We start from the raw sequence: 72,089 nt of genomic DNA, 5'->3' as shown, positions 1-72,089 counted from the left end.
TGAGGGACAGCTTGAAACACTGTCACTGACCCCTTCACTGTTTTTACAAAAACAAACACCATCAGTTTTACAGGATTTTTATTGTAATTGTCACTATTGTTATCATTTGGAAGAGGAGAAGTTCCTGATTAAACCTGAGCTAGATATCAGTTCGTTACTTACTCTGAAACAGCAGCGCAACCTCATGGAGGACAGAGTCCAGGAACTCTTGTGCAGCATCAGCCTCTGCTCCAGAGGGCGCTGCGTTTAGGGTCTCCTCCTCTGTATTAACATAAGTAAATATCAACAGCTGTCCAATCAGGGTGTTTGTTCTAATGTGTTCAGTTCCTCTACTCACCAAGAGTCGGCTGACCATCTGGTTCAGGGTCACCGGCCAGAGTCTGTAAGCATTCTGTGTCCTCAGGGTCAGTGGAACTCTCCTGCAGCTCGTCACCTGCTTCGTCATGAAGTGAGACACTACGTTACTGTCTTTCTCCTGATTCTCTTGTTCTTATTGTAGAGAACAACACACTCACAGTGTCCATGATCTCACTCTATGCTTTCACACCAGTCCTTTTTTTACAGGAATATTGTTTTCATTTACTAACCTACAGGTGTGTCCACTGAGTCATTTGTCTGGTCCAGGTCTGCATCCAAGATCTGATGAGCCAGGTCTGCAAGCCGAGAGCTTTCCGTCTTGCATTCAGCAACCACGACCTCCATCTCTGCTTTAACACCAGTAAACACTGACAGTATTATAGGGTAATTATTTTTGTCACCAAATTTCTTGTCCTGTCCTCACCTAGTCGTGGGAAGCTGAGACGGGCATCTCCCAGCTCCTCGGCAGCCATCAGTCTCCGCATCAGTGTCCTGACCAGACGGTGTTTATTTCTGGCCCTGCACCCTACACTCCTCATTGTTCCTGTAGGTGAAACAATGTTGGAGTTAAATCGGACACTATGTTTAATCACTAACTCCGCCCACAGCTGTCAAGCTACATCCACGACATTTTGCAGAGCCCCCACCCAAATAGTGTGGTTGTAATTTTCTAAGTGATTTGATCAACTGTCCCAGCAGAGACCATTCAAAATTATTTTCTTTTCCATAGGAGCAGACTCTCTAATAAACATGCATTCACAATACATAAACAAGCCCTGTCAGAATTCATACGCTTACAGTTTATGTTCCCATACGTCAAACATTTTTTACCATCCTTCAGTTTGGCATAGGAAGCATCTAGTAACAACACAGAGGCCATTTAACCTGCCTGTGGGCCCAGGGGCTACATCTGGTTATGCCAAACCCCGCCAAAAAAAAAGTCCCGTCCCCCATTCCTCCCACCCCACATATCATCTAAAATCTCAAATTATCACTCTCAATAGACATCAAAGCCAAGTGGCTCACTCTTTCTCGGTGCATATAGATCGGTTTATATTTAACTATTGAGAGACAACTCTCCACTTACATTAGTGACTAGCAGAATCAAGTACGGCGCAGCTTTTTTGGCTTCTTTGTGTGAGCTGCCATTTGACTTAGTGCTGCATCTTGGCTAGTGGGGCTCACGCGCTTGTTGACTGTCCTTGAATGCTCAGAATGTGACCATGAATTAATTTTTTTTTACTTTTTTTGGGGGCTTTCCTTTTTTGTGACCCACTCTCATAATTTCTAGCCTCAGACATTTTGATACTGCTCTAACAGTCACGTTGCATAGCATAAAGTCATCAATCATATTACAGCAACTCCTTAGAATTAATCTGGCCAATAAACAGTCAGAAACATGAATGACGTAAAAATGATTTACAAAATCATTGGTTGGTAAGCCTGAACTTTGCCGTAAAAATATTAATAAATATATAAATAAATAAATAATAGCAACCTTGAAACCACACAGAGATCCATGTTAGCGATTGTGAATATAGTGTATTAATGCTTAATTTTAAAATAAACTGACAATTGTCATTTTTATGAATACATACCAATTACCATAAAATCACAAAAGTTTGCAATTAAACATTACAATTAAACATTACCAAAAATGACTTAAAATGTATTGTACACCTTATATTACACAGACAATAAACGGTTGTCTTTTGTAACTGTTGTAAATACACAACAATCAAAAGCTGTTTACAGTGATTTTAAATGTTCAAGAATTATTAGATGTCCAGTTCTTACCTGGAGCCTTGTAGTTGGTGTCCTCCAGCTCCAGGTCAATGTCCATGAGTGCTCTGATAACTGTATCCTCATGGTCAGGTAGAAGAAAGGTCACCTCCAGTGTCTTATGTTCTGTTTAAGACATGAACCAATACACAACATGGACAAATGTTTGTGGACAGAAGAACCAACGTTTCCTCTGAAGAGAAGCACATTAATCAGGAGTGTGTTCCTCTCTTCACTGCACTACCAGGTCCTGCTTTTCTGACAGGACTTTACATCTGATATTGAAACTTGAGGCTTTTTAAAAATGAGGATTTTAATGGCAGATCCACAGCAATCAACAGTCAAACAGCCATGAAATGCACTGATTCACCCACTCAGGTCCGCTGGGTCGGGCCTTTCTGTCTCCTTCAGGGGAGACACATCCTCAGAGACAACATTTTGTTCTATGTTTTCTGGTGTCTCTGAGTGGAGAGACGCTGACCCTGTCCCCAGTTCCTCATTCATGGTCTTTGGAGACACACTGGAAACCTTTCCTCCGTCATTTTCTTCTCCACCACTTCTATTCTCCTTCTTCCACCACGCTCTCCTCCTGTTCTTTTTCTTCAATGTTATGTTTTTCTTGTTCTGTTCATGGTCCTTTTCAGGACTTTCCGTATCTGAGCAGTCCACTCCTCTGCAGCAGCGAAAGAGGAAAGCCATTGTGCTGTTGCTCTTCTCCACTCTGGACACGGAATTATTCAAACAGCAGAGCACCCCGTACTTCACCTGCACATTCACCATTATGACATCACACTGTGGAGTCTTTGATGTTGTGAGGTCATCAGAGATCCACCCATTGAAGACGGTAGCACCCAGAATTCTGCTGTGGTTACTGAGGCAATGCATGGGACAGTGGTGGTGGTAGTAGTCATATTCATGTATAAAAGTTTGTAGATGCCCCCTCCCTTATAATGAGTACACTGTGCTTTTATAAGAGTCATTCCTTTCTGACAAAAAAACACACATGCTCAGGGGCACACACTGTTTGTTTAATGTTCATAGAAAACCATGAAATGAAGCAGGAAGCTTTAGAGTGGCTGCACATGAGTCTGAGGTCACCATGCCCAAGGCTAGTTGTTGGCTAGAGTGCTGTCACTGTCACCGAGTGCTGTCACTGTCACTGTTCACATTTTGCACACAGCAAAATGAATACACTACAGTTTGTACCAGTATGTTGCATGATTAGAAGAAATAAAAATCAATTTTTCCTTAGCAAATCTTGCTCTAAAACATTCATTTTTCATTCATTCATTATCTGTAACCACTTATCCAGTTCAGGGTCGCGGTGGGTCCAGAGCCTACCTGGAATCATTGGGCGCAAGGCAGGAATACACTCTGGAGGGGGCACCAGTACTTCACAGGGCAACACAGACATTCACTCACACCTACGGACACTTTTGAGTTGCCAATTCACCTACCAACGTGTGTTTTTGGACTGTGGGAGGAAACCGGACCACCCGGAGGAAACCCACGCGGACATGGGGAGAACACAGCAACTCCTCACAGACAGTCACCCGGAGCGGGAAACGAACCCACAACCTCCAGGCCCCTGGAGCTGTGTGACTGCGACACTACCTGCTGCGCCACCGTGCTGCCCACAGAGGGAATATTTATGCATAATTTACAGTAGATTAAGTGAAAGTATTCAGAGAGGTTTTTAGCAGTTTTGCTGATGAAAAGAGAGATAGAATAGTGATTATGTTATGCTAAACATTTCCAGAGGGCAGGGACAGCAACACTAAAATACCTGTCTCCCACAGTGCAGAGCCTAAACCTAGGAACAGCTAAAATAATTATTTCATAGGACTTTAGCTTGCTAGATGTGTCATAAGAATGTAGGAATGGGAGGTAAGCCGGTACGAGGCCATGCAAAGATTTAAGAGTTAAGAATTGTTTTGTACCAGGCACGTTCTGAGACTGGAAGCCAGTGTAGCTGATGTGATTATGGATGTGACATGGGCAGACTTCTCTTTGTGTAATAAGATTCAGGTGCAGAATTTTGGAAGCCATGAAATGAGTTTTAGCTTGAACAGACAATCAGAGTAGACTCATTTAGATGTGAAAACAGCATGAACCAGAATCTCAGCATCTTTAGAGGTAACCATGTGGCACAGTCTAGCAATGTTGCAAAGATGAAAGAATGTGGTTTTAGTCAAAGATTTAATGAGCGAAACAAATATATATATATATATATATATATATAAAGATCAAAATCAATAATGTAGTCAATTGACATCACAGAATTATACAAGCTTGTATGGTTCTGTGCAAAACTGAGAAATTGTTAGACCTACACATATTGTCGCTGTCCAGTTGAATACTATTATCTCCCAAAATGATAACTTTACAGGAGAAGGAAAATAAAACATTCTTAACTTTCAACTGAAGTGAATGTAAAAAGATTTTCTTACAGTTGGAGCATTTCTATTGATTCATTCATCATGAAATTTTCTCAAGATATTGAGGACAAACAATATTGTGTTCAAACGATGTAATAAAGTAAATGGACACAAATGGAGATGCATGTTTTTAACTGGTCAGCCACAGTATGACACAGACATGTTTAAAATCATATTTATTAATAATCAGTTTAATAAGTGGCTTCATGGACTCCAGATATGGTCAGTTATGAAGAAAGGATAAAGAGAGACACAGAAGGGTAAATTATGAGTAAAACTGTAGAAGTAAAGGAAGTAAAGAGAGAAACAAAAAACAGGCAAAAGAGGAAAGTGAGGAAAAGTGTATGCGGGAGAAAAAAGTGTAGTGAAAGTAACAGAAGAGGGAAAAAAAAGATACAAGAACATTTTTTTTTGCTGAATGACAAATCACTTTCTCTTAATGTAAAAAAAATACTTCATAAACATTCATGAAGAGAAATGTTAGATATAGACAAAAGATATGAGTTTTTGCAGTTTATGCTCTACTGCTCTACAGTCAGCAAGAGTCATTCTCCAGGTATTGTTAATCAAGTATCATGTGTGGTTACTGTTGTGTTGACATTGTCCTTAATGGTATTTAGAGGACAGTAAATAAATGCTGTTTGGTCTCTGACTTTTGCGCAGTGATCTATGTGTAAAATAATCTACACATGCTCTAAAATAAGACGTCGGGTGGCGCTAGTGTGAGAACAGCGTGAAGAGGAGGGGTGAGGAAATGGGGGTGGGGGTCTGTTGAAAGCCTGTGGTCACTGGGTCAGCCCGGAGCTGTGTGACTATGACACTACCTGCTACTCCATCCTGCCCTGGCCAAATTAATAATAATAATAATAATACATTTTATTTTTGGCGCCTTTCAAGACTCTCAAGGTCACCGTACATAAGAAAATCAAAGCAAAACAACAGGTATAAACAAAGCTAATTAAAGCAGGCTAATTAAAGAGATACAAAAAATCAAAAATCAAAGGACTAGGCTAAAGACTGTCCTTGTCCTTGTATGCTGTCCTGAACAGGTGGGTCTTGAGGCGTGATTTAAAAATGTCCAGGGAGTCAATATTACGAATGTCCGGTGGGAGGGAATTCCAAAGATGGGGGGCGGTGCGGCTAAAAGCTCTCGACCCCATGGTGGTCAGACGGGCTGGAGGGACAGTGAGACTGATGGATGAGGAGGATCTAAGAATCCGGCAGGGTCTGTTTATGTGGAGGAGCTCTGTGAGGTATGGTGGGGCAAGGTGATGTATGGCCTTAAAAGTAAGCAATATGAGTTTAAAGTCAATGCGATATTTAACAGGGAGCCAGTGGAGCTGTTGAATAACAGGGGTGATGTGATCAATGGATGGAGTTCTAGAGATAATACGGGCTGCAGCATTCTGAACCAGTTGCAACTTATGAAGGGACTTGAAGGGGAGACCAGATAAAAGAGAATTGCAATAGTCCAGACGGGATGTGACCAGGGAGTGGACCAGGATGGCAGTATTGTCAGGAGTGAGGGAAGGACGGAGGCGGTTGATATGACAAAGATGGAAGTATGCAGAGCGAGTGATGTTATTTGGTTTGGAAAGACAGAGTGCTATTAAGGGCAACACCCAGACTCCTTACCTGAGGGGAGGGGGAAACAAAAGTATTGTCAATGGGGATGGAGAAACTGTTTACTTTTGCAAGAGTGGATTTTGAACCAATGAGGAGAACCTCTGTTTTATCACTGTTGAGTTTGAGAAAATTGGAGGAGAACCAAGACTTGACTTCCTCTAAGCAATTGCATAGGGAGGTGAGAGGGAGAGAGGAAGTGGGTTTGCTAGAAAGGTAGAGCTGGGTGTCGTCAGCATAGCAATGAAACTGGATGTTGTGTTTATGGAAGATATGACCAAGGGGGAGAAGATAGATTATGAAGAGAATGGGACCAAGGACAGAGCCTTGAGGAACACTGGAAGTGAGAGGAGATGGCTGGGATGTGAATGTCTTTAACTGAATAAACTGAGTGCGGTCAGAAAGATATGAGGTGAACCAGTCCAGTGGTGTGTTGGAAAAACCGATGGCTGATAGTCTATGGAGGAGGATAGAATGAGAGATGGTGTCAAATGCTGCACTCAGGTCAAGAAGAATGAGTATAGATAAAACACCAGAGTCTGCTGCAGTCAGAAGGTCATTTGTTATGTTGAGGAGAGCTGTTTCTGTACTGTGATGAGGACGAAACCCAGATTGAAACTGCTCATAGAGGTGGTTATTAGAGAGATGGGAATGAATCTGAGAGGCAACTGTCTTCTCTAGGATTTTTGAAAGAAAAGGTAGGTTAGAGATGGGACGAAGGTTATTGAACTTGTTAGGATCTAGACCGGGTTTCTTAAGAATAGGTGTGACTGCAGCAGACGAAGGGACAGATCCAGAAGTGAGGGAGGAGTGAATAATGGCAATAGTGAAGATAAACATGCTTCAACCAGGGGTGTTGGGAGAGGATCAAGTTGAGAAGTGGAAGGTTTAGATTTATGGATGAGATCAGAGATATTGGAGATAGTTGGAAGTTGAAATGTAGTAAATGGGTGAATATAAGGGGCTGGAACTGGAGATGTACAGAGAGTGTCAGGAAGCAATTGTTGGTGTATCAGATCTATTTTGGTATTGAAGAATGACATTAGTAAGTTGCAATGGTCGGCAGAGTAGAAATGAGAAGGTAAAGAGTCTGGTGGGCGGAGAGTGGAGGTGACCAAAGAAAACAGGGCATGTGTGTTTCCATTACCAGCTCTAATTAGTTGGGAGAAGTATTGAGATTTTGCTGTGCGAAGGTTGTCTTTATATAGAAGGAGATGGTTATGATAAAGATCCTTGTGGATTGTGAGTCCAGTTTTCCTGAAGAGGCGCTGCAGCTGGCGTCCAGTAGCTTTGAGCTGACGTAGGTAAGATGTGAACCAAGGAGCTGAATGGGTGAAAAAGACAGTCCGGGTTTTTAAAGGAGCGAGTGAGTCCAGTAGAGAGTGAAGTCCAGTGTTATAGAGATGAACCAAATCATCAGTAGTGGCTGAATTACTCGGATTAGGAAGACTGTCAATACCTGATAAAAGTGAGGTTAGATTAACATTTTTGATATTACGATATGTAATGGTACGTGGTGGTCTATTTTTAGATAAAGCCCTACTGATTTTGAATAAAATAACAGAATGATCAGAGACAGGGAGTTCGTTGGCAGTACAGTTGTGTGGAGTACAACAGAACAGCAGACCAGGTCCAAGGTATGTCCTTTAGAGTGAGTTGGGAAGTTGACATGCTGTTGTAATCCAAAACTGTCCAGGCAAGATGTAAAATCCTTAGTAGTGGTGTGGTTTACATTGTCCATATGTATGTTGAAATCACCAAGCAGAATAATATTGGAAAAATGTGAACAGAGGAAAGTGAGAAATGCTGAAAAGTCATTTATGAAATCCTTATTAGGCTTGGGAGGACGATAGATAGTAGCCAGAACAGTTGGTTTTGGACCATGCAGCTGTATGGCTACTACTTCAAATGTGATGTAAACAGGTAAAATGAGTGTGGTGGCTTTCAACAGCTCACGGGAAAATATCGCAATACCTCCTCCTCGACCAGTAACACGCGGCTGAGAGATGTAAACAAACCCAGCCTGCGTTAGCTCATTCAGCTGGGAAAGGTCCCCTGGTTGTTGCCACGTCTCAGTAAGACAGAGAATGTCAAACTTACGGTCGAGGAGGATGTCCCGGAGGAGAAGGCTTTTACCCGTGAGGGACCGAGTGTTAAGAAGCCCGACATTAACATCACAATGGTCAGTGGACTCAATGATGTTAGCTGACCTAGCTATCCTGACTAAGACAGCACGGTCCACTTTCCTGTCAGGGTTTATCCAAGGGCGACGAGATTTAGACCAGATGGTATTTATGGCCAAGGAGTCGTCAATGTGGAAGTTCCATCGGGATCCACGGTGGATGTAACTATGTCGAGGAGGCCAGGCGATGTCCGGGTAGATGGGAAGTACTGGCGGCACAAGGGGCAGGTGGAACCGCAGCTTGAGAAGTTCAGCAGCTGAATACTGGTGTAAGGTTGCAGATGGATGAATTACTGTGGACAATACAGCCCAAGCAAAGACAAACCTTACAGCCAAGTCATTAATCCACATGGTGAAAAAGTAGAGATAGGAGACAGCAGGCAAATAAATAAATAAATAAATAACCGGAGAGCAGCGGCAGCTACACGTGCCAGCGTTCACTCTCTCGGCCAAAATTCATAGAAGCACAAAAGCTGCCATTTCCACTCTGCTCTCTCTGCCATGCTGTACATACAATGTGGTGGATAGTGCTTCAAAGCTAGAGATGCACTGAGCTGCTTCTACTTCTCTGGCAAAGAGGAAGACAAACCGCTTCAGTGGCTCCAGTCTTAAATGCATGTGCAAATGCATTGAACGAGTGAGGTTTTCGTAATTTGTCCCATTAAGAAGACTGTTACTTTACCTCGCCCACTATCATTTACATTTTTTTAAATTTCAGCAGATACTCTTTTGCAGAGAGACTTACAAAAGCAACTTGTCATTTGTTAGAGCATGTAGCCTCACCGGCAGAAATACAATTGGTGCCCAACTCATTAACGAAGGCAGCGCTCAATACTGGGACAGAAACTTTCCAGTGAGGAGACTGCTCTTTTGAGTTTTCTTATTTAACACGGGCATTACTTATCCCTCAGCTGCTTATAACCAGGTTAATGTTTTAGAAGTCCTATGCAAGACATTCATTTGGGAAATGCCTTGGTTACACAGCATCTGGTGGATGAGTCTTTTGTATCCATGAGCATAAAAGCATGAAACCTATGACCTTACAGTGCTTATTACATGCTTTGCTCAGGACATGACCATGGGGTGCCCGTTGTTGATGAAAAGTGCTTAGCAGTGCACTTCTGTGGTTAGATTGGAGAAACAATGTCTCTAGATTTAGAGAAGTCCATATATTGATGAACATGCTGAGTGGAAAAGGGTGACTGGACCTAACTGCCTGCAAAATATTGTACCGACAAGAAGAAGAAAGAGGGCAGTTAATAACAGAAAGATGTATGGCTAAATAGGCCAGTATTGGGGGTGTCTGGGCTTTGGGCGATGAGACATGGTGTAATACTAACGGAATGGTAAACGTGACAGTTGGTGTATACGCAACAAGGATCCTATATAAACTGCTGGTGTTGTTGTGGAAACTGCGTGCTTCTGTAGCAGAGAAACACTGAACACGTATAGACTGCTGACAGTCTGGAGTTGATCCGTTGAATTTAATTGTTGCTGTCTACAGACGCTCGCACGGTCACTGCATATTCTTTTCTCTCTCCACAGATTCAACAACAACAGCAGAAACAGGAGAGCACTGGCTAGCACTGGATATTCATCACTTCAGCTGTCCTGACGGAGCGGACGCTATCGCCAACAAAGTGCTGAAAAACTAACGTGTGGCTGTGGAACTACACACTCTGACAGAGTTTATAGCTCTTTTACTGCGATAGGTGCCGAATGTTGTCTAAAGGAACTCATTATAAAGGACTTTGTCACTTAAGTCAATGTTTTACACCGAATACTGCATATAACGTGAGTGTTCAGTGATAGTTCTCATAGTCAACAGTGAGGAAGCTCCTCCGCCTTCTTTGCTATGCTGTCAGTCATTAGACCATTATCCTTTCCGCTGATGTCCTGCCTCCCACGCGAGAGAGGGGCCAGAAGTATGGAAGCAAATCTGTCTCATCAGACTTCGAAATCTTACCACCTTTGCTATATATGCTAATATTCAGACCAAATCCCAGCAATATACTGTGAGAGCTGTAAGAATGTCATTCATCTATTTTTTTTTAAATCAGCTCTAAACACACTTTCCAAAAGACTGTTTTCAAAGGTACAGATACAAAGATAAAAACACATTATAAACATTTCAGAAGCTTGCTTTTGAGCTTTGAACTTTGTAAACATGTGTTGCCTACACATTGATGTGTACAGCTTTCAGTAGTTGTATGTGGTTTTTATGGAAGCAAATCTGTCTCATCAGACTTTGAAATATCACCACCTTTGAATTTGTAGCACTGAATTTATTTGCACTGAAATTATGCATCTGATTTTTTTTTGCTTTTGAATTTAAGTCTTCAGATTTCCACCTCTGAATATTTTGCTTCGCAATTATGCATCTGAATATAATTGCTTTTTAATTGAACCCGTGGATTTTTTAAGAACGTTTTCACTGTTATTATTCAAGGTTAATAAATTCAGATAAAAAAAAAATTCAAGCTCAAAAAAATTCAAACAATATATTTAGAAGTATTCAAATTCGATAGACCAAATTCAGATGCCAAAATACGAGTAAAAAAAATTCAGATACACATCCGGGACACTAAGGATGAGCATTCGATTCATTAGGATTTTCTCTTTCACCTTAAATGCTGCACTAGTTGCATTCTGTCGCCGCTAGATGGCGAAATACGAACGTAACTTCCATACTGTGGAAAAACTACACGTTTAGCTTCCTCTGATATTATCTTTATTTTCAAAGTGTCTCAAAAATCTGAAAGGCTCACTGAAGACACAATATAGCAAACTACTGATATCCTGAACATGAAGAAATTTAACTGTGGAAATTTTTTCGTAATGGCCCTATGAACACTTAAAGAAAAACCCTACCGCATTAAAAAGACTCCCATTTATATTTAGACTACCTCGTTAAATAAACTGCTGCTGGAATTTCAAGATCCACATTAAAAATCCAGCTACATTTCTCCAGGGATTGTCACAACGTTGTCTACTTTCTACTTGGGTTGAAATACAATTTAGAATTGCTGGGTGCCCTTTTGCGCATGCGTTTGATTAAACCCGTGCCTGTCAGGGAGCTGGTAGCGCGAGCCGCTGATTGTTGTGGTTTGAAGCGGTTTTCTAACAGGTTCTTCAGCGGAACCGTAGATCGATACACGGACCCTCACAAACTCTGTAAGTACAAAAATAATTTCTTTCAAAAGCATCTGACATTGAATACAATTAATTTAATGTATTTGATTAATACTTTGGTTATTAAATGTGAGTTATAATCATGGTTAAGCCTTAGTTGCTCTTTCAGTATCATGCTAGATAGATTAGTGTTAGCTAGTCAGTAAAGTTACCTCAGAATTTAAAAGTCGTCCATATCCCATGAAAAGTGATGCTTGTTGTACTATGATCATTTGTTTATTAGATAGCTACCAGTATTGACAAAAATGAAAACCAAGGGAGATGAAGACTAATATGACAAAAAATAATTTAGTAATGTTATTTATTGGATATTACATAAACAAACAATATTTTGTGACCTTTCTACCACAAGCAACCACTCTTTTCTCAGTCACAAAACTTAAAAAAATTATACTATGTGTTCTTGATTTCAGATTGCTAGCGATCTATATTTTTTACCTGTTTGCATGATAACAGAGTAAGTAAGGTTTTGATGAAACTGTATTACATGAGTGGCACGGTGGTGCAGCAGGTAGTGTCGCAGTCACACAGCTCCAGGGGCCTGGACATTGTGGGTTTGTTTCTTGCTATGGGTGACTGTCTGTGAGGAGTTGGTGTGTTCTCCCCGTGTCTGCGTGGGTTTCTTCTGGGTGCTCCGGTTTCCTCCCACAGTCCAAAAACACACGTTGGTAGGTGAATTGGCAACTCAAAAGTGTCCGTAGGTGTGAGTGAATGTCTGTGTTGCCCTGTGAAGGACTGGTGCCCCCTCCAGAGTGTATTCCTGCCTTGCGCCCAATGATTCCAGGTAGGCTCTGGACCCACCGCGACCCTGAACTGGATAAGTGGTTACAGATAATGAATGAATGAAAAATGAATGTTTTAGAGCAAGATTTGCTAAGGAAAAATTGATGTTTTTTTTCTTCTAATCATGCAACATACTGGTACAAACTGTAGTGTATTAATTTTGCTGTGTGAAAAATGTGAACAGTGACAGCAGTGTAGAAAGGTATAGTCACACTGCTCTATATTTCAGTGCTGTGGAGCTTTAGAGCACTCTAGCCAACAACTAGCCTTGGACATAGACTCATGTGCAGCCACTCTAAAGATTCCTGCTTCATTTCATGGTTTTCTATGAACATTAAACAAACAGTGTGTGCCCCTGAGCATGTGTGTGTTTTTGTCAGAAAGGAATGACTCTTATAAAAGCACAGTGTACTCATTATAAGGGAGGGGGCATCTACAAACTTTTTGTACATGAATATGACTACTACTACCACCACTGTCCCATGCATTGCCTCAGTAACCACAGCAGAATTCTGGGTGCTACCGTCTTCAATGGGTGGATCTCTGATGACCTCACAACATCAAAGACTCCACAGTGTGATGTAATAATGGTGAATGTGCAGGTGAAGTACGGGGTGCTCTGCTGTTTGAATAATTCCGTGTCCAGAGTGGAGAAGAGCAACAGCACAATGGCTTCAATCTTTCGCTGCTGCAGAGGAGTGGACTGCTCAGATACGGAAAGTCCTGACAAGGACCATGAACAGAGCAAGAAAAACATAAAATTGAAGAAAAAGAACAGGAGGAGAGGGTGGTGGAAGAAGGAGAATAGAAGTGGTGGAGAAGAAAAAGACGGAGGAAATGTTTCCAGTGTGTCTCCAAAGACCATGAATGAGGAACTGGGGACAGGGTCAGCGTCTCTCCACTCAGAGACACCAGAAAACATAGATCAAAATGTTGTCTCTGAGGATGTGTCTCCCCGGAAGGAGACAGAAAGGCCCAAACCAGCGGACCCGAGTGAGTGAATCAGTGCATTTCATGGCTGTTTGACTGTTGATTGCTGTGGATCTGCCATTAAAATCCTCAATTTTAAAAAGCCTCAAGTTTCAATATCAGATGTAAAGTCCTGTCAGAAAAGCAGGACCTGGTAGTGCAGAGAAGAGAGGAACACACTCCTGATTAATGTGCTTCTCTTCAGAGGAAACGTTGGTTCTTCTGTCCACAAACATTTGTCCATGTTGTGTATTTGTTCATGTCTTAAACAGAACATAAGACACTGGAGGTGACATTTCTTCTACCTGACCATGAGGATACAGTTATCAGAGCACTCATGGACATTGACCTGGAGCTGGAGGACACCAACAACAAAGCTCCAGGTAAGAACTGGACATCTAATAATTCTTGAACATTTAAAATCACTGTAAACAGCTTTTGATTGTTGTGTATTTACAACAGTTACAAAAGACAACAGTTTATTGTCTGTGTAATATGAGGTGTACAATATATTTTAAGTCATTTTTGGTAATGTTTAATTGTAATGTTTAATTGCAAACTTTTGTGATTTTATGGTAATTGGTATGTATTCATAAAAATGACAATTGTCAGTTTATTTTAAAATTAAGCATTAATACACTATATTCACAATCGCTAACATGGATCTCTGTGTGGTTTCAAGGTTGTTGCTATTATTTATTTATTTATATATTTATTAATATTTTTACGGCAAAGTTCAGGCTTACCAACCAATGATTTTGTAAATCATTTTTACGTCATTCATGTTTCTGACTGTTTATTGGCCAGCTCTAAGGAGCTGCTGTAATATGATTGATGACTTTATGCTACGCAACGTGACTGTTAAAGTTAGGGCACTATCAAAATATCTGAGGCTAGAAATTATGAGAGTGGGTCACAAAAAAAGGAAAGCCCCAAAAAAAAGTTAAAAAAAATTAATTCATGGTCACATTCTGAGCATTCAAGGACAGTTAACAAGCGCGTGAGCCCCACTAGCCAAGATGCAGCACTAAGTCAAATGGCAGCTAACACAAAGAAGCCAAAAAAGCTGTGCCATACTCGATTCTGCTAGTCACTAATGTAAGTGGAGAGTTGTCTCTCAATAGTTAAAAATAAACCGATCTATATGCACTGAGAAAGAGTGAGCAACTTGGCTTTGATGTCTATTGAGAGTGATATTTTGAGAAGTCTGGATTTTAAGGACGTTATTAGAGACTCCTCATTCCAGAAAAGTAGAAGAAAAGACTTTTCTTTATGTTGCACGTTAGAACTGCAGTGTTCAGACCGCTACCGTGTGCTTTGTGAGAAGATGACACAGACTTTAGACCTATGTGCTCGTCCTGATGTATTAATTTACTGGGTCTGTATTTAATGATTGATAACCTTACTGTATTATTTCAGAAGGAACTCAGTTTTCTTGTGTTGCACTGTGTTGGGTACAGATTTTATGAAGATGATATGTGGGGTGGGAGGAATGGGGGACGGGACTTTTTTTTTTTTGGCGGGGTTTGGCATAACCAGACGTAGCCCCTGGGCCCACAGGCAGGTTAAATGGCCTCTGTGTTGTTACTAGATGTTTCCTATGGCAAACTGAAGTATGGTAAAAAATGTTTGACGTATAGGAACATAAACTGTAAGCGTATGAATTCTGACAGGGCTTGTTTATGTATTGTGAATGCATGTTTATTAGAGAGTCTGCTCCTATGGAAAAGAAAATAATTTTGAATGGTCTCTGCTGGGACAGTTGATCAAATCACTTAGAAAATTACAACCACACTATTTGGGTGGGGGCTCTGCAAAATGTCGTGGATGTAGCTTGACAGCTGTGGGCGGAGTTAGTGATTAAACATAGTGTCCGATTTAACTCCAACATTGTTTCACCTACAGGAACAATGAGGAGTGTAGGGTGCAGGGCCAGATATAAACATCATCTGGTCAGGACACTGATGCGGAGACTGATGGCTGCCGAGGAGCTGGGAGATGCCCGTCTCAGCTTCCCACGACTAGGTGAGGACAGGACAAGAAATTTGGTGACAAAAATAATTACCCTATAAAACTGACAGTGTTTACTGGTGTTAAAGCAGAGATGGATGTCGTGGTTGCTGAATGCAAGATGGAAAGCTCTCGGCTTGCAGACCTGGCTCATCAGATCTTGGATGCAGACCTGGACCAGACAAATGACTCAGTGGACACACCTGTAGGTTAGTAAATGAAAACAATATTCCTGTAAAAAAAGGACTGGTGTGAAAGAATAGAGTGAGATCATGGACACTGTGAGTGTGTTGTTCTCTACAATAAGAACAAGAGAATCAGGAGAAAGACAGTAACGTAGTGTCTCACTTCATGACGAAGCAGGTGACGAGCTGCAGGAGAGTTCCACTGACCCTGAGGACACAGAACGCTTACAGACTCTGGCCGGTGACCCTGAACCAGATGGTCAGCCGACTCTTGGTGAGTAGAGGAACTGAACACATTAGAACAAACACCCTGATTGGACAGCTGTTGATATTTACTAATGTTAATACAGAGGAGGAGACCCTAAACGCAGCACCCTCTGGAGCAGAGGCTGATGCTGCACAAGAGTTCCTGGACTCTGTCCTCCATGAGGTTGCGCTGCTGTTTCAGAGTAAGTAACAAACTGATATCTAGCTCAGGTTTAATCAGGAACTTCTCCTCCTCCAAATGATAACAATAGTGACGATTACAATAATAATCCTGTAAAACTGATGGTGTTTGTTTTTGTAAAAACAGTGAAGGGGTCAGTGTTTCAAGCTGTCCCTCAACACACCAACGCTGACCTGGACCCGACGATTGAAGAGCTGGGTGATCCCACTGGTGAGTGAATGAATACTTTTGAGTCGCCAATCCACCTATCAACTGTGTTTGGACTGTGGGAGGAAACCGGAGCACCCGGAAGAAACCCACGCGGACAAGGGGAGAACACACCAACTCCTCACAGACAGTCACCCGGAGCGGGAATCGAACCCACAACCTCCAGGTTGTGCACAAATTCTGAATCACCTGTTCTTATTTCACAGGAAATAATAATATATACTAAATTCAAAAACCTGCAAAATAGCAGGGTCAAACACAAAACAGATTCACACAGAAACAAACAGCTCCTGCTTTTGACCCCCTATGTATCTGCACAGCAACCTCAGCAAATGGGATCAAGGCCATTGGCATCAGCATCACAGCCTCAAACACTTTTAGATAAATGCTACGTTCCATATTGGAGAATGAAGGAAAATAAAACACGTTACTGGGGCCCTACAACATAAAACAATCATAACCGTACTATAAACATATCATGGAAGCTATCATATGCTGTCTTCAGCTGCCATGACAGATTTGGTTCAATGACACTAACATGCTACCATCATCGCTAACCGCTGGGTAGAATCAGTAGTCTTGTCACTACCAAATGCTCTCATAAAGAGGAACATTTATCATGTTACCATGGAAGGCAGACAAAACGACAAGAACATTTCCCAAGGACTCTTTTTTGGCATAATGTATTGCTCCTGTCCTAGTTAAGAGGAAAACCCTGGCCTGCTTTCTGGAGGACAGTCAGTGTACAAATCGGATTCCAAAAAAGTTGGGACACTAAACAAATTGTGAATAAAAACTGAATGCAATAATGTGGAGATGGCAAATGTCAATATTTTATTCGTAATAGAACATAGATGACAGATCAAAAGTTTAATCTGAGTAAATGTAACATTTTAAAGGAAACATATGTGGATTCAAAATTTCATGGCATCAACAAATCCCCAAAAAGTTGGGACAAGTAGCAATAAGTGGCTGGAAAAAGGAATTTGAGCATATAACGAACAGATGGAAGACCAATTAACACTAATTAGGTCAATTGACAACATGATTGGGTATAAAAAGAGCTTCTCAGAGTGTCAGTGTCTCTCTGAAGCCAAGATGGTAAGAGGATCACCAATTCCACCATTGTTGCGCAGAAAGATAGTGCAGCAATACCAGAATGGTGTTACCCAGCGTAAATTAGCAAAGACTTTTAAGTTATCAACATCAACCGTGTATAACATCATCAAAAGATTCAGAGAACAATTGCTGTGCGTAAGGGTCAAGGCCGTAAAACTCTACTGGATGCTGGTGATCTCCGGGCCCTTAAACGTCACTGCACCTCAAACAGGAATGCCACTGTCAAGGAAATAACAGAATGGGCTCAGGAATACTTCCAGAAAGCATTGTCAGTGAACACAATCCACCGTGCCATCCGCCGTTGCCACCTGAAACTCTACAGTGCAAAGAGGAAGCCATTTCTAAGCAAGCTCCACAGGCTCAGACGTTTGCACTGGGCCAGGGGTCTTTTAAAATGGAGTGTGGCAAAATGGAAGACTGTTCTGTGGTCAGATGAGTCACGATTTGAAGTTCTTTATGGAACAATGGGACGCCATGTCATCCGGACCAGAGAGGACAAGGATAACCCAAGTTGTTATCAACGCTCCATTCAGAAGCCTGCATCACTGATGGTATGGGGTTGCATGAGTGCTTGTGGCATGGGCAGCTTGCATGTCTGGAAAGACACCATTAATGCAGAGAACTATGTTCAGGTTCTAAAACAACATATGCTCCCATCTAGACGTCATCTCTATCAGGGAAGACCCTGCATTTTTCAACAAGAAAATCCCAGACCACATTCTGCAGCAATCACAACATCATGGCTACGTAGGAGAAGGATCCGGGTACTGAAATGGCCAGCCTGCAGTCCAGATCTTTCACCTATAGAGAACATTTGGCGCATCATAAAGAGGAAGGTGCGACAAAGAAGGCCCAAGACGATTGAAGAGTTAGAGGCCTGTATTAGACATGAATGGGAGAGCATTCCTATTTCTAAACTTGACAAACTGGTCTCCTCTGTCCCCAGACGTCTGAGTGTTGTAAGAAGGGGGGATGCCACACAGTGGTAAAAAATGGCTTTGTCCCAACTTTTTTGGGGATTTGTTGATGCCATGAAATTTTGAAACAATATATTTTTCCCTTAAAATGATACATTCTCTCAGTTTAAACTTTTGATCTGTGATTTGTGTTCTATTCTGAATAAAATATTAGATGTTGGCACCTCCACATCATTGCATTCAGTTTATATTCACAATCTGTTTAGTGTCCCAACTTTTTTGGAATTCGGTTTGTACTATGGGCTACAATACATGGGATAAAACAAGCCATTTATTAAGGTTTTTGGCCTTGGACAGACAGAAAACTTTGAGTGGAAAATGAAAAATTTACAATAGACTATAGTCTATTGAATTGCTTTTCTTTTATTATTTCGAGGGACCTATACAGATCTAAGGTAATAGTTATCTAGTGTCTAGATCTGTTGTATGGGCCAATTACTAAAAATGATCAAAACCTTTAAATTATGTTTATTTTGCAGTAATTTAATTTTTTGGACTATGGGTTTAAGATATTTAGATTCCATGACATAGTTTACAGTTTCTGTAATATTTATTTTAAACCAGATAATTTAATGTTTCTTACGTGTTAGTTCATAGTGGTACTGCAGTGTCAGTATAAAGGGGTACTGTCTCTTTAAGAAAGGCGCTGTGGGGAGGGAAAGTGGTGATTGGCGAGTTAGGAGGAAAAAAGGTTTGCTTGGAGCTAAAGGCTGTGGAAGCTCACGGTTTTCTTGCCGTAGCCATTGTTTTTGTTTGATAACTGTAAAGTGGAAACGTGTTAATAAAGTTTGTTTTTTCTTGTAAAACATTCTTCAAGAGTGGAAAATGGATAATTATCCAAATGAACGACGTGGCACGAGTAAACCAATGCCTCACCTTTGCTAAAGCGTTTGCCTCTACATCTGTTATGACATGTTATGATTAATAAATACTTGGTTCTAACACATAACAGCTGAATAGAGAGAACCAACTGATTTTCCATATGACTGTGAGGATATAGTGTTCTCTGGAGGAATTAAATCCCATTACGTAGTCTTGTGACAGTATACGGTACACGTATACATTCATTATTTAAATTTTAAAATTGATTTTAAAAAGTGTTTTAAGACTTACTCCAGAGCTGAGGTGAAGGAGCTGCCTCTCTGGCTGGATATAAATAGTTTTTTGGGAGAAGATTCTGTTCATTATTCGCCCACTGATTGACTGACCAGGTGTCAGTCTTGGCTTCACCAATTTGTTGTGACAGCCCATCAAAATGTCAATGCTACAGACAAACACAAAAAGCTCCATGTGGTTTACTGTCTTTCATAACTGTCACCTTACCTGAATTTTTAATATATCATACAACCAATACAGCTGCCATATTCCTGTCCCACGAGTAGATGTAATGGGCTACACACCTAGAACCATGCAATTTGTGTGAAAAACTTTCCTTGATTGTGCTCAGTACTTTGTCTTCATCCCATGTGATATCGAATTCAACTGCTGAGATCACATGGCCTTCGTCAAACAGGATTGCTTTTGTTCCACGTCTAGGGACCATATTAAAACTAGGTCCAGGGAGCAGAACCAGTTCCTTTATAAATGTTGGAGATTCACACACAGGTCTTCTGCTTGACAATGCCGAGGAGCTTCAAATAATAAAAAAGGAAGAGTTAGTATTACCTCTGTCTAGCTTGTGGAATTACTGTATACCAACAAGATGGATTTATGAAGTAACACTTTAGTCTGTACACCTAATCTGCAGTTTAAACAATGTCTATGGCTCCCATGCCAAGTACAATATCTAATTCACCCAACACACATATATGTAAGATATTTTACATGGCATATTGTTTTATTTATTGTATTTATTCTCTGTCTGTACTGATGTCTAGTCCTGGCAACCACTGGCCTGCACATTTTAGTGTCTTCACTGCTACCAACTTGTATTTTTTTTATACAATATAATGTGCAATATTTCAATCTACCTACCAATGTGCAATGTCTCATGTGCAATTAAAGCACGTGGTAAAAAGTGTTATCACAACAAGTGTTTAACATTGATCAATTTCAATATTTATCGTGATCAACATTAACATTTTCTCACACTGTTACAAAGGACATTAGTTAAAAAATGTACACTGAATACACCAAATGTTCATTAATATATGTGTGTGTGTGTGTGCGCACATTACTCAAATTCACAAGGAAAATTTTTCACTGGAACAATATCATTATATTTTAGCTACGTTGGACAGCCACACGCAAGAACGTTGGACAGCTAAACAGTACTAATTGCTAACTACGCAAAGCAGATTTAGCCTACCAGTTCAAGTTAGCAAACATTCTCACTGAATGTTGCAACCAAGTTAAACATAAGAAGATAAGGCGTACCTGGTCCTTCCTCGATTAAAATGCCTCTTTAAATTGTATCGTGGACCAGGGGCAGTAGAAAGTGGTGCTTGAGTAGCATTGGGGAAGTCGCTAGTGGATAGTGTTGCTTGTCGTCGATTAAACAACAAATCAACTTCAAGAGCTGTGTCACTATGCCGATTTATAGCACTAGCCAAAGTATTGATTAAAGATGGACTGCCAATAATTGATTCGGCAATAGCTCTATCTGACATCTTTGATAATGATGTCCTGTACACGATTTTTGGCGGAATAGTCTAGTCCACAGGGGTTGCCAGATACTGTAAAAACCTCCTTAAACTATACTTAAAACTCGCCCAAAAAATGAAAATGACCCAAAAGGTGTTAGTATTCAATGTATTTTAATTAAACTGTAGGGCTGAAACTTGTATATATTATTAAAATTCCCAAATAAAAAAAAATCTTTTAATTACGTTATTTGTTGTGATTTCGTGTCAGGGCCCATATTTCACTTAATTAGACTTGACCTCAAAGTGCTCTGTATTCGCTACATAATACACAAAATCAATTAAAATAATACTTTCATTATCATTATTATTATTATTATTACTATTATTATTATTATTATAGAAGCAAATACCTAATCATTTACAAAATTCCCGGTGGAGCACAGCACCAATTGTGAAAACACAAAGCTTTCTATTCCAAAACTTCGCAAATATGATGCGCAGTAATGAAATATCGGTTAAACATCCGGTGACGGCTCCGTGATGAGGGTCGGCATCGAAACGAGAGAGATGAAGAGATCTGAGTGATTTTGCTTTGATTAGAATGTTTTTTTTACAGAAGTCTATATTAAATACAAACTTTATATCAAAACGTTTGATTTAATAATTATTATATGTCATATGCAACTTGTTTTTGGTGTTTTGACAGGAAAGGGAATAAATTTAGTGTGGCCTTTGACCTTTGCGAAGTGCTGTACTTATGCACTAAAATACGAAGCTCGGGTTGTTCTGGCATGAAAACAGGAGAGAAAGGGAAGGAGAGTCTGGGGAGTCTGTTAAAAGTCTGCGGGTAGCGGCTCAATCTAGCTCTCCAGCCGAAACACTATTCTGAACACCCCCATCCCACCAGCTGTGGGACAGCGACACCTCTAGCACCACCCTGCCGCCCGTGTATACGTGAACATTTCTAATAAATTGATGAATGAGCTGGTAAATAAACAGTTTGTAATCGTAAGGCGTTTATTGTTTTGGCTTTAATATACACATAAAAACTAGTCTTTTTTCATGTAGCTACAGTAGGGGTGGGTGTGGCCGCTCACGATTCCCGACAGGATAACCTCTCTCAGTCCGGCCCTGGACTCTACTGCAGATTCAGTCCATGTAAAGTAAAGTGTGATATATATATATCGTATCATCATACAGTTCTTAAAACCTACCAGACATGTATTAATGATTTATTTACTTATTATTAATGGTTAATATTGTTATTGGTAATACCGTGTTTGCCACCCTTTTTTAAACAGTTGAGTGCATGTCCTTTGCTGCTGTAAACTCTGTGAATTCCCCTACTGTGGGGTTAAGGGTTATCTTATTTGCATCAAAAATTAATGGCTGATTTCTCTGTTCAGTAACATTACATTTACGGGCAGCAGTGGTGTTTTTAGTTCACAGAGTAGCAAAGACACCATTAAATCACGAAATAACATAACATTAACATGTATACTGTTGCACGATGACTTGCCTGTCGGCTACTGTTTTTCATTGTTTTGAGACATTATAAAAATATTTATTTTGGGTTCTTTAGGTTATGGTTACAGCTACGTAGTTTAAAATGTTATTGAGAAAATGTACTGTTGTAGAACGTAAACCAATCATGCTAGTCTGAGCTTTATCATCTTTATTATGACCTTTATTTATTATTTATAATCGTGGAGATCGGAGACCGGGCCACTCGGTTTTATCTGGAATATGTCACGTTTGTCCAAACTGAGGTTCATTAAAACCGCGCAGCACAATCAAAACAGGCTACTCGCTGAACAGCACTGAGCGGCAAATTTCTACCATGCAGCGCAGAATCCAATATATATGCCCACAAACCGATATAAACAAACCAATATACATGCCCACAAACCAATATACATACCCACAAACCAATATATGCGCCCACAAACCGATATAAACAAGCCAATATATGCGCCCACAAACCAATGTATATACCAACAAACCGATATACACAAACCAATATATATGCTAGAAAACCAATGTATGTACTGGTAATCCGATATATATACCCACAAACCAATATATATGCCAAGAAACCAATATATATGCTCAAAAACCAATGTATGTACTGAGAGTCCAAAATATATACCAACAAACCAATACATAAAAACCAATATATATGCTAGGAAACCAATGTATAAACTGATAATCCAATATATACTCACAAACTGATATATACAAACCAACAGTTTAAAACCAATGTATGTGCCATTAAACCATGTAGTTTCTAAACCAATATATATGTACAAAGTACATTATAATTATTTCCTGAACGGCTTCCCATACACTATTCTATCTCTCTTTTAATCAGCAAACTGCTAAAAACCTCTCTGAATACTTTCACTTAATCTACTGTAAATAAAACTTTTACTGCAGCAGGTAGTGTGGCAGTCACACAGCTCCAGGGACCTGGAGGTTGTGGGTTCGATTCCCGCTCCGGGTGACTTTCTGTGAGGAGTTGGTGTGTTCTACCTGTGTCCGCGTGGGTTTCCTCCGGGTGCTCCGGTTTCCTCCCACAGTCCAAAAACACACGTTGGTAGGTGGATTGGCGACTCAAAAAGTGTGAGTGTGTGAGTGAATGTGTGTGTGTGTGTGTTGCCCTGTGAAGGACTGGCGCCCCCTCCAGGGTATATTCCCGCCTTGCGCCCAATGATTCCAGGTAGGCTCTGGACCCCCGCGACCCTGAATTGGATAAGGAGTTACAGATAATGAATGAATGAAAAAATTACTTGTATCTATGTACACAAACCTTTGTGAGAAAATGCAAAGGGTTATTGAGTCGTATTCAGATTATTTTGATTATTTCATGGTATAACTGCTGGATGTATTTTTTTTCTTTTTATTGAACTGCAGCCATGTATGCATTTGTGTGGAAGATAGAACTGTTATGAGTGCTAAGATGCTGTTTATGTAGCTACACAGGTCAGTTTTTAATTTTTATTTTTTTTGGAAAAGATTGAACTCTTCTAGAGTTCTCTTCACATCTCTCAGCTGCACACAGACGGTACACTGTGTTTTGTCCAGATGGCCAGCAAAACCTGTAATGGACCAAGTTATTTATTTATTTTTTATTTATTTATTTTTGTCCGGGGACAGATTCTGATAATTGAGTGAAACTGAACTTAAGGAAAAAACACAGCCAACCTTTATTTTTCTTGCTGGTTGCTGAATTATTTATATATTTTGGGTAATTTTGTAGTTGGTTTTGATACACGTTTCATATTTACTTTTAGGGTTATTGATAACTGTTGGTTTATACTGAAAGTTTGAACTTAGAGGTTGGACTAAAGATAAATTTAAAGGAAACTGGTCTTAAATACAGCTATCTATTACTGCTTCTTTAAATTAAATAAATAAAATAAAAATACAACCACAGAATAATAATAACAACTAGTACAAATACTTACCTTAATACTTACATTTATCTTATAAATTAAAGTGACCTAAAAGAAAAGAGGAAAGACACAATTACTTGATTAAATATCTGTAAATAGGATTTAAAATGTAGTACTTATTTGGGGACTGAATAAAATATCTCTAAAACAGAACAGGTGTTCAGTGTTGAATTATAATAGCTGTAATCAGCTAATAGGCATTGAATAAAAAGGGAAATCAGTACTTGCATTTGGTTTTGGTCTCTGTTAAGTTTGTTTATGAAAAAAAAATTCTATGTATTGTGTTGATTTCATTTTTTTTTCTGTTCAATATTTGTTTTTCAATACACCTCATAATTACTACAAATTTTGGTCTCATCTCTCTTATGTAATTTGCTCCCCGAGCGAATATAACTGGTCCATTGGTTATCTCCATTGCTTATTAGACTTTTCCATAGTGTAACTGTAAATCAGTTGTGTCTAAATTGACTGAAACATCAGTCAGACACTAGACACTTTCTCCACTAGAGGGAGTCTGTGGCATTATCCAGATGTGAGAAACTATTCCAGGTCTCTACTATCTACTGTCCAGCAGCAATCTTAGATAGATCTCCTCTGATCTCAGCCGTAGATAAAAAAGTATTTCAGTCATTTCTGTCACTTTCTTTGAGATTATTATGTCATGCCCAAATCCCTGAATAATTCAAATAATTTCTGACCGTGTTGTTTATGTGAGTGAGTCTCTGTGTGTAGATGACCTTTTGTATTTTCTTCCATCTCAGTTTGTAGATCAGAGCTGATGATGACATAGGAAAGTGGAGCTGAGAGACAGAATGTACTGACTGTGATCACCATGTCGCCAGCTGACACTTGACACAGCTGATTAAACTCTGGAGGTGTTGTTCAAATAATAGTAATTACTATAAGTTTGAGATTAGGCTCTTATTGGAAAAGTATCTATGCTTTCTATTTATAAAAGAAACAAACAGATAACGAAATTCAGTTGAAGAGCTGATGAAAATTTTCAAATCAGTTGTATTCACAGCCATGTAAGAAATAATGCACTTGACCCTATAGTGTGTGTGTGTGTGTGTGTGAAATGTCAGTATTCTGATGTGTCATTTCTTTCCCACAGAGTTTATTTGTAATCTCAGAGTTAATTTGTGTAAAGTATCTGTTCTCAGCTCAGACTCCCCAAAACTGGATTTAATAAAAAAGGAACTGCTGCAGGATTCTTGGGTAAAGCTGCGTTATCCTGTACCCCACATTGTAACTTGACACCCTTGTGTAAATCTGAGTGATTATTTATTCTTATATATATTCATGATTCTGATTCAGAATTTCTTCTGATTTTCACACAGAGAAAATCCATGCAGCTCTGTCTTTCAATCTCGATTCAATGTCTCAAAGGTTGAGAGAGATAGAGTGCAGCTGTCAAACATTCATAGTGTGTGCTTGAAATATTGGTTTAGGTGTTGCACTGTTTTTTAATCAATTAGTCATGTGCTGCTCATGTTGAGCCCTATGTGTGTGACTCTGACACTACCTGCTGCGCCACCGTGCCGCCTCCTGGCTTAGGAGTCCAGTGCCTTATCCATTAGGCCACTGGGGCTCACCCTCTCATGTTAATATTTTTCATTCATTCATTATCTGTAACCGCTTATCCAATTCAGGGTCGCGGTGGGTCCAGAGCCTACCTGGAATCATTGGGCGCAAGGCAGGAATACACCCTGGAGGGGACGTCAGTCCTTCACAGGGCAACACAGACACACACACATTCACTCACACCTACGGACACTTTTGAGTCGCCAATCCACCTACAACGTGTGTTTTTTTTTGGACTGTGGGAGGAAACCGGAGCACCCGGAGGAAACCCACGCCGACACGGGGAGAACACACCAACTCCTCACAGGCCCCTGGAGCTGTGTGACTGCGACATGTTAATATTTATATCTTGAAAATTAAATCAATAAAGAATTTGTACCTACCATCCAGGCTTGGGGACCAGCGCTGGTCCCCAAGCCCGGATGAATAGGGGAGGGGTTGCATCAGGAAGGGCATCCGGCATAAAAACTGCCAGATCGATGGTGCGGATCATGGTTGAACTGCTGTGGTGACCCCTGATGGGAGGGAGCAGCCAAAGAAAGAAGAAGAAGATAGAATTTAATAACAAATTAGAGTAATACACAGTTGTGCCCAGTGGGTTCTGGGTAGGCTCGGGACCGACCGCAACCCTGAACTGCACAAGCGGTTACAGACAATGAATGAATGAGTACCATATAGTCAGTTCTGAGGAGAGCTTTCAAACTTTGTTAGCTTTCACAAACAGCTGAAAAAAAGAGTAATAACACAATGATTCTGCAAGAAACATCTAAACACAGTTTGGGAAACCATGACCAGTGTTGGTTTTTTGTGACTGGGGGAGATTGGTGGACTTCATTAAGAACGCCACCTAAAAGAGATCACAGTTCATGCCTTTCAATAGTGATGCACAGTGAGATTATTCTCTCGAACTTCATGTTCAAACAAGGCTTTAAATCCACTTCTGTACACTTTTGAAACTGATATCTCACAGACAAAATTTGTGTTTCTCTGTTCTTAACCCTCAGCTCAAATTCCTTAGAACTGAACCTAAGTAAATGAGTCTTTGTAGTTCTGCCCTCAGCCCTCATTCCAGTGAAATAAAGTCTAAGGGAAAAAAAAAGCTAGATAGCTATAAAAAGTATTTATAATTTATCCATACAAATTTAAGTGTTACACTTGTGTAAGTGGTTCAGACACAGCAGTGCTGCTGCTCTGAGAATTGTCCATCAGTCAGCAGGTAGAAAAGGCAGAAGCAAACAAGCATCACTCCGACATATTACAATTTCAAACTAAAAAGAAAAGTGTGAAAAATGAAAGAAACACGAGACACAAATTTTTTTATTTCAAAGTTTAAAGCATTTTTTAAACATGTTTTATTAGCAAAATTATCTCCGTACAACCATTCTTGTTAAGTAGTTTACACTTAATTGACCACACATAGTTGTTATACAAAAGAGAAAATGACTGTTAATATTGCTATGAGTTAAAAATATTTAATGAAATAGAATCACAACCAGACTGCAAACCATGGAAAATTCTAAATAAATGATCACAAAATAAAAGTGGCCTGTCCAGGGTGTGTTCCTGCTGGGTCATGATTTTCCAGAGCCATTGCAGCTTTGATCAGAATGAACTACTTACAGAAGTTAAAGGAAAAAAAAATACCATGGACATAATAGCAATGAAATTTTATAGAAGTACCTTTAATTATTTGAATTACACTAAAACTTAAAAAAAACATTAAAAGATTGTATCCTTCACTAATTTCTAAAAAATAAGTTGTACATTATTATATGCTGAAAGTGATTAAATTAAATTATGTTTTTTATTCATTTATTTTCAGAGTGAGGATTTAGGCTGTGGAATCTGGAATGATTGGTGCGGGTGTTTAGACTGGTAGAATGTGATTTGTTGTTTTGAGGGCTTTGGCACTTGTTGACAACCTGATTGATTGGTATTTTGGCTAAGTCTGTTAGACTGGATCTAATTACTGTTGTTTTGTAGATTGAGGTAGAGGGAATCTCTCTCTCTACTGCTGGGTTCCAGTTGCTGGTAGGCTGAATGCAATTGTTTGGTTCTGAGATCCATGTTCTGGAATTGTGGACTCATTCTCATGTGATTCTGGTTTTCAGGTGGTTCATTTTCATAATCACAATTAGTCTGAAATCAGAACAATGTTTAGTATGTATTAGAGGTATAGACTCTAGTCTATATTTCAGATTTACTGTGTTTAGACTTATTTTATTAAATGTAAACAGTGCTAATTTATAAATAGCAAAATTATTTTCATGAACTCAGTTTACTTACTGTGTCATTTCTCTTTCTAATACAGTCTGAAAAAAAAAAAAACAACAGTGCCAACAAATATTATATTCCACTAGTGGGAGTAAGTGCAGCAATGTTTACATAGTTTGCCAGATAATCTTATCCACAGCAGCAAACTTTCTTAATCCTGTTACAGACACGTGTCTTTTTAAAGTCTTGGGAGTCTTGCCCAAGGACGTTTTTTGGTGTAGTGAGGCTTATTTACCCAGGCAGAGAATTTAACCAGTCTTAGATATTTCAAACATAGAGGTTTTCTTACCTCTCAGTTTGTAGAAGATCAGAGCTGATCCTCCAATCAGCAGCAGAGTCATACACACAGACACAGGGATGATGACAGAGGAAGCTTGAGCTGAGTGACAAAATGAACAGACGATAATCAATTATCATGTCTACCATGAGTTTGAACACAAATGGCAAACCAGCATCCAGAATAATCCACTGCGTTATCCAGTATTTTATCTTACAAACAAGTCTTAAACAGATCTCACCTACAGTAACCTGTAGCTCAATCTCTGGAAAGAGGGAATAATAACTGGCAGTTGTTCCCACTATTCCAGCTCCACAGTAATAAATTCCTGCATCTTCTTCTCTCACATCCCTGAGGTTCACAATGACAGCTTTAGAGCTCCTGTCATCCGAGATTGAGAATCGGTCTCTCTGAGACTCTGTGGTTCTGATGAGTTGGGTAAAATGTTCACCATTCTTTTTGAAGAAGTACTTTAAATGTTCCAAGAACTCCTCTGGATAGGAGCAACTGATAGTTACAGTGTCCCCCAGGAAGCCAGTTACAGTCCTTGGACTCATGCAACATGGATCTGTCAACCATACAAAATATATCATGCAAGCCTGAAAACACATTAGAGTTTAAAACAAAATATACTCTAATAAGCACATCACACACATGAGGCTGGTTCATACAGCATTTACAGAATTATAAAAGGCATTTGAATTTTAAAGTCACAGTTAAGAACAACAAAATGTAGATTTCAGAGTTTACAGTCAGATTAAATAATTATAAAATTGCAGCTTAAATATATTCTGTAGTTTGAAACAATTTTAGGCTAAAGCCTAGATGCTTGCACGTTGTACTTTGCTGTAGAAAGAATGGGTGCTGCTTGTTCTTGTCACACATCCTTCAGGTTCTTAATTTCCCAGGATCCCTTGGGTGATCATGTGACCTCCAGCATACAAACAGCAGCCCGTCACAGGTCAGCTTCACCAGATCTACTATCGTTTTCACCTGTTTCATGGTCTATTTAAACTCTGCTTAAATTAGCTCTTAGTGAAGTATTGTTTCTGAGTTATTCATGAAAATGGTGCCTTTTGAGTCCTTCTATCCTCTTTAGGTGTATTTTGTCTACTGGGCCATACAAATGGATATTTTAACAACTTTACACATACACTGAAATATCTCCGTTAATACTGTGTATTTTTTATTTATTTGTTTATTTTTTATGAGAAATGATAGTTTTTTTTGTTGACACCACCTATTTTGTCATGTCCGTCATGGCCTTCAATGAAAGTATACTTAGAATAGACCAAATGCAACTATAAAAAAAGTCCATACATTTTGATATCAACATGAACATCTATCTGTGCTTATTTGGTGGTGATGTTTTTTTTCCCAAAATTATTTGATAATTATTCATTAAAACCACATTATTTAGTTCTGTACCCCCCTCCCCACACACACCTGATAAAAACAATGTACATCAGGAAGTGACATCACTCATGTCTTTTGGACAACAGGACACTAAAGACAGGCAAGTGGCTTCCTTCTTTTACTTAGTTTTGGTCATTTATCCTGTGATATTGTGGTCATCAAACTCAATGACTCAATACCTTCACATGGAAAAAAAAAGATAAAAACCTATTACTTATGAATAAAGGTTGTTTTAGTGTGTAGTTCTATTCACTATGTAGAGCAGTGGCCATTTTGTGCAAAAATCACAACCCCATTATGTGTTTGATTGTAATGGGGTTATGAGATTGTCACAGGGTTGTGATTTTAAGATTTCAGTTGTTAAGTTATCCAATTATTTTAATTAATTATTATTATATTTGATCAACATTCTTTTACCACACACATGCTGAATGTAATCTATGCTCCATGTTTAAGCTGAGTAAGATGGCACCAACAACAGCAGGAGAAAGGCAGTGGAAGTATCGGACACACCTTAAAAATGATCCAGAAAGAAGGGAGTAGTGATGTGTTGGTCGCGAACGAACCGGTTCAAAGAGCCGGCTCTTTTAAGTGAACGATGAGAGCCGGTTCCCGTCTAAGACCGAGCCATTTTTTTCTAAGGCTTGTCATTCAACCAATCAGAGAACAACAAGCAAGCTCCAGCCCTCCAAGCTGAGACACTTGGTTTTCCTGAATGCCAATCTGCCTTCCAAAAAATAGTCGAAGAACATGTTAAATCAGTTAAATGTTTGTTTACAGTTGTGGTTGTTTTAATCACTACCGTTGAATGCTGCTGTTTTGCACTTTGCAGAGTATTTGTTTATTTTATTACCCAGAAATGGATGATTATTTAATTTAATAAGATATTTAGTAATACCTACCTTTTGGGTTCCATTGGCTATATTCCAGAGTTTACAAGTGAGTTTTTATTAAGGTGTTTAAATAAAAATCCAGTTATTTATACAATTGAATGTGTGAGTGAGTTATTACAAGACAGCCATAAAACAATTGGCCATTGCAACACTATTTATTATTTTTAATATTGAACAATAATGTTTTGTCCATATAGTCATGTAAAATGTAGGTAATATTGTTCTGTACCAGTGGAAGTGGTAAAACAAAGCCATTTAGGAGCTGAAAAACCGGCTCTTCATGAAGAGCCGAGCCAAAAGAGCCGAAATTCCCATCACTAGAGGGGAGAAATATCTGCAGAGTGAAGGTGACAGTTGGAGAAGGAAAGTAGAGGAAGGGAGAAAGAAAGCAATTAAAGACCTAAGTAAATGAGAACAGCATCAGAAAGAAAAATGTGGAGAGCAGCATACAAAATGAAAATAGAATAACGTTCAAAAACTTAAGCACTTCTCCACACAGTCCAGATCAGGGAGATCACCCAGAGCGGTCAGGATCTTCAAGGTTAGGGCAATGGGCAGTTAAAGTGTTAGAAAGATATTCTTGCACAATTTGATTTTAGAAAACAGGGAGGGGAGGAGGGGGTAAAGTCCTAATACTAGGGGCAGCCTTGGCCTGGTGGTTAGAGAACTTGGCTTGTGATGGGAAGGTTGCCAGTTTAATTACTAGAGCCGACAGGTCACGACTGAAATGCCTTTGAGCAAGGTACCAAACCCCTAAATACTCTCTAGGTGCCATGGCTGCCCACTGCTCTGGGCATGTGTGTTCACTAGGGTGTGGAAATGTGTGTTTCACTGCACGGATTGGGGGAAATGCAAAGGACAAATTCTTCTGTTTGTAAAAAGCACAGGGATGATTGAGTATTCTAAAAAAAAAAAAATCTAATTTTCCAGTTTCAAATCAACTTCATGGTTTTGTTTTGGCAGAGAAGAAAGAAACAAGCTTAAGAGGCAAAAAGAAGAACTTAAGGAAAAGTAAGAAACCTACAAAATGAAAAATACAAAAAAGTGCCAACATTTAAGGAAACATTCTGATTCACCATGGTCAAAGGTAAAGCAACTAACTGCAAATTGCCCTGTTAACCCTCAAATCAGAAAGACATTGCTTTATCACCAATCACTAATTCAAGATATCAGTAATTAACACAAACAAGCGACCAATGATGGCGAAAGACAGCTGATTGCCACAGGGAGGATTATAGAAGAAAAAAAAAAAAAAAAAAAAAAAAACCACAGGTTGCAAACATTTGCTGGTGAGTCCCTTGGGTTTTCAAATAAGCATTTCAAAGACCAGCAGGTTCACTGATGACTTAAAGAAAAGAGTAAATACATTCTAAGTGACGATCAGTAGGATCACCACAGGAACCGAAGAAACACAAGGAACAAGGTCAAATGGCAGTTTCCTGGTGGACACACTGCAAAATATTTACAGAAGATTTTTAAGCAGAAAACCCTTTTTCGGTTCTTAATCCAACAATCTCTGAATGAGACACATGCATGTGTAAATTGCATGAAAATCTGAGCTTTGTGTCTGTGAAGCTCAGCCAGCTGAACCTTATTGAGACTGGTAGTCTGGAACAGTTGGTAGATATAGTGTGCTGCAACTCGTCCAACAAAAGCTACATGTACGGAGAGTGTGTTCACTATAGGGACAACAGTGTCCCCATCTCAAGCACGTATAACAGTATTTCAAATTTATCTTTTACCCAGTGGGTAACAGAAGAGAAGGATAAAAAGAAAAAAAGTAGAAAAGGCAACAGTCAATGTGTCTTTAAGAAATCTGTGGAGGGCACACAAGATGACCTCATGGAGCTCTTCCACAGCCACATAAACCGTATCACTTTAACATTAAGCAGCAGTATGCCATCTGCCGTGAACTGAAGAACATGTCAAGGGAAGATGCTTTGATACATACTGACTTTTAAGAAAATTACAGCTGTAAATACAGCTCCCTAGTTGGGAAAGGAGCACCAGATGGTTTTGGGAGAGTCTTAAAAAGAGCAGCTGATATGACATTAGTGCTCCGAGGCAGCTCTCCTGAATGTTGATGATTTTTTGCATTTGCAGTCCTAATTTCAGGTCATGTAGAACTGATCAAACAAACAAGTAGTACGTCATGAGGCCTCTTAGAACACCACTCTTGATATAAAGCATTGATTCCAAAGCCACATGGGTGAAGCGTTGTTATTCAGATCATCATACTGACATTTGTCACAATGCTGAATCTCATGACTAACATATCCATCATTCTTTAACCTCACCTGTGAATCTCCAGCCTCTCCTTCATCTCCATCCAGCTTCTCCTTCTCTACCTGCTCCTGTCTCCCCTCCTTTACCTGCTCCAGGCTTCCCTTCTTCTACCTGCTCCTATTTGTCCCTTCTACCCTGTTACCCTAGTCTCGATCCTGTCACACCCACATTTTCATAGATAATTATTTAAAAATTCATTAAAAAGTAATTTAATGTTTATTGACTTCTGTCTAAAATGTTGAGAGCTGTCATAAGCTTATTGATTTTGGTGAAGATTCTTCAGTTAAACAAGCGCTTTCAAGAAAAGGGACATTTCATGCTTTAGTATAGCAAAAGGGTGAGATTTTTATATCATTTTCTTATTTGCAATTATTGAATTAGTTTTGGGGACATCTGATTAAAATTAAAATATTGATTTCTTTAGAAATACGTTTCATGATCTTATTCAGAGAGCTTCCATTTTGTACATAATGGGGTTGAAGAATAACATTGTCCAGATCTTGAAATGCTGACTAATAATAATAGAGAGCTAATGCCTGAGATGGTAAAGTATAGTTAAAATATCCTTAATACAAAAGATATATTAGTAAAAGAATGTGAAAATGTCAAAGTCCAATTTGAATCATTCTCGTTTAATGACACTTCTGTATTTCAGTGCATACAACTCATTAGTATCTCTTGTCTTTTCTGCTTTTTGGCTTTTGCCATTCTTTTCAGCTTTGTCTTTGGATTCCCCTTTTTGTGCATGTTTGACTAGTTTTCGACCTTCGGCTTGTTTTCCGACTATGCCTTTGGACTGTGTGTTTTGTAATAAACCCTTTTTAGCCTCATCTGCACGTATCGTGCTTTGGTCTGAAACTAGGTAATATTAATATGATCAAGTTTCTGAACCTGAATCAATCAAGTTTCTGAAAAATAAATTCCTCAATTTTTTCACCTTTTTTAAACCAGATGAATTCATTGTAGAGTCAAACATAACTGTGACATAAAACACTCAACATCTTGCAGTTGCAGTATGTTCTAATCATGCTATAGGTTCTGGTGAATGTTTTGTTAGTGGTCTTTTTTATCTGAGCAGGGAAAACAACCCTAGTCTTGGGCATAGAAAGCAGCAGGATTACCCACTAAAATACACTAAATACTCAAGTATTTCTATTATTTAGGCCATCCCTAATACAATATAAATGATATCTTACCTGTGTTCACTTTCAGGTTCAAATCAATATTCCACAAACTAGATGCTCCACACTTATATGATCCAGAGTCCTGTAAACTCAGTTCTTTGTGGAACACAGTGAGAATATTAGGGGTGTCGACTAAAGCAATTCTTGAGTCTTTGTGACTCACTATGTTGGGAGTTTGATTATGTTTTATAATCACACAGTCCTTTAGAGTGTTTGGATTAATGCCTTCCTTGCAAAAGTATTTATCATTCTGTCCAAGCTTTTGATGGTTGCAGAAGATTATGACAGTGCCTCCTGTGTAGCCAGTCACATCAAAGCAGCCCACTAGACCTGCCAATCAAATAGATAAAAAAAAAAAATCTCCCTAAATTATGAAGTAACTTTACCACAAAATTACTGTTTCTACATATGTATATTTTGAGCACAAATATTTAATTTTAATGTATAAGCTCTTATTTAAATAATTGAAAAATATGATTCTGACCTGAGATGAGGTAGGTATAGATGAAAAGGATCTTCATCCTGACTAGAATGATGGCTTCCTTTTTGTTCACCCAAACTCCAGCCGGCTGTTGTTCCAATCCTGTAAGCTTTCTCCCCAGAATATTTCAAAGAATGAATCGGTTGCTGTGTCTTCAGTTGGTTCCTCTTTCTTTGTCAAGAGTCAGAGTTGCTCAATACCACAGCTTCTCAAAGCAGCATCAGTATACATCAGGTTGTCATTGACCAAGAGCAAGGGCGTATGAAAAAAGGAAAACACTGGAGGTGGGAAATGGTACAGTTAAAAGGAACTCGCTCAAAGTAGTCTTTACAGAAGAAGAAGAAGAAGAAATGAAAATAGCTAAAACAAAAGTAATGCAGATGCAACAAATTGCACCCAAACTGCCATAAAACAACATCGTACTGTGTTTCATGTACAAAAACACACCCATCCCAGGGTCTACCACTAATTGTAAGTAATAGTTATTTAAATATATCTTTAATGGGATTTAATTCCTCCAGACAACACTATCGTCACAGTCATATGGAAAATCAGTTGGTTCCCTCTATTCAGCTCTTGTGTTACAACTAAGTATTTATTAATCATAACATGTCTAGACACTAGATAACTCTTACCTTAGATCTGTATAGGGCCCTCAAAATAATAAATGAAAAGCAATTCAATAGACTATAGTTGTTTATATTTTACTTATTGTCTAAATTTTTCATTTTCCACTCAAAGTTTGTCTGTCCAAGGCCAAAAACCTTAATAAATGGCTTGTTTTATCCCAGGTTTTTTAGCCCATAGTACACTGACTGTCCTCCAGAAGGCAGGCCAGGGTTTGCCTCTTAACTAGGGCAGGAGCAATACATTATGCCAAAATTTTTTAGCATGAGTTGTCACATAAAAGCTGTGAATTTCTGCACTGAAATATTTGCTCAGTTAAAAGCAGCAGCACAGATTCAATCACATACTGAGTACATTGAACACAATACATACAACGTACACAATGGATCTTCTCAAAATACCCAGGGTAGTACCACTCAAGTGTCTGCATACACCCACTCAGGGAGGATTTCCTTTGTTTTGGGCCTTTTCCACCTATTGTGAATGTACAGCACCAGCCAATAGTTTGGACACATTTCATTAAATGTTTTTCCTGTTTTTTATTATTTTCTACAATTTAAATGAATGTGTAAGACATTAAAACTATGAAGGAACATATGGAATTATGTAGTAAACACAAAAGTGTTAAACCAGGATATGTTTTATACTTTAGACTCTTCACAGTAGCCCCCCGTTGCTTTGATGACAGCTTTGCACCGTCTCGTCGTTCTCTCAGTCAGCTTCATGAGGTCATCACCTGGAACGGTTTTCAGTGAACAGCTGCGGCCTCATCGTGAATTAATCTGTAGAAGTGCTCCATTCTTAATGTGTTTGAGACCATAACTTGGGTTGTGCAGAAGTAGGGGCTGGCACACACTTATATACAGTGACTAGCTCTACTCCACCTGTGACTAATAAGATGTGTCAAAACTTTTGGCACCATTTTTAAGAGCCCTGCCAAAATTTGAAAAACAGCTCTGAACACTTTGCTCTGAAGTTGCGCATGCCCTAACCACCCAGAACAACACTCTTCAGAATGAAGCTGCCAAGTGCAGCCATACAGGTTTCTTTAGGGCAAAATCACGATTAATTGTACATATTACCACGATTATGATTCATGAACCATTATTTTGTTTTTGTATTTTTTAAGCTTATAGTTCAGTGATGAGGCTTGTGCTGTAAATATGCTCCAGTATTAAAGCTGATATCTGTCAGTAAGTCCAGGTGTTTAAAGCCTGCAGACGTTCACCGTATTATTTAAATCAGACTTTGTCCAGTATTCCTACCCTACCTCAAAGCTTTCATAGTGCAGTTTCTGCAGTGCAGAGCCCAGAGTCCTCTCTCTTGGTCACTCTTCTGCTCCTGGGGCTATTTCTTATAATGAATTGCATCCACTAGGGTCTTCTCCCTCGTTCCAATCTCCACGGACGTGTATCCTGAACTCTGGCTTGCGCAGACCTGAGACTGCACAATGTACAGACAGAAACCAAACATTAACATATCTGAGGACATTTTCACAAGAAAATAAAGATGACACGGTCATATTGTCTTTACCCAAGCAGGACTTTCTCCATGTCCTCTCTCTTGGTCACTCTTCTGCTCCTGGGGCTGTATCTTATAATGAATTTTCCTCCCCTTTCCTCTTGTTCCTCAACGAGTTCTTTTCTTTATCTGAGGATGAGGGGGTGGACCATCAGCCACTGTCATTTTCACCTGTCAGACAAAATGAGAGGAATCAGCTGCACTAATCTCATCTCTAATGCCCAGGGATTCCACCTGGAGCTCTGGGTCTGCTTCTGTTGATGAAGTGATGAGCACTGAGTGTGGGTGCAGCCGCAAAAAGGAACATGGCGTCTTCTTAGGTGCTTGTGTCTCCTACTGCTCTCATTCATCTCTCATAATTAAAAGGTCATATCCCCTCACCCCCCACTCCAAACATGACCCTACTTTGGTCAAAATACCAAAGGATCAAACCCCACAGCAGAATTCACCCCTTGTCTAAAGAGCTCTGTTCTTTCAACGCCTGTTCCTTTAAATCATAATAGGTGTCCAGTTTGTTGTGTCCAGATTTAAAAATTTTAATCCATTACTCACCCAGACCTCGGATGTTATTGAGGCCAGAGTCACTGAGGGGAGGGCACTCCTCAGCGAGGCCCAGGTCAGCTGAAGCGGAAGGAAGCTAAAAGTGTAGTTTTTCCACAGTATGGAAGTTATGTTCGTATTTTGTCACCTACCGGCGACAGAATGCAACTAGTGCAGCATTTAAGGTGAAAGAGAAGATCCAAATGACTCGATTGTTCATCCTTGGTGTCCCGGATGTGTATCTGAATTTTTTACTCGTATTTTGGCATCTGAATTTGGTCTATCGAACTTAAATTCAAAAGCAAAAAAAATCAGATGCATAATTTCAGTGCAAATAAATTCAGTGCTACAAATTCAAAGGTGGTAATATTTCAAAGTCTGATGAGACAGATTTGCTTCCATAAAAAACACATACAAATACTGAAAGCTGTACACATCTATGTGTAGGCAACACACGTTTACAAAGTAATAAAAAGAATATTAGCATATATAGCAAAGGTGGTAATATTTTGAAGTCTGATGAGACAGATTTGCTTTCATACTTCTGGCCCCTTTCTCGCGTGGGAGGCAGGACATCAGCGGAAAGAATAATTGTCTAATGACTGACAGCATAGCAAAGAAGGCGGAGGAGCTTCCTCACTGTTGACTATGAGAACTATCACTGAACACTCACGTTATATGCAGTATTCGGTGTAAAACATTGACTTAAGTGACAAAGTCCTGTATAATGAGTTCCTTTAGACAACATTCGGCACCTATCGCAGTAAAAGAGCTATAAACTCTGTCAGAGTGCGTAGTTCCACAGCCACACTTTAGTTTTCCAGCACTTTGTTGGCGATAGCGTCCGCTCCGTCAGGACAGCTGAAGTGATGAATATCCAGTGCTAGCCAGTGCTCTCCTGTTTCTGCTGTTGTTGTTGAATCTGTAGAGAGAAAAGAATATGCAGTGACTGTGCGGGCGTCTGTAGACCGCAACAATTAAATCAACGGATCAACTCCAGACAGTCAGCACTCTGTACGTGTTCAGTGTTTCTCCACTACAGAAGCATGCAGTTTCCACAACAACGCCAGCAGTTTATATAGGATCCTTGTTGCGTATACACCAACTTTTTACCATTCCGTTAGTATTACACCATGTCTCATCGCCCAAAGCCCAGACACCCCCAATACTGGCCTATTTAGCCATACATCTTTCTGTTATTAACTGCCCTCTTACTTCTTCTTCTTGTCGGTACAATATTTTGCAGGCAGTTGGGTCCAGTCACCCTTTTCCACTCAGCATGTTCATCAATATATGGACTTCTCTAAATCTAGAGACATTGTTTCTCCAATCTAACCACAGAAGTGCACTGCTAAGCACTTTTCATCAACAACGGGCACCCCAGGGTCATGTCCTGAGCACAGCATGTAATAAGCACTGTAAGGTCATAGCTTTCATGCTTTTATGCTCATGGATACAAAAGACTCATCCACCAGATGCTGTGTAACCAAGGCATTTCCCAAATGAAGTCTCGCATAAATAAGACATCTAAAACATAAACCTGGTTATAAGCAGCTTTCGTTAATGAGTTGGGCACCAATTGTATTTCTGCTGGTGAGGATTCATGCTCTAACAAATGACAAGTTGCTTTTGTAAGTCTCTCTGCAGAGTATCTGCTGAAACTTAAAAACTGTAAGTGATAGTGGGCGAGTGAGTGGGCGAGGTAAAGCAACAGTCTTTTAAATGGGACAAAGTACGAAAACCTCACTTGTTCAATGCATTTGCACATTACTTTTAAGACTGGAGCCACTGAAGCGTTTGCCTTCCTCTTTGCCAGAGAACTGAATGTAGTTCAGTGCATCTCTAGCTTTGAAGCACTATCCACCACATTGTATGTACAGCATGGCAGAGAGAGCAGAGTGGAAATGGCAGCTTTTGTGCTTCTTTGAATTTGGCCGGGGCACGATGGAGTAGAGGGCGGCACGGTGGCGCAGCAGGTAGTGTCACAGTCACACAGCTCCAGGGGTTCGATTCCCGCTCCGGGTGATTGTCGGTGAGGAGTTGGTGTGTTTTCCCCGTGTCCGCGTGGGTTTCCTCCGGGTGCTCTGGTTTCCTCCCACAGTCCAAAAACACACGTTGGTAGGTGGATTGGCGACCCGAAAGTGTCCGTAGGTGTGAGTGAATGTGTGTGTGTCTGTGTTGCCCTGTGAAGGACCGGCGTCCCCTCCAGGGTGTATTCCCGCCTTGCGCCCGATGATTCCAGGTAGGCTCTGGACACCCCCGTGACCCTAAAATTGGATAAGCGGTTACAGATAATGGACGATGGAGTAGCAGGTAGTGTTACAGTCACACAGCTCCGGGCTGACCCAGTGACCACAGGCTTTTAACAGACCCCCACCCCTATTTCCTCACCTCTCCTCTTCACGCTGTTCTCGCACCAGCACCACCCGAAGTCTTATTTTAGAGCATTTACACATAGATCACTGCTCAAAAGTCAGAGACCAAACAGCATTTATTTACTGTCCTCTAAATACCATTAAGGACAATGTCAACACAACAGTAACCACACATGATACTTGATTAACAATACCTGGAGAATGACGCTTGCTGACTGTAGAGCATAAACTGCAAAAACTCATATCTTTTGTCTATATCTAACATTTCTCTTCATGAATGTTTATGAAGTATTTTTTTTTACATTAAGAGAAAGTGATTTGTCATTCAGCAAAAAAATTATTTTCTTGTATCTTTCTTTTTCCTCTTCTGTTACTTTCACTACACTTTTTTCTCCCGCATACACTTTTCCTCACTTTCCTCTTTTGCCTGTTTTTTGTTTCTCTCTTTACTTCCTTTACTTCTACAGTTTTACTCATAATTTACCCTTCTGTGTCTCTCTTTATCCTTTCTTCATAACTGACCATATCTGGAGTCCATGAAGCCACTTATTAAACTGATTATTAATAAATATGATTTTAAACATGTCTGTGTCATACTGTGGCTGACCAGTTAAAAACATGCATCTCCATTTGTGTCCATTTACTTTATTACATCGTTTGAACACAATATTGTTTGTCCTCAATATCTTGAGAAAATTTCATGATGAATGAATCAATAGAAATGCTCCAACTGTAAGAAAATCTTTTTACATTCACTTCAGTTGAAAGTTAAGAATGTTTTATTTTCCTTCTCCTGTAAAGTTATCATTTTGGGAGATAATAGTATTCAACTGGACAGCGACAATATGTGTAGGTCTAACAATTTCTCAGTTTTGCACAGAACCATACAAGCTTGTATAATTCTGTGAGGTCAAATGACTACATTATTGATTGTGATCGTATATATATATATATATATATATATATATATATATATAAAAGTGGCAGTCATCCTGTCCCTTTGTGGCTTCTTCAGTTTTCTGTGGTTTTGAGCCCTAAATATATTTCTTTGTTCCTCAAACTAAACTGACCACAGCCTGCCTCTGAGTTCACTTTCTCCACAGTTGCAGAAATGTTACAGCTACAAATGTGGGTTTCAACATTTAGTTTTTGATCAAATGCATTTTTTATTTCTTTACTAGATTGTTCTAACTAGCAAAACAAAATCCTTGGGAGGACCTGAATTACTGACCCAATTCCTCTCCTTACTAATTCCTTTGGGATAGCCCTTATACCTGTAAATCAACCACACAAATGTACAAACAGACACAGAAAAGCATAGGGTAGATTTATTTAGATTAATCTATAAAGGACCAATGTGGGTGATTTTTGCACCTGTAAAAGTTAACATTTATTGAAATATTGGCACATGTCACTTCCCAACACCAAGAGCAATGACCAACAAAAACTAGACCGGACACAGATAAGAGACAGTGGGGAGTAACTGTGAACACTCTCACATGACACACAAAGCTCACAGCTTTTCACAGAGCAGACTCCAAGAGTCTTCATAGAGACTTAGGTCAGAGTCTATCAGTCCTTTTCTAATTATTCCTTTGTAAGTCACTCCTACTTCTGCCCCCCATTCACTCCATTCAGCCTCAAAGTAACAGCGTCCACAAAGACTCTCGGAACAAAGCACCTGAGGCCTTCCATCAAATCTTTCTGGATGGTCAGGATACAAGTGATCTTTCATCAAATATGTTACTTTCTTGTTTTTGTTGGACAATAAGAGAAGTGGATGTGCTGTGTTTGGGTTCAGTGTGAGCTCACAGGCATCTGTAAACAATAAACAATAATATGTCAGAACATTGCAAAGCTATAATACAGGGTTACATTTATGTAGCATCTGAAAGGACGCTTGGGGAAAAAAGTGGTATCCAGATATTTTCAAGTAATGCCAGTTGTATTCTACTAAATAGTAATTTTATTTTACTTAATAAAATTAAGTAATTAATTACTTACTCAGTTAAATTTATTTGGTGCTCATTAGTTAAAAAATGGCACATTGTAGAAATTAAGTAAAAAATAAAATCTCAATAAAAACACTAACAGTACATTAGCTTGGCTTTTGTAAAAGCTAGATTATAATTTATATATAGATACAAAAACTCCCAAATCCCCATGTCTCTGTCTCTGTTTGTATTTGGTGGCTTTAACATTCGCCAAGCCTCTTCCCTATCTGTGGAATATTTGTCAATGCTGGTTCAGTTTAACTAAACATGTTGATTTTCTAACCCATGAGAGTGGCCTTCTGTGCTGGTTGTACTCTAAATAGTGTTTCTGGTCTCTGTATTGGCCCATACTTATAGGATTTAAAGCTTACGAAGATCTATATTTATGATATTTCTATGCCTATTTCCCATATCTCTCCCATCTCTCAGTTACTTCTGGCTGTGCTCTAAAAAAATCTGCTTTACACCTAGAGTTTAGAAGCGGCTTTGAAAGTTCTGTTATAGAAAATTATAACTAATCTCTAATCTACAATTTGCCTCTAAAATTCTTGAGAGGGCTGTTTTTTTGTATTTTTTTATTTTTGGAACACCAATGACCTTTTAGAAGCTTTCCTTTTAGGCTTCAAAACTCATCATTTTAAAGATACTGCACTTATTTGTGTCTTTAATGATATACTCTTGTCTGACCATACTTCTATGTTACTTCTGCTTGATGTGATTAAATATAATAGACTAATTTAATGACTTTATAGTATTGGCCTCTCTGCCACTGTGCTTTCCTGGTTCCTATTTAACAGACATATTCTTAAAACTGGGAGACACATATCCCTCACTTCTCCAAGTACAAATTATTATTTATATGCTGCCTCATGGTAATATTATTCCTTCTCAAGGCCTCAGTCTTCACTGCTATGCAGATGACACACAGATCTGCAACTGGATTCTTATTACCCAAAGAGAAGTCTGCCCATGTCACATCCACAATCAAATCAGCTGCACTGGCTTCCAGTCTCAGAACGTGCCTGGTCCAAAACAATTGTTTTAAATCTTTGCATGGCCTCGTACTGGCTTACCTCCCATTCCTACATTCTTATGACACATCTAGCAAGCTAAAGTCCTCTGAAATAATTATTTTAGCTGTTCCTAGGTTTAGGCTCTGCGGAGACAGGTATTTTAGTGTTGCTGTCCCTGCCCTCTGGAAATGTTTAGCCTAACATATTCACTATTCTATCTCTCTCTTCATCAGCAAAACTGCTAAAAATCTCTCTGAATACTTTCGCTTAATCTACTGTAAATTATGCATAAATATTCCCTCTGTTTCTGACATTCTAAAGTGACCTCTGATTTGTGAAATGCAAAGGTAACCTTATTATTATTATTTATTATTTTTATCATTATTATTATTATTACTATTATTATTAAACACTGTTTTTTAAACAACTGTGGTGCTTCATTGTATGTATCCTGATCAAAACCTCTAAGAACAAGCTAATATATTAGCCACAAGCTAAAATACTAGCTCAGAATACAAAGAATATTTGAAATACTTTTATATGTTTGTTACTTATTGAACCCACCAAGAAGGTTAGTGTATTTCAATCTGCATATACTTATGTAAACTCACATTTTTTTAGTCCTGGTTTAATCCTGAAAGGCCCACTTCCATCAAATCTGTAGAGTAACGAGAACAAAAAACACACACACACAGGCAAATTTCTTCAAACCTTACAAAATGTTATAGGTCCTATGTAATCTGTAAGTTTTACTAACATTGTTATGACTGTACTGTGTGAACATATATTAAATGGACAGGCATTTTCCAAAATGAGATACTCTAATTAGACATACATATTAATTTATCACATACATAGACTGACATATACCTGAGTGTCTCTAGATTGCATTGTGGATCATCTAGCCTTTCAGATAGCAGCTTCTCTCCTGACTCTCCTGGGTAATTAAAGCTCAGATCCAGCTCTTTCAAGTGAAAGGGGTTTAATTCAAGAGCTAATGCCAGAGAAGAACAGCCTTCCCCTGTGACCATACAGCCAGACAATCTGCTAGACACAAAGCAATAAATTGTGCACATAAATAAATAAATACACAGTGAAAAAATGTAGATGCACAAGAATACCTATCTTTTTACACACCCTTTGTTTTTGTTTCTTTTTCCTGTTTAGCTCAGATAGTGTTGCCATGCCCACTTAGACTATCATGGGATTTTCTTATCCAGGTTTTTATGTAGCCATGCACCATTTCTTGACTGTTAGGTAACTTTTACAGGTGTTTTGTGTTTCCACATGGGTTATTGTCCTGGTTCCGTGTCTCTGTATTTTCGTCTACCATTATAAGTGCTTGATTACTTGTGTCTGTATGTTTCTGCTTTTTTTTTTCTCCTTTTTCCTAGTTTGTAGTGCCTTTGTCCTAGGTTCTCCCCTATTTTTTCAGGCCCCTGTAGCTTTTTAGTGTCTGTTTCTCTCCTGTGTTTTGTCTGATCCCTACTCGGTTTAGATATTCATTCATTCATGGTGGGTCCAGAGCCTACCTGGAATCATTGGGCGCAAGGCAGGAATACACCCTGGACACCCTTCACAGGGCAACACAGACACACATACATTCACTCACACACTCACACCTACAGACACTTTTGAGTCGCCAGTCCACCTACCAACGTGTGTTTTTGGACTGTGGGAGGAAACCGGGGCACAAGGACACGGGGAGAACACACCAACTCCTCACAGACAGTCACCTGGAGCGGGAATCGAACCCACAACCTCCAGGTCCCTGGAGCTGTGTGACTGCGACACTACCTGATGCGCAATTACCTCCACTTCTTTGTCCCTCACACTTCTGAAAATATCTTACTAGCGTCTAAAGTTACATAAGGAATTGAGTAAATTGCCCAAGTAAATATCAACCCATAAGAATACAAACCATTTAATCTCTTTAAAGATTTGTTCTCTGTATCTCTTTCCCTCTAGATAGCTTCATTATGATAATTGCCCAAATACAGATAAAACACAAGACAAATTAGAACGTCAAATGTTTCTTCAGCCTGACCTGAGTATCTCCAGTTTACAATGGACACATTTTAGCCCAGCAGAGAGCAGCTCCACTCCAGAATCCTGTAGATCATTGTTACTGAGGTCAAGGTCCCTCAGTGAGGAAAATTCCTTGGTCATAACTGTTGCAAATATCTGACTACTTTCACCTGAAAGTCCACAACAGCAAAGTCTACAACAGGATAAGGAAAAAATGATGAGAGTCTGTATTTCAATAACAATGTGTACAGTGTTGCTGCATGCTTAAATCAACTGCTTTTTAAGTGCTCCTCCTAACATTGACTTATCATTTCCCATCAGAAAAATTGCTGATGAGATCTTAATTACTGTTCAGTTACTATATTAACTAAAGTAAAATAAGCAATTTAGTGAAAACCTGTGAAACCAGCAGATCTCACCAAGAATACTGAAATCTGATGTAAATGACAGGTTTACAAATGAAACACTTCAACATACATAATAATTTAACAACTTTACCATTACAGTTGTTGTGCTCCTGCAAATGTTATCTGAGTACACTGACACCAGTTCACTGCTCTGCTAGATTGGGAGCATTCTAAATCCTTCACTGCTAACAACAACAACAACAACAACAAAAGAAAAATATTCCCTGCTGTGGAACTAATGAAGGAATCAATTAATCAATCAATCAAAGCACCAGACAATAGATTCAAGTCAAGTTCATAGCCAAGCTAAGACTGAGCCAAGCTGATACTGAAAGAAGCACGGCAGCATTAATGACAATAGACGAAATTAAGATTTTCATAAAATGGTGATTAAACAATCAATGATGATTCAGCTTAGATCCATTCATTATATATTTGTTTAATCCCTAAGGACTGTAAACTACTTCTTCACTTTCATAACTACAAATTACAAAAAGTACCATATAGTGAGCAAATATTAATTAAAACTGCAATAATATGCCAATCATTTAAACAATATTTAACATAAAATAATATGGAGACAGCATTTTAAAGGTTGAAACTACGTAAAGTTATTTTATAAATATTTGCCTGTGTCAGATTATATGTTAGCAGCATGTTCCAGGACTGGGGCATAATAACCTCTGTGTTTCACATCTTCTTTTAACAAAGAAGGGAACAGATGGGGCCCAGTTGCTATAATTTTGAAAGTGAAATGTTATCCAATTCTTGCTTGCTAAAAGAGATTTGCGATTTCAGCTGCTCAAATATTGGGGTATCCACTATATTGGGAATAGAAATACTAAATATTGACCTTAATGTCTCTAAATGACAGTCTGATTTCATTAGTCCAGCGCAGAGTATCTGTAGTCCTGGGTCCTGCAGGTCGTTATAACTCAGATCCAGATTTTTCAAGGCTGAAGTATCAGTGATCATATCAGACACCAAAACACCACATGAATCTGCTGTGAAGTGACATCTGATTAACCTGAAATGATACCAATTTATTAAGCACAATAAAAAAAATCCTGAGCAACAAGATTTACCACTATACAACTATAGTAAGATACTTAGAAAATATTCCTCAATTTTTCTACATAATATGCTACTATTTTGTGGGGTCTCATATAACAAATGCAATTACATGTTGAAAATATTCTGAACAGTTTTCTCAAAACATTACATGAAAAATACATATCAGCATCTTCACACTGCTCTCATATTTTACTTAAGTTCAATGTTAATTCATACTTCAGTATCTCCAGTTTACATTGTGAACTCTTAAATCCATTAGAAAGCAGCTCTGCTGCTCTGTCAAGTCTGTAATTATCACTCAGGTCCAGTTCTCTCAGGGGACAGCTTTCTGACTGCAAAGCTGCAGATATAGATTCACAGCAATTTTCAGTGAGTTCACAGCCAGCAAACCTGTAAAGAAGTAATTTTTTATTAGCAATATATATTCAGCATTCACTTTGTTGTACATTTCAAAGCTTCTTGTTACTACTTGAGACTGTGTTTTATCTGTTGAAAATGGCTAAGTAGGTGTTTCTAATAATTTGACTTTTAATGGGGTTCAACATGAGGGTTTCTAATAAGTGGAATTTACAGGGAAGCCAGTGAGTGGAATATTTTAATCCCAATTATCCTTTGAAATTAAAGTGATGTGTAAATAAATGAGAAAAAGCTGTAAGAATTTGAAGGTACTCACAAAGCTTTGCGACATTTCTTCACTGCCGGGACCAACTTCTTTCGTCCATCAACTGATGTGTTGTAATCCTGAATCTTCAGGTCATCCAGCACCTCATCTGACATCTGGAGCATGTATGCTATTACAGAACATTGTCCTGGAGTGACGTGTTTATTGTCTCTTCCACCTGAACCCAGGGATTCCTGAATCTCTTTGTACAAAGACTGTTCATTCATTTCCAGAAGACAGAGAAAAAGATTGATGGATTTTTCAGCAGAAAGATCTTGTGTGTATATTTTGTTTTTGATGTATTGGGAAGTTTTCTTGATGCTCTCCAAGCTGCTCTGTGTGGGGGTCAGCAGGCCTTGTAAAAGGCTCTGATTGGAGTCCAGTGAGATGCCCAGCAAGAAACGGAGAAACAAATCCAGATGCCCTTTTCCATTCTGTAGAGCTTTCTCAGTTGCATTCTTCAGAAAATCATCCATTGGTGTCTCCAGAGTCATGACACATGGCCTTTCTGTCAGAAATAGAGTCAGTGTGTTCATGTCCTTGGTCAGATAGCACTGAAATATGTGGAAAGCAGCAAGAAACTCCTGAAAACTCAGATGTACAAAGCAGTAGACTTTTCTCTGGTAAAGGAGTGATTGCTTGTGAAAGATTTCACTGCAAATTCCGGAGTACTCCAAGTCATCACTAAGATCAATGCTGCATTCTTGTAAGTCATCTTTGTAAAAAATGAGGTTTCCCTTCATCAGCTGGACAAAAGCCAGCTTTGACAACTTTAACAGAATGTCTTTGTTGATTTCCAGGAGTTGCTTTGTGTCCAGCTCTTCCCTGTCATCATATTTTTGGTTTCGTATGTTCGTCTGTAGGAGGAGAAAGTTTATGTACATCTCTGTCAGTGTTTTTGGAATTTTCTTCATATTGCCTTGTTTCAGCATTTTTTGAAGTACCTCTGCCGAAATCCAACAGAATACAGGTATTTGGCACATGGTGTGCAAACTTGTGGATTTCTTGATACTTGAGATGACCAAATAAGCTTCATGCTGATTGCTAATCCTTTTCCTGAAGTACTCCTCTTTCTGTAGATTACTAAACCCATGCATTTCAGTCACACGGTTAATAAACTTCAATGGAATTTGACTGGCAGCTGCTGGTCGTGAGGTGATCCAGATGAGAGCAGAAGGAAGCAGAGTGCCTTTAATCAGGTTCATTATAAGGACATCCACCGAGGACAATTCAGTCATTTCTGAAATCAGCTGCTGTCGGAAATTCAATGACAACTGGAATTCATTTTTCATTCGTTTTGGAGTCTTCATAAACTTCTGCACTAAGGTTTTTGAGTTCAGGGTTAAAGATGCATATAAGTTTGTGTAGACTGCACTGGTTACCTTTGACTAAATTCAGCTCCCGAAAAGGCATCACGATCATAAACATTACGTCTTGGTTGGCTTTCCCTTGTGCCCAGTCAAGAATGAACTTCTGAACAGAAACAGTCTTCCCAATCCCAGCGATCCCTTTGGTTAGCACAGTTCTGACCTCCTCTTTCTCATCTTCTTCATCCTCTTTCCTTGCCTCTTCATATGGTTCCCCATGAACGATCATTTTGAAAATGTCATTGCAGCAGATCAGTGACTCCTTTGTGGTCTGAGCTGTTATATTGCGATGAATCTGTTGAAGCTCGTGTTCAGTCTCATCCTCCCTTTGGTGCCGTCTCTCTGTGATATAGAGCTCTGTGTAAATCTTGTTGAGGAGGGTGTTGTGCTCAGTTTTCCCATCGCCCTCATGAATGAATTTAAATACCTTACTCAGTCTGGTCTTGTGCTTTTTTAAAATACTTTCTGGTATGTCCTTCACTGTTAACAAAATAACGATAAAGTAATAATCACTTAAGTTTAAGCCCATCATTTAGAAACACAAGATCATTTAAATCACTTTGGACTGTTTTGTCATAAATGATATATGGCCTTGTATATGTAAGATCAGAAAATGGCAGTCGGTTTGCGCTGGAAACTGCTCTAATGTGTTTATGAAGCCTCTGTGTCTGTAAATGGGTAAAAAAACAAAGTGTCTCAGTCCAGTATGCTAGGCTTTCTCTTTCTCTCTCTCGGCATTTAGGTGTATTTAGAAAAGGGCATTTTGGGATGTATTTAGACAACAGATAGAATTTTAAATGTTGAAAAGCATGAACCAAGATGAGAATATTACCCTATTCCTACTCCATATAGGGGTAATACTTATTTTTGATGTAAATGAAACTCTAAAGAGAACAGTGTTTCCTAATAATTGTAGATGTCCTCTTTAAGGCCAATTCACTGTGATTCCACCTTTACACATTTCAAATTTTTCATGTGTTTACACATAAAGATTTACATGATGTCACGTATCACGGAGCGGACTGACGGAAGCGGACGCACTCGCTAAAACACAGAATACTTTATTTAAACCAAAATTAACAAAACAAAGAAAGGCAGAGTTGGACAGAAAGAATCAAACAGAGACCTAGACTAAAAAGACAGATACTGAATAAACCCAAACAGAGGGAACTAGACAGACAGAGATAAACCTAGACAAAGGGAGTTTATACAAAGAGAGCTAATATACTACAGACAGAAACCACAAAAGTACACAAAGCACAGGAAAGGAAACACTAACAGACCAGAGAAACAAACTAGAGAGGCACAAGGAAGAAAACAGACAGAACAAACCGAATCGAGGGACAGACAGACTGGACTGAGCAATGAGACAAAGGAAGCAAAACAACAAGACTGGGAAATGGAATCAAACGAGAACGACACAAAATGACATGACTTGACTGGGAACATAGCAAAACAACACAAAGGTGAAATGTGCGACAAACAGGAGAGACACAAGGGAACGTAAATACAAGACACAGACAAGATACACCTGGACAGATAACGAGGGGGCAGGGTAACAAATGAGACACAGACGAGGAGGCGGAACAAAGGCGGGACTAGGGCAACAACAAACAGAGCCATGTACTGAGAGCGAGCACATGGCCGGGAAAACAGACATGACAGGAAGAGGGCGTGACACATGAATATTTGAATGAAGCTTACGGATCCAGTTACACCTTGCATACTCACATTATATAGCATACTTTCCATTATTCTGGAATGTTATTGTCATATAGTTATCAGAAACAAGATTTTGGATATAACATACTGGAAGAATACTGTTATACTGGTGTAATACCAACGTAACACCAAAAACATGATATAAATACTCATTCCCAAATTCACCCAGTACTTTCTTAAATATTACAGGGAGATAATGTGGAGGATATTTAATATTTTAATAACTATTAATCTAAAGCATTAGCCTCAGACAAAATAAATAGTTCTGTCTAAAATATTTTACACTGTTGCCACCTACTGGACATATTTTAAATTTTATCAACTGCAGCTATGAGAATAAATAAATAAGTAAATAAATGAATAAATAAGGTTTTTAAAGCTGTTTTTTAACAATGAGTATTCAAACCCATTTGAATATTTGGAGTTCTTATAATATCAAATGTCAGCAGCCCATACCTTGTGCTTTTGTGTTTGAGTTGAAAACAATCTGAACTGGTGCAGTGAAAGTGTTGTTAGTGAGAATGTTTGCACACACAGAACTGCCCGAATTAGCATCAATGTTGGTCTGGACTGATGGCATTTCTGCTCTGTGTACTGGACCTTCCTGAGGTGGAGAGGAGATTTCCATTTTTCATAAAAGAACGTCCACCTCTGGTGCACACTGAGAAATAAGGAATGAATATTAAACTCAGAGAAAGAGTTAAAGTTACAAAGACAACTATGCATGAATAATTACTTTTTCATCTTATTAAACAGCCACTATACAGACAAATAGTGGCCTGGATGTGTCAGCGATTTTGTAATAAATCTCTTTTAAATATGACCACTCCCATGTAGGGGACCTGTTCTTGTAGTGTAAACAGGATTACTCAAGGACTACAAAGCAATTTAAAAAACATATATCACTTTCATAAGTATAATACTAAATTCATACCAAATTAGACTAGATTTTGTTTTTAAATATTTGTTTTTTTTTTTTTACCAGATTTTATTTTCATTTTTGGTTCCACCTTAAAAGGAGGAAGTTTTTGCACTGGCTGCTTAGTGCTGTGTCCCAAATCACACCCCCATGCACTGTACCATCTAGACTACTGAGTGCCCTTCTGATAAGTATGCAATATTATTTATACCCTGTGTAATGAGCTATGAGGCAGTTTGGGATAAAGCAGAAGTAACGCTGTAATTTCAGCTTTTATTTATGTTTACAACACACAAACCCACAGAAAAGTATTTTACACTAAATGATGTTCACTACTCACAGATTATGCAGTTTTCTCTTTTAAAGCAGCATGGTATAGTTGGAATGAATTTGCAGTTACAACTTTTAATTTAATTTTTGGGGGCGTTTTTTAGTTAGTAAATGAATCACCTGGTCATATTTGTCTTTGAAATGTATAGTGCCTTGCCTTAATGTCCGGTAATTGATCCAAATGTCCAAACCATACAAAAAAAAAAAAAAAAAAAAGCTGAAGGCTTTCAACATGACTCTGAAGTAGCATTACTTCTACTTGCTGTGTAAAGAAATTGATGAATACATAATTTTCCATAACTGATTAAATGAATGACTTGCTGGAATAGGCATGACTGTGGTTGTAGCTCCATTGTGTTTGTCTGATCAATAAGGAAGTGGCAGGCATGGCTGAATATGAAGCATTTGTTTTGGTCTGAAATGCTGGTTCTCTAGTGTAGTGTGACATCGACGAGCAGAATGTCGTCTATTGCAACTTTGAATTTCAAGTCTTTTTCTACACAGTTATGCAGCTGTTTAATTTTAATTATTTTCCTGTTAAGCATGTCTACAGCTTGAATGCCACAAACACTTTATCTCCTTTAAAATACCAAATATAGTTACCAAGGAAATTAGCAGGAAAGCTGTAAACTCTTTAGAAAACACAACTGAAAAACAATAAAACTGTTAAAAAGAAAAATACATGACCATTTTATTAGTGTTTCTATGTGTGCTTTCTGTTTTTGTTTTTTTTGTTTTTTGTCTAATATAACATTTATTTACTTTACTTTTGCTATTATACAGCATTCACTCACACACTCACACCTGCACACCTGTGAACAATTTAACAAATTCACATACAAACACACATTCACTCACACCTGTTTTCTATTATGTTTGTGGACTCATTATTAATGAAACAACCACCAGGAACATATAGAACAGTAATGCATGGTTTTCTTAAGTAATAAATACAGCACATATCCGGTTTAAAATAGCTCCTGTAGTCAGACTTACTTCTGCTGCTGCCCTTTGTCACTGTTATGTTCCAGTCCATTCTGCTCTGATGGTGTTTATTTTCATATTGAACTGCGTTTATTTAAACACTGTTTTGATAATCTGTTAATAGCAACGACATTTCCCCTCTTTGCCTTTTTCTAATATCTGTAATTACAGGAAGGTTTAATTATTTAATCTCAAGAATACAGTGTTGTTTACCTGCTGTGCAAATCCGCTTCCCTGTAGAATGTGAAAGTAAAGGGAAATGGCTGGAGGTTTGTGTTTGGCCACTAGGGGGCCAATAAAATAAACATTTGTGAACTCTAAAAGCAACAGATTTTTTTTTTCGCATGTAGGCTCTTGCACAGATGTAATTTATATGGGTCATATTATCACTTATACATCATTAAGTGATACATAAAAAAAGGGAAAACAGAATTTATTTTTAGACAATACATTTCTTTTTCATTTAGATCTTTTTTTTTAAATCCATTAGATTCACAGAAAATGACACTTCCTCTACAAATAAATACATTTCATAAGTGTATACACTGAACATGCTTTTATTTACATAACATTATACTCTAAAGGCTCACTTTCAGTCTTTCCAAGAAATCTGCATCATCACAAAATTCTTTCGAAAACTTACCTCCGATCACATTAGAATGCAACAGGGAGTCATTGCCAATGAGAGCAGTTGATTTGTAGCTTTGAATGGGTCAAAGGTGATATGGTGGCAGAGTGACAATTCACAAATGAGTTATGACACAGAGACATGACACAGAGGAATGATTGTTCTGATAGTAGCCTGGATCAATCACTTGCACCTTGTTGAAATTTTGCTATTGGCATATTCCATAATCTAAACTGCTATTAAGACTAAATAATGGAGGAGAAGCTCATACCTGTGATGATTCCCTGCAGATGTACAGAGGCAACTAATAGGAAAATCAAGCATGAAAGAAAATGTTGGACGCTGTCTGTTTCTCTGGTGAGAAAATGGCTTCATCCCCTCAAGCATCATCGCAAGTGTTCAAGAACCCACCCATGAGAGAGAAACATTGGGTGTCATTAGCAAATAATAACTGCTAGTGTGAACGTAGGGCTAAAAGTTTGTTATGGATGCTGAGGTCTAGGCTCTGGGACAGAGCTGCTAAATCCAGGTCCTGGAGATCTCAGAATCAACACCAGCTCTAATATTGAAATGCCCTGAAGGCCTTCTCTACCTGGATCAGGTGTGTTTGATTAGAGTTGAACTGTGTAGGGTGGTAGATCTCCAGTACCAGGTTTGAGGAGAGTCCTGCTCTGGGACGTCCAGGTCGTTGTTCTGGGAACATCAGAAGTTTCAGCATTTTTGGTCTCATTTTTTTCCTGAGTAAATTTTGACTCTGGCTCCATATCCTTCCAGACCCATAGTGTTCAGCTGTTCTCTCACAGTGGAAGGATGGACACAAACTACTGTGGATGTGTAAAGATCTGTTTTACAGAGTGGTACGTATATGGTCTTGTGTGGCTCTTATGGATTCCACTTTTCTCTCTTTATTTTCATTTGAATTAAATTTAGTTTTTAAACTTTTTTTCTTTATGAATTTCCTTTTCCTCATTAAATATATTGATGATGTCAGAACAAGACTGTATGTCGCCTCAATAATTTAATTTTTTTTACAGGAGAAAGGCAAAACCTTAATTTGCAATATAAGTGCATGTTGTGCAACTGTACTTGCGATTGTGGTCAATGTGGTCATTTCTATTGATCTGTTTGTTATGAAGTTGTGACACAATATATATGGCATCTGGCATGTCCAAACTAGGTCAACAATGAAAAATGAAGATAGAAGTAAATGTGATATTATATATATATATAATATCACATTTACTTCTATCTTCATTTATATCTTCTATATATATGTGTGTGTGTGTGTGTGTGTATGTGTGTGTATGTGTGTGTGTGCGCGCATGTATTTCCTGGTATAAATACAGAACTCAGCTTTATTATCCACCACAGCCCTGAACAGAGGCACGTACACCGGCAAATAAACTTTCTCACACACACACTTCCCCCATACCCAGACTGATGACTCTCCCTCTGTGTGCAAACGGTGAAAATGTGTGTTGATTAAACATGAAATCAGATTAGACTCAGACATTCAGACAGGATCACAGGACTCTCACCAGGCCACAATTAACACACACACACACACACACACACACACACACACACAATCTTGTATCTGTGAATTGATTACATTAGATAAACTTACATTCATTTTGTGGAGACTTATCATTAACATTTTGTTACGTCTTACTCGCTTAACTCTAAACCTAAACTTAACACTTACACTAACCCTAGACCTAGACCCTAGCCTTAACATTACAACTCATCTTCACCTTAAACACTGAAACACATACATACACACACACACACACACACACACACACACACACACAGACACTAACAGCCTTTACTCTTCTGGTGATTCTTTGATTAAATGTTGGAGCATTTCTGTGAGAATATGATGACAGTCGTGAGAATGTTACTGAGATCTGTCGCTGATAACAGATGATTAATTTTGGATCACAAACATCACACCCACTCATTGTAAAGGCACAGGATGGCGCTCAAGGGAACGCAGTTCCATTGTTCCACAGCCCAATCCTGAAGGGCATTTATTCTCCTGTAGCCCACAATTAGCACAGACTATGGCAATCTTAGGAGTGACTCATTTCTTGCTTTTGTATGGAGATTATATCTCTGTGTGTTCAAATGAACATCTGGGTCTTCAATTAAAGAACCTGAAATGGCTTTTTTTTCACTCATTATAAAGGTCAGAGTTTATATTTTTGGACAATGTGGTTCATGTCCATTTTATATACACACTTCACACACATCAAACGTGCACAAAAATTTTATACATTAAAATCAGTTCAACAACCTACAGACTGGAGAACTCTGTGTGTGTGTGTGTGTGTGTGTGTGTTTGTGTTGATGGGGGAAGGGGTGGGAATGTGATGAAATGATGGAGGGAGGGGAACTGAAGGGGAAAAGAGTGAGACATTGACAGAAAGGCAGAGAATCAGTCTTTTCATCATGGATCTAATCAGAGCTACAGTGATTCTGTCCAGTCTTCTCTTTACAGGTAAAAAACTTTATAGAATGAAACTATTTTTATTTATTCCTAACTTAACTCATTAGTTTTCCTTCTAACTCCTCAGAGGCTGTAAATCTAAATACTTTGCTTCTGAAGCCTTTAACGTTAACAGAAAAATTGTGGAAGTGGAGGTTTGATTGTTTTCATTTGCTGCATGTAAATGTCCTTTTAAAAACACATAAACGAAAATGGTCTTAGTGAGCAGCAACATCTGATTATTATAGCACGTTTTACAAATTCAGCTCTATTTATCATTAAATGAAAATATAAATAAATAATACATCCGTTTAAAACTATAACATTCTTAATAACAGTGAGCACAACTGATGTAGTAATGTGTAATCTTTAACAAGACATTTGTTCTATAATATTTTTGAGGGGGAAGTCCACAGATTGGTTTGTTTTTATTTCTGTAGAATCCAGTGGTTGAAACGTAAGCCATTAAGAGTTGTTTAATGTGAAAAGCATAATTCTCAAAAAAACATACAACCTTTAATTTGTTTAGAAACCAGGGGTCAAATGTTTACACTACAGATACAGACATAATTTATTATCAACAATCAAACAACAGGTAAATATGAAATGATGTGTTTTATTCAGATACTACTGATTCACATTGTTCTACAATGATTTTTTCTAATGTGAAACATCCTCTAAAATATAATAACCAAACCAGGAGCTATCTTCATAACAAATTCATTACTAAATTTTTGAGGATCATTTTAGAATGTTTGTTTCCCTTCACTGACACAGTACATTTAACTACATTCAATTTAACAGGCCTTTATTCTGTATAATCATAGTTTAATAATAAATGTCTTTAAACAAAGATTTAATCTTCATTGGAAACATGAGCTTGAACTGTAAAGAAGTGGTCTGTGTACGTTTTTGCTTGGGTTTCTCTCATTATTTTTTAATGATTCAGAATAATGTCACTGTCCAGAAAAAAAACATGCACCTCCAACTGGGTAAATTTGTAGGGCATTATGTAAAAAGATTTTATTCCATGTAAGTTTTGGAACATTGTTTGGAACATTTGGAAATTCACTATTAAATGTCCCACAGTGCAAAGGACAGCTGCTAAGTTCCAATGATTTACTAAACTAAACATCCACAAACATCCACAACTTTGGACAGTGAAGATATGCATAGATATTATTCATAGATATTGTCCAAGTCACTTGTGCTAGCTGTGTTAAGTCATGGAGGGTCTGAACAAGCCAAAAGCATAGAAACATGTGACTGAATGTTTGCTTTTCAGCAAAAAAAAAAAACAAAACATAAAAACTTTAACACAGAAGACACTGACCGCAGTTCAATAGCAGAAGTTCAACCAGTTCGTCTAAATATAGACTACCTCCAGCCAGGTGCTTTACAGTTTAACAGTTCTGGAGTAGGATCTACAGTTCTGTGAAATTCTCTAACTGCTGAACAAACAAAGACAAAGACATTCAGATTTTCACAAACAGCTTGAATAACCTCCTAAGGTCTAAATTTCCCCATCCTCAATGTAAGGCATGGGTTAGAGGGTTATACTCCTTCACAGAATTGGGCTGTGGATCAGAGGAATGTGGTTTTCTGGAATGATGGAGCTCCCTCCTATACTTTCAGGATTATGGAGAGCAGTTCAGAACTGTGCTCACATGGGCCCAATGCCATTGAAATCCTCACAGCCATTTCAAAATGTGAAGCATTCCCTAAACAGAGATGGGAACAAAGTCAAAAAACAAACAAAAACACACACAGAGCTGCGACGGTCTTGGCTCAAATACAGATCATTTCTATATCTTTCTATAAATCTCCAGTAAAGAGATTAACTTCTTTTTAATACAAAATACATTTTTTAAATTGGAATATTATAAAATAATAAATAAAGATATTCCACCCATTTTTTTAAAGTTTATTACTTAATTCTTGCAAAATGTACAGTGTCAGAATGGAAATGTCGGATGTGCAAGTCTCCACAAAACTTTGGGAATACAGTGCACATTATTTAACAATATTCTGAGGATAACAACTGAAGTGAGGGCTGTTTTAGTTTAAAATGATAAACAGGGAGCATGTGGGAGCACTGTGGAGAGGAATGAGTAACAGTAATCGACTCAGCATGTCTGATTCTCTGGAGGGCATTCAGCCATCAGTGGGTGAGAGCTGCAGCTCAAACGAAAGCCCCCTGAACTCTGCAGGTATTTTTTCCTCATTCCGCTAATCACCTCTGATCCAGAACGAGAGAGGGAGGATAATTAGCGAGACCTGGCAGTTGTGGGTGCAGAGTGATGCCTGAGGGGGCTATGTTTCTATCTATAAAGCCAGTGGGGGTCTCACGTCTCAGTGCTTTCCCTGTAACACACCTGCTTGGAAAAAGTCTTAACTTAATTTTAAAAAAATATGGAAAGTGTAATAACAGTATTTGTGTTGGTGTGTGCCTGTGTGTTTCAGCATTGGCTCAGAAGCCAGTTCTGTCTGTTGAGCCACGGAGTGCAGCAGTGAAAACTGATGAGACGGTCAGCTTCCGTTGTCGCATGGTCAGCGGGTCTCAGCCCGTTCAGCTGGAATGGAAACGGGTCAACAACCAGCAGCTAGAAGGTGGGGTTCAATATTTGTTAAAATATATACTGACATATAAGTTATTATTATTATTATTATTATTATTATTATTATTATTATTATCGTTACACTTATATAGCGCCTTTCTAGATACCCAAGGACGCTTTACATTCCACACTGCTCAGAACGCTCAATTCACACACACACTGGCAAGAAGCGGCAGCCAAACGCGCACAGCGTACTCTCGACCAGAAACGACCATCCACCTGGAGGACTGCATCGGGCACTAGGATTTCACCCAGGACAGAGCGCCGATCCATATCTGGGCACACACACATTCACTCACACACCAGGACAGTTATTACAGAAGCCAATTCACCTACCCTCCATGTTTTTGGACTGTGGGAGGAAACCGGAGACCCCGGAGGAAACCCACGCAGACACAGGGAGAACATGGAAACTCCTAAGCGGCCTATATGTGTCAGAATTACTATATGTGTTCCTTACAGTCAAAACATGGTCACCCCATTCTGAGGGACCCACACTATGAAGCATAACCAGGGTTATTCTGGGAAGGAAAATCATCTCAAGTGAGATAGACTGATAAAAACATATGTCCAAAAATTAATATTCATAAATATAATTTATTATATAAAATTGCTTAATTAATTATAATTGCTTATTATATTTAAATTGCTTAAATTTGATTAAATATCATCTGTGTGCTGAAAATTGGGTTGGGTCCTAATACAGAACCTTGAGGCACACCTGTACTCCACATTTCTTGATGTAGGGTTTTCTTGAATCTACACACAGCTGGTTCAGCTCAGGAAAATTTTGTAATGAGATGATGTGGGTTCACATCAGATTAAATTGTTATCAGATGGTAAACACTAAAGTGTGCAGTGTAGGGGGTCTGAGACTGAAAACCACTTAAATATCGGTTTGTAACCACACAACACACTGACTGTGCGTTGGCAAATGAAAACAGCTTTACATAGTGGCAGTATCTAAAATTCCTTATAATAGCAATGTTGTAAGACTATTCTAAGTGTATGCAGATTGCATCTTAAGACGTTTGCATGTATTATTTCACTAATGCAGATCAATAATAATTAAACCATATAACCTTAATATTCATGAAAAAATACGTTGACGGTGGCAGCCAAGCAATTGCAGCAATACACGATAGAGAATAACAAGTATAAAATATTACCAAAATGTAAATTAAATAAGATTGATCTGCAGATGCTGCTTCGAATTAAGGTTTGTTTCTTGTTCTGCGAATGAGGACAAACCAACATTGCAGTCTGCAGTGGTGAGTGCTGAATCTCAGAGTGCAGTGATAGATTGAGTTTCGTGGTTTGTGGGCACTGGCAAATGCATGCCTCTCTATAAATTATATCATCATTATTCAGAACCGACAGTAGAGCTGCCTCTAAAAACCTTTTCCTGGCATTCATAGGCAGACAGGATTTATTTCCATGAAGAAATCCAAGCTTCTGCCTACACCCACTGACTCGTTCTTTTATAAGAGATTTAAATGTGAGTTTATCATCCATAAACTCAGCCTTATGCCAATGTACTTATTATGCCCTGTGACTTGTTCGGTGCTAGATCCTCTGAGGTTAGTCATATTCACAGCATTAAAATCAACAACTGTAGATTTAAAGGACGACATAAACATAGATAGTCACTAGAGGTTTAAGTTGGATCTACATCATCACCACCTTTAGGCACAGGAATGGCATAACCTCTGATCCAGATGCGGAGAGTTCTGTATTACACATCAGAAAGATCTAAATTCATGAAATGTGTTTTACAAAAGCTTGGTTTGCAAGATGTACATTATATTGGTCCAGTCCAATATCTGTTGTGGTTTTTTAAATAAATTAATATCTGTGAGAGCATGCGCCTCTAAGTAAAGGGTGGAAAAGTGTGGACTGCAAAGGGTCCATTTCTCTCGTCAACATTAGAAGTGGAATAAGCGTGATTTATATTCAGAATTGTGTCAGTATTTGGAGTATGTAAGCTGCTGATGTAATGTGCATATTATTGCACATTAGAGGCTCTCTGGTCAGAAATTAAATCATATAAAATCATATAAAAACTACACTGTACTCTCATAATAAGAAATATAAACTTAATACATTTGATATTTGAGATGTTAAACAAGAAAATGCAGAATATAATATTAAATAATTTTAATAATTATACATGTTTAGAACGCAATCTGTGTATGGTTACTGCTCTCTTATCCTTATTTCCGTGGTTCAGTATTTATTTGATCATGCTACAAATGTGTAACTAATATGCACCGTGTTTTATTTAATTTTTTAAAATTCCTATTCATGAACATTCCTGTAGTAAATTGATTATCTGATAAATGTTTAAAAATAAAATGTAATCAATATGACTCAAGCAGAAAAAGAGGAAAAGACTTCCCTCACATTTGACCATTAAGAACCATCCCTCTGGTATTTTTGTGTCTGTAAATAAGTAGTGTATTTACAATGTGAATGTAATTTGATGTTACTTTAATACCTGGTTTGAATTTGTTCTTTGTTCTAGATAATGTTAAAGTTGGCCCTGACGGTTCTGTTCTGACGATTGCAAAGGTTCGCGTTAGCAACCAGGGGCAGTATCGATGCATAGCAACCAACTCGCAGGGGAAAACAACCATTACAGCTGTACTGACAATCAAACGTGAGTCGTGTGTGTGTGTGTGTGTGTGTGTGTGTGAGAGAGAGAGAAAGAGAGAGAGAGAGACACACAGAGTGAGAATATTACAGATTATTGTTCATGCGCAGTCTCGTTAAGCATGTCACTGATTAACTAAAACCTCACATTTCTATTGCGAACATTTTCTATCGTTAATTTACATGATGTCAAAGTTGCATCATGGATGGAAATGCCCAAAAACTTTCTTTAAAAATATGTTAAATTAATTTAAGCAAATTTAAGGAGGTTTTAAGGAGATTTTTTTCTTGATCCATGATCACAAACAAGTACGCCATTGGAAAAAACATGTGCCTGTGTGTGTTTGTGAGACAGAGGTTCCAAAAGTGCGGGTAACCCCCACGGGTCCTGTGACAGTGAGAGTGGGTGGGGCTTTACGTCTAGATTGCTCTGCCTCTGGGAAGCCCCGCCCCTCAATTTCTTGGATTAAACAGGAAGCAGGAAGCGAGACAGTTCTTGCGTCCACGACGACAGACAGCAAACTGGCACTGCAGGTACATTTTAATTATTAAAATATTTAAATAAGTTTAAATATATTATAAATTAATACATTATTGATACAATTAATTAATTATTAGTTAATTATTATTACCAGTCACAGCCATTGATTTGGAGTTTGATCCCCGGTGAGGTGGTAGACATCTGTAACCAGGTGTCCAAGAGATTACAATTGTCCCTTCTTTCTTTCTTTCTTTCTTTCTTTCTTTCTTTCACATCAAGTGTGATGTGTATAATGTCCCTCCCTCTACCCCTTCAGCTAGTCATTTAAAGTCTATCATATGTGTACATCAACTAATGGTAAAAACAAAAATAATAATAATGTTTTTGGAGCCTTAATTTCTTTATTGATTTCACTGGTACTGCAATTACTAATCTTTGGCTTATCAAAACAGTTTAACTGTTTAAAATTCACTATATAAATAATATGTTAAACTTGTGTTTGTTTATTATTGTTGCACTTACCTGTAGGTGACAGTGAATGCCGCAGATGATGCTGGGACATATGTATGCCGTGCTCAGAACAAGTGGGGTTCGGATGAGCAGAAGGTGGAGCTGAAGACGGAAGGCAGAGCCATGGTGGAGCCCAGAGCCTCTGTCTCTCAGACAGACATCACTGCAGTAGAGAGTCAGACGGTCACCATGCACTGTCAAGCGACCGGTAACTTGAATCAAACTCTGGGCCCACTGTATTGGAAATCCCTTGTTATGTAGGGTCAGGTTATAACAGAAATAACATAACACCAGAGCAAACACCTGAACGAAACTAGAGCAAACACCAGAACAAAACTAGACTAAAAACCAGAACGAAACTAGACCAAACACCAGAACGAAACTAGACTAAACACCAGAACGAAACTAGACCAAACACCTGAACGAAAACAGAGCAAACACCAGAACGAAACTAGACCAAACACCAGAGCAAACGCCTAAACGAAACTAGACCAAACACCTGAGCAATACCTAAACGAAACTAGACCAAACACCAGAACGAAACTAGACCAAACACCAGAACGAAACTAGACCAAACACCAGAGCAAACGCCTAAACGAAACTAGACCAAACACCTGAGCAATACCTAAACGAAACTAGACCAAACACCAGAACGAAACTAGACCAAACACCAGAGCAAACGCCTAAACGAAACTAGACCAAACACCTGAGCAATACCTAAACGAAACTAGACCAAACACCAGAACGAAACTAGACCAAACACCAGAGCAAACGCCTAAACGAAACTAGACCAAACACCTGAGCAATACCTAAACGAAACTAGACCAAACACCAGAACGAAACTAGACCAAACACCAGAGCAAACGCCTAAACGAAACTAGACCAAACACCTGAGCAATACCTAAACGAAACTAGACCAAACACCAGAACGAAAATAGACCAAACACCAGAGCAAACGCCTAAACGAAACTAGACCAAACACCTGAGCAATACCTAAACGAAACTAGACCAAACACCAGAACAAAACTAGACCAAACACCAGATCAAACAGAGCAATTCACAACATATCTGTGTATGAATTTGTTTATTAACATAAGAGTCTGAAAATTTTAGTAGATTTTGGATTTTTTTTCTTAAGTTTAAACATGTGCCAAAACAAGTCACAATGTGCTGGACATTTATAAATAAGTTTCCTTACAGGTCAGAGGTGAGAAATAAAGCAAATAAGCTACACATGTTTGTGCACTGCTAGCAAAAGATGGACAAGTTTGTGAGAGCTAAATTTGCAGTGGATGATTAGTTTTCTAAAGCCACAACTTCCAAAGGGAAAACAAGAAAATATGATGAGTCATATCTCAAAGCAAGTCATACCAGTCACCAAAGATATGAGGGGATTAAATGTGTTGTTTTTGCAGAAAGAAAATGTGCAGGTTTTAGACTTTTTCTCTCAAGAAGCTGTTTTATAATATTTTTTTTTTTTTTTTTGAGCAGGGAAGCAATTAAGAGCAAATATGTTTAACAATGACTGTTAAGCACAATCACTTTATTTTTGTTTTTTTCTATAAGTAGTTGCAGTTTTGAATAAATGTATTATACTCTATATTATCACTGCTTTATATTAATAATCCTTATTTAAATGTGATGATGAATGAGAAGTCCATGCTCCACTGGGCAGCCCACCCACATGGGGCAGACAGAGAATATTATAACACTGTTTTGATTCAAATAATTTTGTGTATATTTTTATTTAGTTTACACTGCTTAATTTATATCAGTTCATTTCAGATGATAAGCTCAGTTTTATTAATTTCTTCAATCACTCAATTTCAGGTTCCCCAACTCCCATAATTACATGGTCGAAGCTGCGTGCCCCATTGCCGTGGCAACACAAAACCTCTGGAGGAACTCTCACCCTGAGTAATGTGGGACGGCAGGATTCAGGTACAACAAATTGTGTGTGTGTGTGTGTGTGTGCGCGTGTGCCAGGTTTTTGGTAAGGGTAAGGGTTAGGGAAAGCATAAGACTTACGTTTAGAGTAAGTAGTGGTAGTAGTAGTAGTAGTGGTGGTAGTAATAGTAGTAGTAGTGGTAGCAGTAGTAGGAGCAGTAGTGGTAGAAGTGGTTGCAGTAGTACTAGTGGTGGTAGTAATAGTAGTGGGAGAAGTAGTAGCAGTAGTGGGAGAAGTGGTAGCAGTAGGAGTAGCAGTAGCAGTAGTGGTAGTATTAGTGGCTGTAGTGGTGGTAGCAGTAGGAGTAGCAGTAGCAGTAGTGGTAGTATTAGTGGCTGTAGTGGTGGTAGCAGTAGGAGTAGGAATAGCAGCAGTAGCAGAAGTAGTATCAGTGGTGGTAGTAGTGGTAGCAGTAGGAGTAGCAGTAGCAGTATTGGTAGTGGTAGAATTAGTAGTAGCAATAGCTGCAGTAGCAGTAGCAATAGCAGCAGCAGCAGTAGCAGAAGTAGTAGTAGTGGTAGAAGTAGTAATTATATCTGTGGTTAAAGTAGGGGAATGTATTAAATTGAATTTGTGAGTGTGTGGGTGTCTAAATCCATATGGGTGTGTATGTAACATCTGGTGTACCCCTGCAAATAATGCCCTAATAACCAAGCCCCTCCTGCAGTGAACTTTGAGTTTTAGAGTGTGGTGAACATTACAACATAAGGGCAGTGGTTCTTTAGGGCCAGGATTAAGAACTACTGCTTTATATCATGTTTAGAGTGAATCTCTCTCTCTCTCTCTCTCTCTCTCTCTCTCTCTCTCTCCTCAGGTCAGTACATCTGTAATGCCACAAATGCTGCAGGCTACCAAGAAGCTTATGTGCAGCTGGAAGTGGACAGTAAGTAAATTACTTACTAAATATTAAGAAGATTAAATATTCATTCATTCATTCATTAATTATCTGTAACCGCTTATCCAGTTCAGGATCGTGGTGGGTCCAGAGAAGATTAAATATTAAATATTTACTTTGATTATTATGTATTAGAAAAAATATATATTAAAAAGCATTAGCCCTGTCACTGGGAGACTGTAGGTTTGATGTCTAGCATAGCCACAGTGTTTGGTTTTGGGCACCGCTGGTATAAAGCCTGTTGTCTTGCTCTTCATGATTAGTCCACCAGGGGGCAAAGCTACTGATAAATATTTCATTTAACCGAGATCACGTGGAAGAGCTGAAATAAATCTTCATTCTACCCCGCGCGGTGTGGACCAGGGTTATCAGGGCCTTGGGTTTATCTCCCTCAGCTCGGCTCCCTCGGCGGGACTTTGGATTTTATTGACGGCTAAAGACTGTGTTCACTGTTTAAAGTGCATTTCGGGATAGAAAACGTAACGGAGACATGCAGGCTACACATGGAACAGTGCAGATTTACAAAGAACCACAGCAAACAATGGGGGGCTAATCCCAGACAGTCCAAAGTTTGGAGACACACAGGCCTTCAAACTTTATATCCTCCAGGGTTTTTTTTCTTGTTTTTTTTTTTTTTTTTATATATATATATATATATAATTTTGCAACACTTGTCAATTTTACAAGGAAAGCTTTTTTTTTTTTTTTTTTGTCCATTTCCCAGCATCGCAAATAAAGGCAATGGTGACAACACAGCATTGTGAGGTCAGCACTTAGACTTTTGTTTTAACCCCCTCTGGACAAAAAGATAGTCAATGTCTGCTCTTAGGACAAATTTGAAAACTAATGTGACACAAAACTATTGAAGGGAACTTCACGTTTAAGACGTATACACACTACGCCTCTCTTTCTCTCACGTACACGCACACACACCTCTGTTTACTTGACCTGATTCGCTACTGATACTGTATTTACTCTCGTGTCCCTAGCCCCGCCCTACGCCACCTCGGTTCCTGACGTGGTTGCAGCTCGCCGCGGCGACCCTCTCCTTCTGCAGTGCATCGCTCACGGCTCTCATCCAATCACCTACCGCTGGATCCGCGAGGGCGGGGCCTCTATGTCCTCAGCGGCGAAGATCACCCAGAACGGCAAGCTGACCATCGCTCAACTCAAAGTGTCCGACAGTGGGGTCTACAAGTGTGTGGCCACCAACCACGTGGGAACCGGAGACACGTTCGCCACGGTAACCGTGACAGGTGAGAGATATGAAATGATATTGTTACCATAGCAACCATCACAAGTGAGCCAAATGAGGTCAGGGGTTTATCACCAGTCCTCATCCAGTAGTCACTGCCTTTTATCAATTAACCACACTTGCAGCAGGTTAAACATTACTTTAATTAAGTATTTTATTTAATTATTTAATGATTGAAAAATCCAAATCACCCCCGATACTCATTATAACTTCATTCAGAAAATAATTTTTATTAGAACATTTCATTATTAATATTTACAGCTTCACACAAAAAAACTTAATACAAATTAAAAAAAGAAATATATATATATAAACAATAAAACTTATTGAATTATAATTGAATTATATTTATTTATAATTATATTTAGGGAGTATTGACTTCAGAATTCAGAAACAGACAAATAGCTTGAAGTCTGGTTGCTCCAAATGCAGTAAATTACAACAGCATGAAGCAGACAGTAGGTGGCGCACTGCAGCTTTACTAACATTCTAAACCAAGCACAAGGTTAAAGCAATGATTTCTTGTTAATTTGGTTAATTATGCTAATGAGTTCTTGATAAACTTACGAGTTGAGTGTTGTCTTTGTTTTTTTTTCTAGAGTAGGCTTTCATTTATCATTTTATTCACTACAAGAAAAAAGGTACTGTAATTTACAAACTGAATTACAGTGAATTAGTTCCAAGTTTAATATCTCTCTCTCTCTCTCTTTCACCAGCATAATGACTCAGCCGTGAATCAGCCCTCACAGGAGCAGAAGATGGACATGATGGCTCTTGTATATCTATTGTTTATGCCCTCAGTAATAATCTCTACAATCTTATCCCTGTAGTGATGTATGGGCCTTTATGAAAGCGCAACCCCGCACTGATCTCCTCTGCCCTGTATGCCGCAGTAGTCAAAACAATGCAATGTCTTCTAGACTTTGAGCATTGTTGATTTCTGACATTAAACTTATCATATATTGGAAGGAATATCCAGCACTTCCTCACCTGATGCTCCACTCACTTCAGTACACATGTAATAAACTTTTACACCCTTACCAGCCTCCTGCTTCTTATTCATCTCAGTTAATCCTTATTTTTTAAAGCCCTCAGTGTCACTGCTGGACTGAGAATAGTGGAGCTACTGTCTCTGACTTTACATCTACAATGTAGGAGTGTCTAACAGAGTGGACAGTGAGTGGACACAATGTTTAAAAACTCCAGCAGGCACAGCTGTGTCTGATCCACTCAAGCTGACTTGGACACACCACCACGTCAGTGTCACTGCAGCGCTGAGGATGATCCACCAACCAAACCATACCTACACTGTGGGGGTCCTGGGTGCTGAAGAAGAGGGTGAAAGGAGCTGACAAATTATACAAAGCAACAGGTGGAATACAGTCTGTAACTGTAGAACTACGTTTCTAAAGTGCTCCTGTCTGGTCAGTGGAGCTGAGAGGATGGACAGTGAATGTAGAAACAAGGAGGTCATCTTAAGGTTATGGTAATGTTAAATGCATAATTCAAATTGCTAATAATATAACTAAGTTTGGTAATGAGGTGTGTGACAGTCATCCACATCATATAAAGGACTAAAGCAGGTAAAATTATCTAGAACTGTACTTCCAGCTGTTTAAGAAACCTTATTTATGAGAACATATGGTTTTCTGCACTTCAGCCATAACCTGTAGTTATGTAGCAGCTGCCTTGTTGTTATATAGTAATATGCTTGAATATCTGTCAGAAAACATCTGGAATTAAACTTGTGATTTATGAACACAGCTGCATTTGAGTCTGCTTCCAGATGTTGGCGACATGTGGCCTGCAAACTGGGTCTGAAATAAACCCTGCAGACTGTTTAATATCTGCTCTGCAGCAGCTTAGTGCAGAGCAGCAGATATGTCTCATAAAAATAGCTGCTGTCAGAGGAGACGCTTCACTGTGACTCTTCCTTGTTCTCATCTTCATCCTCATAAACTCTATAGGGCCACACAGAAGCTCCAAAAGTCCTGGTCTCTGTATAGAAAGTCGTAGACAGACAGGGTCTGGGTAGCCTTTACTCATTGGGGTCCTTGATGATGTCCTGATTGTTGTGATTTTGTGGATTGTGTGGTTTTGATTTCCATTCGGTTTTTATTTATAGTGTTCCTCAGCACAAAGCAGCTTTACAGAATTCCCGGTCCAAGCCCCAAGTGAGCGCCACAGAGGCGACAGTGTCAGGAAAAAAAATTCCCTCAGAGCATGAGGAAGAAACCTTGAGAGGAGCCAAAACTCGGAAGGGGAAGCCATCCTCCTCAGGACAGTGATGTAGAACAAACTGACAAAACTAATGGCAATTACACAATGTGTAAAAAAACATTAAAAAGAAAAGTTTATTGATTATATGTCTCCTAACAGACAAATTTAATGTTATAGTTATAGACAACATTCCCTAGTCGTCTCTCTCTCTCTCTCTCTCTCTCACACACACACACACACACACACACACCAGGTAGTGTCGCAGTCACACTGCTCCAGGAGCGTGGAGGTTGTGGGTTCGATTCCCGCTCCAGGTGACTGTCTGTGAGGAGTTGGTGTGTTCTCCCCGTGTCTGCGTGGGTTTCCTCCGGGTGCTCCGGTTTCCTCCCACAGTTCAAAAACACACATTGGTAGGTGGATTGGCGACTCAAAATTGTCAGTAGGTGTGTCTGTGTTGCCCTGTGAAGGACTGGCGCCCCCTCCAGGGTGTGTTCCCGCCTTGCGCCCAATGATTCCAGGTAGGTATATATATATATATTCATTCATTCATTAACTGTAACCGCTTATCCTGTTCAGGGTCATGGTGGGTCCAGAGCCTACCTGGAATCATTGGGCGCAAGGCAGGAACACACCCTGAAAGTCTTTCACAGGGCAACACACACACACACAGACCTATTGGCACTTTTGAGTCGCCAATCCACTTACCAACGTGTGTTTTTGGACTGTGGGAGGAAACCCACTTGAGGAGAACACACCAACTCCTCACAGACAGTCACCCGGAGCAGGAATCGAACCCACAACCTCCAGGCCCCTGGAGCCCTGTGACACTACCTGCTGCACCACCGTGCCACCCCTATATCTATATATACACACCATAGAGTTTTGTTCTCAGTCAGTCATTAGGGCAGCAGCCCTCTCATTAGGTAGCACATTCTGGACATTCTTCAGAAGTCAGCATATGTAATTACGTCTAGTGGATTGTGCTCATGAACCCTACTCAGGGCTCTCACTCAAGTTTGCCACTTAGCATACCTCAGTGTATACCTGTAACTTACCTCAGAGACAGAATGGATACCTTAGTGGCGGCAGCCATTTTTCACTCTTATTTTAGCTCTTCTGTGGGAGCTTGTGTGGAGAGAATGGCTTTAAGGAGGAGATGTGCCCGCCCCTATATACAATGACATAAAACAACTTACATTTGTACACAAACTCTTCTGGAGAGCTGATTCCATCCGGTATGCTTTTAAATCTGAATACTGGGACTCAGAGCTGCATCAATCTCTGAGGACATATGTCATGTTGCCTTCAGAATTCAGCCAAAATAAGGACACTGCCTTGTAAGGCGTCTGAGGCTGCCTTCCATCCGGGACAATCCTTTTCTCTATTCCACTTATTTGGAAGCTGTTTACAAAATGGAATGAACTGCATATTTAACATTGGTAAATACTTTTGTTTCTCTATGTACATTTACACACTGATTACTACAGGTCAAGTAGGATCTAAAACAGACTAATCATATTCTTGCAATTCCATTTAACACTTCTAGCCTGTATAGTAAAATGATGTAATATATGGTATTGAATGTTGCACTCAGATCTTGTAAATCCAACAGAGATACATAACAGATGAGAATAATAAATAGTTTCCCAGATATTCTGAAACCTAGAAACAGAGCTGTGTCTTTAAGATGGGTGGTGTTTTGAAACGGAGTCATGGCAGTGCTTTAGTAGAGTTGATGATGATAATGATGATAGGATTGGGTAGATGAACTCATGCTGTGTATTGAGTGTTGAGTTGTGTATTATGCCTGTAAGTTATCCTATTTAATTTATAAAAGCAAACCCCAAATTGTGCATGTTTCTGTTTACTGTCATTTTTCTTGTTAGTCTCCGGTTCCAAGGTATACGGAGTGTTACAAGAGCCAAGAACTGGTTCCTCAATGATCTGGAATTTGCTTGAAACTAAGAGCTGGAAATTCACCCTCCAAAGGCCTTATCGATAAACTGTCATTCCAAATACTGAAGCTGCACTAGTGCCCTTCATTGAATTAAAAATTCAATAGCAATATGTTTTAACTTCCATCTGAGGAGACAGTTTCCAGCTCCTTCAGGAAATAGACACACTGTTATGTGATATCTCAATGGGAAGCGTAACTGTTAAACTTAATCAAATAATACAATTTTAGACTGTACTTTACCGTAGGGCAGCCATGTGCAGGGCAACATGAATTTGTACATATTTGACAATAAGGCAATTTTCATGATTCACGCAGTGTGTATTAAACATAGCTTGCTTTTCATAATTGTACACAAGATTTTGATACCTATTAAGCATGAAAAATCTTAATCCTGCCTTAATATAATCATATACTTACCCTTATTTACGCCCACACATGCACCTATGCCAAACCTGAAACATAACCCTACCCTTAGACATAAACTTAACCATACAATTAAGTACACAACCCTGCTTCTACTCCTAACCAAAATCTTAACCCTAAGTTTTCTCTCGCAGCAGTTCACGGCACTGTTTCTGTAGCTTTTCTTCAAGTTCATAACAGACAGTTTGGGGGACCTGCTCTTTGGAGTCTAAGGGTTAATTATGTAATAAACAATACCTGTATAAATTGCTGATCACCCCTTTAAGGTGTTTGCTCAGACCCAAGGAGTGGTCCAGTCTAAAAACCTCCACCTCTCCACTCTGCAACTCAATGAAGGCACTGATAAGGCCCTGAATTGAAGGAGGTGGGACACAGTCCTCCACCCTTTCATTGTTTGATGGAAATGATGCTGTTGTACATGGACTGAAGGGCAGATAATCTGAGTCCAGATTGGCTTCATATGAGTGGAGACTGGATGTTGAAGCTGAATGAGGTCAGGACCCTGTACAAAGAGTCAGGGCTTGGGAACTTCCTGAAAACTACAGAGTCACATTCTATTTTCTGAAAGGAATCTGCTCTGAAGGAGTATCCTCTGGAGCCAAGGCTTCCATTCATCTTCATCCAGAAACAGAATAAAGGTCCACTCGGCTAATCTCCAGTCTGAACTGTCTTCCAGTAGGACTTTCTGCTGAAATATGTGTAAGGATATTTCCACTGAACCAGAAATCCATTAAGAATACATTTGATTTCTTTCCTTTGTGTGTCACTTGGAAAGTGGTCGGGAAGTCTCTGAGATTCTGTACCCTTTCATTGCGTGCGATGTGTTTAGTGTTGGTATTGTGTGTGTTTGTTTGTTAGTAGCATTTTGCCTTGTTAGCATGTGTGTTGTGGTGGTTAGTCTTGTTAGCATGTGTGTATAGTGGCGGCTAGTCTTGTTAGCCTGTATGTGTATGGTGGCAGCTAGTCTTGTTAGCCTGTGTGTGTATGGTGGCAGCTAGTCTTGTTAGTGTGTGTGTGTGTGTGTGTGTGTATGGTGGCAGCTAGTCTTGTTAGCGTGTGTGTGTATGGTGGCAGCTAGTCTTGTTAGCGTGTGTGTGTATGGTGGCAGCTAGTCTTGTTAGCGTGTGTGTGTATGGTGGTGGTTAGTCTTGTTAGTGTGTGCGTATGGAGGTGGCTAGTCTTGTTAGCGTGTGCGTGTGTGTATGGTGGCAGCTAGTCTTGTTAGCGTGTGTGTGTATGGTGGCAGCTAGTCTTGTTAGCGTGTGTGTTTATGGTGGCAGCTAGTCTTGTTAGCGTGTGTGTTTATGGTGGCAGCTAGTCTTGTTAGCGTGTGTGTGTGGTGGTGGTTAGTCTTGTTAGTGTGTGCGTATGGATGTGGCTAGTCTTGCTAGCGTGTGTGCGTGGCAGTGGCTAGTCTTGTTAGTGATAGAATAGAGATAGAGCTAGGATTATATTGCATTGCATACTCATCATTCGGTACACACTGAGTGAACACATACAAATGTGTTGTGTTACCTCTGAGACACATTAAAAGTGTTAGGGGACTTTTGCTCTATGAATATCGGCTTTATTTGTAATTACGATGAACAGAGGTGAGTTTAAGTGTTTAACTTCAGGCAATAAGTGATTAGTAGAGCTGTTCAGAAATGGGGAAAATTAAGAGTAAGAATTCTATGCTGTTGCTCCAGGATTCAGGGACACATTACAGAAATAGGTCAGTAAACAGCTTCAGCAACTCAGCT

At 39.0% G+C, this 72,089-nt stretch overlaps 3 protein-coding genes across 4 annotated transcripts; 1 reads left to right on the top strand and 2 right to left on the bottom strand.

The window, feature by feature from the left end:
• Positions 1 to 27,270: 27,270 nt before the first annotated feature.
• On the bottom strand, positions 27,271 to 34,821 carry LOC136686597 (polymeric immunoglobulin receptor-like). Its single transcript, XM_066660491.1, has 6 exons — positions 34,711 to 34,821; positions 34,239 to 34,556; positions 28,689 to 29,015; positions 28,460 to 28,549; positions 28,183 to 28,208; positions 27,271 to 28,035 (listed from the first exon to the last, which is right to left on the bottom strand). Exons 1-6 carry the CDS (start codon positions 34,745 to 34,747, stop codon positions 27,859 to 27,861), a joined length of 975 nt encoding a protein of 324 aa, XP_066516588.1. The 5' UTR covers positions 34,748 to 34,821; the 3' UTR covers positions 27,271 to 27,858.
• A 6,315-nt stretch (positions 34,822 to 41,136) lies between these two features.
• Positions 41,137 to 52,504, bottom strand: LOC136686583 (NACHT, LRR and PYD domains-containing protein 12-like). The gene is made up of 8 exons (XM_066660475.1): positions 52,483 to 52,504; positions 46,960 to 48,794; positions 46,503 to 46,676; positions 46,066 to 46,239; positions 44,825 to 44,998; positions 43,648 to 43,821; positions 43,389 to 43,435; positions 41,137 to 41,588 (listed from the first exon to the last, which is right to left on the bottom strand). The coding sequence occupies exons 2-8, from the start codon at positions 48,255 to 48,257 to the stop codon at positions 41,284 to 41,286; spliced, it is 2,346 nt and encodes a 781-aa protein (XP_066516572.1). The 5' UTR covers positions 48,258 to 48,794; positions 52,483 to 52,504; the 3' UTR covers positions 41,137 to 41,283.
• Positions 52,505 to 53,733: 1,229 nt separating this feature from the next.
• LOC136686595 (basement membrane-specific heparan sulfate proteoglycan core protein-like) lies at positions 53,734 to 66,804 on the top strand. Of its 2 annotated transcripts, none has more exons than XM_066660488.1 (9): positions 53,734 to 53,754; positions 57,852 to 57,998; positions 60,531 to 60,665; positions 61,014 to 61,192; positions 61,668 to 61,857; positions 63,480 to 63,590; positions 64,412 to 64,480; positions 65,482 to 65,748; positions 66,464 to 66,804. In XM_066660488.1, exons 2-9 carry the CDS (start codon positions 57,935 to 57,937, stop codon positions 66,466 to 66,468), a joined length of 1,020 nt encoding a protein of 339 aa, XP_066516585.1. In that variant the 5' UTR covers positions 53,734 to 53,754; positions 57,852 to 57,934; the 3' UTR covers positions 66,469 to 66,804. The 2 variants fall into 2 exon arrangements, with proteins under 2 accessions (XP_066516585.1, XP_066516584.1); XM_066660487.1 differs by lacking the exon at positions 53,734 to 53,754 and adding an exon at positions 55,309 to 55,400.
• The last annotated feature ends 5,285 nt before the right edge of the window (positions 66,805 to 72,089 follow it).

Source organism: Hoplias malabaricus, chromosome 2 (assembly GCF_029633855.1).
Source record: "Hoplias malabaricus isolate fHopMal1 chromosome 2, fHopMal1.hap1, whole genome shotgun sequence".
In the NCBI taxonomy this organism is placed as follows: Eukaryota; Metazoa; Chordata; class Actinopteri; order Characiformes; family Erythrinidae; genus Hoplias; species Hoplias malabaricus.
The sequence above is the reverse complement of the archived record's forward strand: the minus strand, read 5'-3'. Positions and strand labels throughout refer to the sequence as shown.

What these genes read in the sequence shown, in the direction of transcription:
- LOC136686595 (XM_066660487.1), top strand. Translation starts at nt 55,352, where the DNA reads ATGGATCTAATCAGAGCTACAGTGATTCTGTCCAGTCTTCTCTTTACA. An exon ending in GTCCAGTCTTCTCTTTACAG is followed by an intron (nt 55,401 to 57,851) that starts GTAAAAAACTTT and finishes TGTGTGTTTCAG; the next exon opens with CATTGGCTCAGAAGCCAGTT. An exon ending in TGTGCAGCTGGAAGTGGACA is followed by an intron (nt 64,481 to 65,481) that starts GTAAGTAAATTA and finishes TCGTGTCCCTAG; the next exon opens with CCCCGCCCTACGCCACCTCG.
- LOC136686597 (XM_066660491.1), bottom strand. Translation starts at nt 34,747, where the DNA reads ATGAAGATCCTTTTCATCTATACCTACCTCATCTCAG. An exon ending in GATCTTCTACAAACTGAGAG is followed by an intron (nt 28,209 to 28,459) that starts GTAAGAAAACCT and finishes TTTTTTTTTCAG; the next exon opens with ACTGTATTAGAAAGAGAAAT. An exon ending in TTAGAAAGAGAAATGACACA is followed by an intron (nt 28,036 to 28,182) that starts GTAAGTAAACTG and finishes TTCTGATTTCAG; the next exon opens with ACTAATTGTGATTATGAAAA.
- LOC136686583 (XM_066660475.1), bottom strand. Translation starts at nt 48,257, where the DNA reads ATGAAGACTCCAAAACGAATGAAAAATGAATTCCAGTTGTCATTGAAT. An exon ending in AAGAAATGTCGCAAAGCTTT is followed by an intron (nt 46,677 to 46,959) that starts GTGAGTACCTTC and finishes ACTTCTTTACAG; the next exon opens with GTTTGCTGGCTGTGAACTCA. An exon ending in TGTAAACTGGAGATACTGAA is followed by an intron (nt 46,240 to 46,502) that starts GTATGAATTAAC and finishes GTATCATTTCAG; the next exon opens with GTTAATCAGATGTCACTTCA.